General features: G+C 44.5%; 2 protein-coding genes across 3 annotated transcripts; one reads left to right on the plus strand and one right to left on the minus strand.

Annotated features, from left to right (window-relative positions):
* Positions 1–22,960: 22,960 nt before the first annotated feature.
* LACTB2 (lactamase beta 2) lies at positions 22,961–45,502 on the minus strand. The gene is made up of 7 exons (XM_044294393.1): positions 45,330–45,502; positions 40,172–40,335; positions 38,926–39,052; positions 31,892–32,070; positions 27,384–27,532; positions 25,132–25,213; positions 22,961–23,216 (listed from the first exon to the last, which is right to left on the minus strand). The coding sequence occupies exons 1-7, from the start codon at positions 45,452–45,454 to the stop codon at positions 23,173–23,175; spliced, it is 870 nt and encodes a 289-aa protein (XP_044150328.1). The 5' UTR covers positions 45,455–45,502; the 3' UTR covers positions 22,961–23,172.
* Positions 45,503–52,518: 7,016 nt separating this feature from the next.
* XKR9 (XK related 9) lies at positions 52,519–69,513 on the plus strand. Of its 2 annotated transcripts, none has more exons than XM_044294970.1 (4): positions 52,519–52,609; positions 59,565–60,076; positions 63,135–63,337; positions 68,806–69,513. In XM_044294970.1, the coding sequence occupies exons 2-4, from the start codon at positions 59,805–59,807 to the stop codon at positions 69,441–69,443; spliced, it is 1,113 nt and encodes a 370-aa protein (XP_044150905.1). In that variant the 5' UTR covers positions 52,519–52,609; positions 59,565–59,804; the 3' UTR covers positions 69,444–69,513. The 2 variants fall into 2 exon arrangements, with proteins under 2 accessions (XP_044150905.1, XP_044150906.1); XM_044294971.1 differs by lacking the exon at positions 68,806–69,513 and adding an exon at positions 68,645–68,749.
* Positions 69,514–72,089: the final 2,576 nt, after the last annotated feature.

A 72,089-nucleotide genomic window follows, 5' to 3' on the forward strand; every position in this document is an offset into this window, starting at 1 on the left:
ATAATAACCACAGTGATGTCACAGTACAGGTATAATAACCACAGTGATGTCACAGGACAAGAATAATAACCACAGTGATGTCACAGTGCAGGGATAATAACCACAGTGATGTCACAGTACAGGGATAATAACCACAGTGATGTCACAGTGCAGAGATAATAAACACAGTGATGTCACAGTGCAGGCATAATAAACACAGTGATGTCACAGTGCAGGGATAATAACCATAGGGATGTCACAGTGCAGAAATAATAAACACAGTGATATCACAGTGCAGGGATAATAACCACAGTGATGTCACAGTGCAGAGATAATAACCACAGTGATGTCACAGTGCAGGCATAATAACCACAGTGATGTCACAGTACAGGGATAATAACCACAGTGATGTCACAGTGCAGGGATAATAAACACAGTGATGTCACAGTGCAGGGATAATAACCACAGTGATGTCACAGTGCAGGGATAATAACCACAGTGATGTCACAGTACAGGGATAATAACCACAGTGATGTCACAGTGCAGGGATAATAAACACAGTGATGTCACAGTGCAGGGATAATAACCACAGTGATGTCACAGTGCAGGGATAATAACCACAGTGATGTCACAGTACACCTATAATAATCACAGTGATGTCACAGTGCAGGCATAATAACCACAGTGATGTCACAGTACAGGGATAATAACCACAGTGATGTCACAGTACAGGTATAATACACACAGTGATGTCACAGTGCAGGGATAATAAACACAGTGATGTCACAGTGCAGGGATAATAAACACAGTGATGTCACAGGACAAGAATAATAACCACAGTGATGTCACAGTACAGGGATAATAACCACAGTGATGTCACAGTGCAGGAATAATAAACACAGTGATGTCACAGTACAGGGATTATAAACACAGAGATGTCACAGTGCAGGGATAATAACCACAGTGATGTCACAGTGCAGGGATAATAACCACAGTGATGTCACACTACAGGGATTATAAACACAGTGATGACACAGTGCAGCGATAATAACCACAGTGATGTCACAGTACAGGGATAATAACCACAGTGATGTCACAGTACCGGGGGATAATAACCACAGTGATGTCACAGTGCACGGATAATAAACACAGTGATGTCACAGTACAAGGATTATAAACACAGTGATGTCACAGTGCAGGGATAATAACCACAGTGATGTCACAGTGCAGGGATAATAAACACAGTGATGTCACAGTACCGGGGGATAATAACCACAGTGATGTCACAGTGCACGGATAATAAACACAGTGATGTCACAGTACAAGGATTATAAACACAGTGATGTCACAGTGCAGGGATAATAACCACAGTGATGTCACAGTGCAGGGATAATGACCACAGTGATGTCACAGTGCAGGGATAATAACCACACAGATGTCACAGTACACCTATAATAATTACAGTGATGTCACAGTACACCTATAATAATCACAGTGATGTCACAGTAAAGATATAAACAGTAATGTCATGGAACAGGCATAATAGACATAGTGGTGTCACAGCACATGTATAATAAACACTCTCTGGTCCTTGAGCACAATACAAATGATCGGATAAATTTTGCCCATCATGCCGAACACAACTACGGTAATTATATCCATCAAAGGCTGAAAATGTCCAAACTTACAGAAGTCGGCCATGGTGAACAATTGTTCAAGCTAGTTTTTCAAACATCTGTTTTGGCCAACTTTAATCTTATGTGTGTTTGTGCTTTACGTAGTGCAAACGACCCCCTTAACAATTCCTTCCATTTTATCAAATTCTATTAAGCATATATAACTGGGATGTATGGAGTGAACTTGCATTGTATGTGTTGCATTATTTAGTATAACAGTCCTACCAGTACAGATAAATATTAAACTGTTCTCCAAAATAGTCTCAAAGGCAGCCAAGTGTCACCTTAGAAATTATTTATTCGCTAACATTCCTGACCATGGTGATTACAGCTATTACTTACTAAAGGAAATGAGCAAAGCACACTGTTAGGCCTCCTGCACACGACCGTTTCTTTCCCCTGTTTATTACTGGCCGCTTTTTGCGTTCCGTATATGGTCCGTATACGGAACCATTCATTTCAATGGTTCCGCAAAAAAAACGGAATGTACTCCGTATGCATTCCGTTTCCGTATTTCCGTTTTTGCATTCCGTTTAGGCTTCATGCACACGACCGTTGTTGTGTTCCGTTCCGCAAAATGGGGTTCCGTTGATCCGTTTCCGTGTGTCTTCCTTTATTTTTGGAGGATCACCAGACATGAAGGAAAGTAAAAAAAAGTCTAAGTCAAGTTTGCCATGCAAAAACGGACGCGGATGACAATCTTGTGTGCCTCCGCGTTTTTTTCACTGACCCATTGACTTGAATGAGTCTGCAAACCGTTTTCCATGAAAAAAATAGGACAGGTTATATTTTTTTGACGGACTGGAACCACGGATCACGGACGCGGATGACAAACGGTGCATTAGCCGAGTTTTCAACAGACCTATTGAAAGTCAATGGGTCCGCAGAAAATCACGAAAAACTGAACAACGGACTTGGAATGAAACAACGGTCGTGTGCATGAGGCTTTAGGATGCAAAAGAGGTAATGCTGGCCATACACATGAGACGGTTGCTGGCTGACAGCTGTTTTTCCAGACTCCACCACAGACAGCAGGACGTCGATGTCACAAACCTCTGGCAGTGGCTTTTCTCCCATATTAACAATGCATGAGACACGTTGAATTCCAACATGCTCGATTTTCCTTGACATCTGTCATTGGCGTTTTCTGACCTGCAGAAACAGCCCCATGTACAGATGCACCTCTAAGCCAGGAATCCACAATCTGAGGTCCAGAGGCCACAGACCATGCATACGGCCTGCTATATCATTCTGTGCGGCCCCATCCACCTGGACACAGAGTGTGGTGTCTATGTCATAGAGAAATGGCACACAGATCAAGAGGAAGAAAAGGCAAGAGATTATCTCTCTGGCTCCCCCATGCAACAGGAGAATGGTTATCCGGGAAATGATAATGATGATATCCTCAGGATAGGTCATCATTATCTCATCAGCAGGGGTTCAAGTCCCGGCATTCCCGCCGATCAGCTGTTTCAGGGAGCGGCTGCGCTCACCAGAGCTCTGATGAGCAATGCAGGCTCCTGGCAGCTTTCCAAGGACAGTGCCGTGAATCATATAATGGCAGTTTTTGGTATTGCAGTTCAGCTCCATTGACTTCAATGGGGCTAAGCTGCAACTTAGGCCATGTGACCGATGTACAGTGATGTCACTGGCCTAGGAAGAGGCTGCAGCACTTCTTCTAACAGCTGATCGGAGGGGGTCCTGGATGTCGCACCCCTGCAGATCTGACACTGACGACCTATCCTGAGGGTAAGTCATAAACATATTTTCCTGGATAACCCCTTTAACCCCTTCCCAACATATGACGTAATAGTACGTGGTATCCAGGATCGCTCTGACCCTCCTGCCACCAATGAGATCCCACTGAAAAAGGTCTAATTACAGAACGAAACTTCCGGGGAAGATAATGTGGCTGCAATAATTCTTCTACTCCAAGATATGATTAATACTGTATGGAAATACAAGTGATGTCAACCTTTCTTTGACCATTAAAAAGAATTGCATTTACTCTAACTGGTGTCGTGGATATTCCGCCTCTCAGGTAATTCCTACACCGTTCACCTGATTTGGATGTAAATACCCTCACATTAAGGCCTCATGCACACGACCGTTGTGTGCATCCGTGGCCGTTGTGCCGTTTTCCTTTTTTTTTTTGCTGACCCATTGACTTTCAATGGGTCCGTGGAAAAATCGGAAACTGCACCGTTTGGCAGCCGCATCCGTGATCCGTTTTCCTGGACGTGAAAAAAATATGACCTGTCCTATTTTTTTCACGGCCAACGGTTCACGGACCCATTCAAGTCAATGGGTCCGTGAAAATCACGGATGCACACAAGATTGTCATCCGTGTCCGTGTCCGTTTTTTCCTATCATTTCAATGGCAAACTTGACTTAGATTTTTTTTTCATTTTTCATGTCCGTGGATCCTCCAAAAAACAAGGAAGACCCACAGACGAAAAAACGGTCACGGATCACGGACCAACGGAACCCCGTTTTGCGGACAGTGAAAAAATACTGTCATGTGCATGAGGCCTAAAGCTGACAGTCTGCAGTTAAAGCACATCTTCTTTGTTTCATTTCAAATCCATTGTCGTGGTGTATAGAGCAAAAATGTTAGAATTGTGTCGATGTCCCAATATTTATGGACCTGACTGTAGCTGGTTGTATCCGGCTATACCCTATACGGTATACTCCTGCAGGCTGTTCTTCCGCCAGAATGTGTATCTAAGGCTATGTTGTGAACTCCGTCAGTCTGTTCCGGTGGAGGAACAGACTGCCGGGGTTCACTGGCTGCATCTGTCATAGCTGGATGCCCATTGACTGTAATGGTGATGCCCCTTACTGCCTCCAATTTGAATACTCACCCACCCAATGTTCCCCCAATGAACAGAGCGGAGCACGTCTGCTCCAGTCTGGGCTAAACAAAGCAGGTGTGATTACTTTATTGTATCTCGCCTACCTGTGCTCAACTACCAATGGCAGGGAGCTGACGACTCCCTGCTGCACCACTGTTTACTATTTTTTTTAGGAAGTGCTTGCAGTCTGCAAACTGAAACAGAAGAGTCATGCGGTTGTATTATCGGTGCGGATCCGTCAGTGCAGATCCATGACGGAACGCACCAAACGCTAGTGTGAAAGTAGCCTAATACAACCGCATGCATCCGTCATGAACGGATCCGGTTGTATTATGTCTTCTATAGCCACTACATCTTGGAATAGTCCCGGTGTAGCTGGCAGCTGACCCACGAGGTCAGAGACACCAGTGCGAAGCACTAAGGCATTACTCGTAGTTGGTAAACAGGCAGAGGTCAGGGCAGACAGAGTATGTGTAATTCTTGAAATAAATAAAATCCGAGGTTAGGGCAGGCAGTAGATTTTTGAAGTCTGTTAGCTGGCAGAAGTTCGGCATAGGTATACAGTGGCATATGTTGCTTATAGGATAACACAAAAAATTCATACTGCGTTACATTCATTTTTTTGGGGAGGAACGGACCAGGAAAGCATCATCTGCTGTGCTTTACAGTATAATTAAAAAAAAAAAAGTATACCAACGTGTAGTGGCTTGGTAAAGGGCACTCGTGCCCTCCATTTGTTGAATGGAGTCCCATAGATATGTTTAACATGTACAACAAGAGTTTTTCCTGACATATATGTTAAACTTAAGGTGCATTGTGCACTGAGCCTAAGGCCCCATGCACATGACTGTACGTGTTTTGCGTTCAGCAAAACTCAGAATCGCAAAAACACAGATCCTGGGCGTGTGCATTGCTCCATTTTTTTTAAACTCCTGTAGAAATGTCCTATCCTTGTCCACAAAAGGGACAAGAATTGGACATGTTCTATCTTATTTCTGGCCAGCGGAACAGACAACGTGTCCTGTCCGTACAGGATGCATCAGGATGTCTTCAGTTCAGTACTTTTTGACCTTTCAGGATAGAGATAATACCGCAGCATTATCTCCGTCCAAAATTCCGGAACACTTGCCGGAATTCCGGATCTAGCATTAAAAATACTGCAATGCCGGATCCGTCCTTCCGTAGACCTTTAAAAATGTGAAAAAAATAAATAGAAACAGATCTGTTTGTCCGTATGACAAACAGACAGACGGATCCGTTCTTGCAATGCATTTGGATGAGTCTACAAATGCTGTCCGTTTGCATGCAGATTGCCGGATCCGGCAGGCAGTTCCGGTGACAGAACTGCTTGCCGGATCACTCTGCCGCAAGTGTGAAAGTACCCATAATGAGTTGCGAGAAACCTGAATGGATACATAGTATATGACTTGCTTTCAAATGAATGAAGTACATACAGTATATATCAATCCCAGCCATACAACACATGGGGCTCATGCTCCAAGAAGATACAATAGATACATCATAAAAGGACACTTATCAGGTGCTTTACACTAAACTGGAAAAGGTATTACTAGTTGAAAATAGTTTTTGCTGTTGTTTGATTCCCTTCCTTTTTTATGTATCTGTTATACCAGATATTGGGGAAGTTGTACTGTTTTGAAACCAATATTTATTTTCTTATAAAAAAAAAACTTCAAGATGTACCATAATTAATAAAGGCCATTTTACTGCCCATAAAAGTGTTGTATGCAGCTACCCTACACTAGGGCTTGAAGTGATAGATGCCACACCAGAATCTTTGGAACTGCAAGCAAGCCAACAGTAGATGGCAACACTAGTTCTGCTCTACCTCCATATCCGAAGCACTGTGCACTGGATAACCCGTTCATAAGCCTAAAGAGTTAGGAGGACTTTGTGCCCTCATTTGACCTGAAATACATGATCCTTAGCCCTCATTAGAGATGATTTACAGGACAAATCTAGACATAGACATTGTCTTGAGAAACCTCCACCAGATGGTATCAGTCTAAATTAACATGTACCAAGTCAGGTGACTAAAATGCAGCTTGAGAAGAATAGCAGGGCACTGCACCTGGATATCCAGTTCGTAGCCTTTCCCAGTAAAAGGACCACTTTTTGTCTTTTTTTGTGTGTGAATTTTTACGGTTTCTACATAAACTTTTTGATTTTAGTTTTATTTGCTGAGCACTATAATTGCCCACTTGATGCAAGGAGTAGAATTTCTCTACCTTGTAGCCATTAGTGTTGATCACGAATATTCGAATTTAAATTTTTAAAATTTGCAAATATTTCGAATATAGTTATATATATTCGTAATTTCGAATATTCGATTTTTTATTTTTTTTTAATCAGTACACATGATCCTTCCCTGCTTCTAGCTTGTGGGCCAATAAGAAGGCTGCAATATACTTGACTTTAGGAGGAGTAGTGTTTGCGAATTTTGCTCTATTTTTGTTTTTTCGAATATTCGCTATATATTCTTGTTTTAGAATATTACAAATATTTGAAAAAACAAAGTTATAGCAATATAGCGAATATTCGAAAAAAACAAATATAGAGCAATTTAGCTAATATAGTGCTAGAATCTTTTTTTTTATAGCTGTAATTTTTTTCCAATCTGAACTTCAGATGAGAAAAAAATTACAACTATTAGACAAAGATTATAGCACTATATTAGCTAAATTGCTCTATATTCGTTTTTTTCGAATATTCGCTATATTGCTATATATTCTTGTTTTAGAATATTACAAATATTCGAAAAAACAAAGTTATAGCAATATAGCGAATATTAGAAAAAAAACTAATATAGAGCAATTTAGCTAATATAGTGCTATAATCTTCTTTGTCTAATAGTTGTAATTTTTTTCTCATCTGAAGTTCAGATTGGAAAAAAATTACAACTATAAAAAAAAGATTATAGCACTATATTAGCTAAATTGCTCTATATTCGTTTTTTCGAATATTCGCTATATTGCTATATTTTCTTGTTTTAGAATATTACGAATATTCGAAAAAACTAAGTTATAGCAATATAGCGAATATTCGAAAAAAATCGAATATAGAGCAATTTAGCTAATATAGTGCTATAATCTTCTTTGTCTAATAATTGAAGTTGAAAAATTCGCAATGAAAATTCAAATTACGAAAATTACCATATTACACAATCATTACTTTGCTGATTTTTCGAATATTCGACGAATATTCTAAAAAATATTCGCGAATTCGAATATGACCCCTGCCGCTCATCACTAGTAGCCATGCGATCTATCTCTAGCACTACCCATCTGAGAGTGATCTGATGGAAGATCTCCATACTCAGTGACCATTCTCCTGGGACTTGAATGACTCAGACTCAACCTCTTTACTACAAAATTGGGAATGTGAACTGCAAAGAGTTGGGCACGGTTCTTCTCTGCCCATGAGAAGATCATTCCCATCTCCTTGTGAAGGGGTTGAGATTGAGTGCCTCCTTTTGTGATAATATGTAGGACAGATCCTGAGTGCCTTCCCTCTGAAGGAAAGTACAGGAAGCTAAGCAATCAGCTCTTAGTTCTCTCAAACTGGATATCATCAGCCTCTCTTTCGTACTCCAAGTGCCTAGCACTCCATTTAGAGATGGGATGCATGGATGGTCAGCATGGTCCAGTGAGGGTGGATCATTGGATTCCCATTTTTCAGCTTGCTCCAACACTTGAAGAAGTGACAAACTTCTAGAGACATGAAATACTTATTGTCCAACCATTCATGTTGTGGATCCAGATACGCAAGGCCTTATTCTGTAAAGGTCAGAAGTACCAAAGAGCCCAAGGGACTATTTCAGCAGCCTCATGACATGAGCCCATGAGTTCTATGCAGGGAGTAAAGAAAATGGGGTAAGAGCATGGGGGTAAGATGGGGATGTTCCAGTGGTGTTCCCCCCCTTTTTTCTCCTCCCAAGAAAATGACCTATTGTTTAAATCAAGCTATTACGTTTTTGGTGATGTTATAGCAGGTTTACATGGCCCAATTACTATGAATGCTCATTCCCGATAATAGGCCCATGTAAAGGTGGGCAGCAGGTTTCTGGGCAGCAAATAATACTATGTGAACAGCATTCTCAGCTGCTCAAAAACAATGTGTATGAGGACGAGCGATAGCAGGAGTCAACGCTCATCCCCATACAGTGAAGGGGATCACTGCATGTTAATTCAGCTCTTCACCTCCACTGATGAGCAGGCAGTTATCGGGAATGAACAGTTCCTTCCCAGTAATTTTCCACTCTCTTGGAGCATGCATGTGCCAAAATACTAGTGCGCACCTTAGTAAGGGCTCATGCACATGACCGTATGTATTTTGCAGTCCGCAAAACAGGGATCCGCAAAAAAAAAAACAGATGACATCTGTGTGAAGTCTGTGTTGCATCAGTCTTTTTTGCGGATCCATTGTAACAATGCCTGTCTTTGTCCAAAAAAATGGACAAGAATAGGACATTTTCTATTTTGTTTTGTTTTTTCAAGCCCCATTGAAATGAATGGTTCCGTATACGGACCTGTAAGAAAACGGAACGGAAACAGAAGAAAAATATGTTCGTGTGCATGAGCCCAAAATGTGAGAGAGTTTTTTTAAATGATGACAAAATTAGAACTGTTAATTATTATCAAGTTGGCTACAAAGCTGTGTTTGACAAGTTGGGTGGGACTACCAAGAAGGCATTTTATCACTATGAGAGAGGTGTGTACACTCCTGGTTTATTACTTTTGTAATTTACTTTCTATTATAAAAATGCTCCATCTGCAAGATATTCCTTTTACTTTGTTATAATGGTCCCCCTGCTGTTCAGTCTGTATTGTAATGTGCACCTCCTCTTACTGAGTAAATGAGGATGGTCACACATATTCAGCTCCATGTTCTTGAAGGCCATTAGAAAATATCTTCTCTGTTCATTTCTCTTCTATGGAGAGAAAAGCTTGCACTGTGCAAGGACAGCCACACAGTAATGGATAGAGAATCACACACACGAGTTAAAGGTCCAGGCCCTTTGCTCGTCTTAAAGGGGTTGTCCAAGATTTTGATATGACCTATCCTTAGGACAGGCTATCAGATCAGTGAGTGTCTGACTCCCGGCACCCCTACGATCAGCTGTTTGAAGAGGAGGCCGCAGTGCTTCAATTAGTTCTGGGGCCTGCTCACAGCTTACCAAGCACAGCAGAGTATGCTATTAGAAGTTGTGCTTGGTATTGCAGGCCCATTCGCTTGAGCTGCACATAGAGCCATGTGACCGATGAACATGTTGTCACCAGCCTAGGAAGGCGGCCCAGTGCTTACCGAAACGGCTGAGTAGGAGTCGTACTGTTAAAGTTGCCCTAAATTAGAGCATTTGAGATGCACTCTGGTGCTCCACATGAATGTACCCCCAAGGGGTTAATATCCACGCATGGTTGAGAGACTGGACACTGACACAGAAGTTGGTCAAAGCAATCTCTAATTTATTACAGAAAGTAAGTGGTATATGTATCTTCAGAAAAGGGCAGTACTTTCTGAGGCCCAGGCATTATTTCATTGGCTCAAAAGGAAGAAGAGATAAGAGAGAGGAGATAACACCCTGGCTTCTGTGCACTACTTTGGAATGTGAACTAATGTAAACATCTGGTTATCGTCGCCATTTTGTAATGGCGTTTATCCTAACAATAATACTGCATACGTCATATGTGATACTTCAAGGAGGTGCTTCTCTATAGGCAGTGTATACATATCATCAAGTCATATGATTGGTTTATGCATTCCTCCACAATCTATACACCTGTACAAAGATGAGAAAACAGACCCTTCCCACAGCACAGCTCTTCACCCCCCCCCCCCCCTCTCTTCTGCAGTCTTGAAACAAAGAGGGGGTGGGAGGCACTTGAAGAAGAAAAAGTAAACTTATTACAGTCCTAGAGATACAAAATATAGAATAAAATTCACACATCTTTAACAGTCCCCCCTTGAATTTAATTCTCTCCCTAAACCTAAACATCTGTCCCAATGCTCCGCCTCCTCTTCACCATCTTCCACGACAAGCCATTCCTAGCGAACAGCCTCCCGTGACACTGGATTTGAGCATGTGGAAGTCAGATGATCTTTCCCTAACTGGAGTTGACATTATATGGGGGGACTGGAGGTCATCAGTGCTCCTGATTTTCTGGATCGAAGTTTTCATACAATTTTTCCATATTCTTTTGAGTCATGATCAACAGTCACACAAGGGAAAACCAGTCTCAACACTTCCTTGAAATCAATCCAATTATGTTTTCCTTTGAGCTTCACTGTGCTTGTGGTCAACAACACTCGGAATGGACCATCAAACCAGGGTTTTAGGACTTTCCTAACGTGTCTTTTACTACCACCCAATCTCCAGACACAAGTGGGTGGGTTCCTGGTACTTTATCAAAACCTGGAAGTGAAGCAAAAACTCGAAAAATGTACTTTAGTCAAATGCTTGTACAAAACTGATCACATAAATCTGTCAGACAACCATGTTGCATCTGAAACTGCTGTGGGAAATAAAATCCTATCCTAGGGGCTGACCCAAAAAGGACCTTATAGGAACAAAGGCCTGTCCTACACCCAAAACCTTCATCATGTCCTGCATCACTTCACCTGTGAAGTGAACACCTGTGTCACTTTCAATGATCTAAATTACCCCATACCTGCACACAACTTCGGCTATAATCTTCTTTACTTCTTTGGGTACGGTTTTGGCCATCCTGAAAACAAGTCATCACATATCAATACATACTCCTACATGCCCACCTTGGGTAGTTGAAGGTAGTCTGCAAACGTTGAAACTGATACATAAAGCAAGACGTGTTTCTTGGGTACCTTAACCACCTTGCCCACATTGTTCTGGGCACAAATCATTTATCCTTGAGTATGTCTGACTGTTACAGTGCTGAACCCTAGGGCGTACCATATGCTACGTACTAAATCACACATAGCAGCTTTTGTCTGGTGCATCACTCCATGGATTGCCTGTGGCATCGTGGAGTAGAGGGATCTGGGAAGGCAAAGTTTCCCTTCTTATTTGTAGTCCCCCCTTTTCCATCCACCAGTCTCTTTCCTCCTTCCCCATCTGGTTCTGTAAGGTCTTAAGAACTTTCGGGAGACAGGAGTTATTTCAGGGACCTGAACTGTGGCCACTTAAAGGGGTTGTCCGGGTTCAGAGCTGAACCCGGACATACCCTTATTTTCACCCCGGCAGCCCTCCTGAGCCTGGCATCGGAGCATCTCATGCTCCGATGCGCTCCTGTGCCCTGCGCTAGATCGCGCAGGGCACAGGCTCTTGTGTTTACAATAACACACTGCCGGGCGGTAACTTCCGCCCAGCAGTGTGTTCGGTGACGTCACCGGCTCTGAGGGGCGGGCTTTAGCTCTGCCCTAGCCGTTTTACTGGCTAGGGCAGAGCCAAATCCCGCCCATCAGTGCCGGTGACGTCACCGGGGTTCCTGTCAGCCCCATAGAGAGCCCCGGTACGTCACCGGAACTCAGAAAAATGCCTTTGCCCTGCGCGATTTAGCGCAGGGCAAAGGAGAGCATCGGAGCATGAACTGCTCCGATGCTCATGTCAGGGGGGCTGCCGGGGGGGAAATGGAGGGCTGTCCAGGTTCAGCTCTGATCCTGGACAACCCCTTTAAGACAGGGGTCTGCTTAGGTAATTTGGCACCCATTTTTGCCATCTGCCGTGGCTTTCCCCTTTGCCTCCTCTGCATCTGTTTACAGTGGCCTTTCCTTTCGTTGCTATCATCACCCCTCATGTCAGTGACAAGAGGGCTTCCATCAGAGACCTCACTGCTTCCCCATTTTCGATGGGTTTACCTGAAGCGATCAAGGAGTCTCTGGCTTTCCATATGGGCCCATAGTCATGGGTGTGAGACAGTGACAGGTCTCACACAGGTTAGAGGCAAGGAAGGGGTGGATAGTTCGGTCCACACCCCTATTCCTCCATAGGTGAGACCGGCTGGAAGTAATCAGGTTGGCACAAAGCACCTCCCAGGGTGTCAGCAAGGGGGGAGGGTGTTGCCTGTGGACAGAGGCCTGGAGGCTCTGTGTGGTCCAAGCCAGGAGGGCTGAGAGACCACTATTCCCCCATGTGTGCTGAGGCACTGGACTGGAGGCAGTGGGCGTACTGTGCTCTGTACAGCCAGGAGGCTGTAGGACATTGGCTGAGAAAGCCGCACGTGTTCACAGGGTGTGAACAATGACTTAGGTGAGTCAGGAAACTCTGTGTTAGTTAGAGCCTAGCCGGGCAAGTGTTTATTATTTGATGTGGATGTCACATGTGTTGGGTGAAGCTGCGACTTCATGATAACCTGAATTGGTTGGAGTGTGCACAATAAATGCACGGTTTGGACCTGAAACCTGGTGTCCTAAAGTCGTATCTGTGAGAATGACCCCCAAATAAGAGGCGATCCCTTACAATTGGTGTTGGATGCGGGCAAGTTGTCCATGAGAGAAGGGCAACGGTCGGTTGCTAGGGGCAACGCTGAGACTGCAGGTGCTGCTAAAAGCTGTTTTTTGCCGTGTGTGGCGTTAAAGGAACGGAAGCTTTTTTTTGTCCAGTGGAGCAGGTGCTGCTCATAAGAGTGTGAACTATTTTGTTGTGGTGCAAGTGAAACTGCAGTGAATTAAAGGGCCAGTAGCCCAGCAAAAGTGGACTTGTGGCTGAAAGCTTTTCCTGCTACCATGGGTCTCGGGGAAGAGTACGTCCGGCAGCGCTGGCGCATACAGCAGGCAGAAGAAATGGCCATAGAAATTGGCTACACTAAAAATGAATTGGTGAAATTTGATGCAGAGCGAGAGGCTTTGGAGGCACAGTTGCAGCTGGCTCTGAGAAATGGGTTCTCAACACTGTATGGACCCTGTACAAAGTTCCAAGAGGATGGTGATGTCAGAAGATCCGATACAGAAAGATCCTGCGAGTTGGTGATTGGGGGAATCCCGCTGGGGGTCACTCTAGATGCCCGCCAGCAGGTGTCTCGCGTCAGGCCTGAAGTGCTGGACTTTCTGGAGAGAGGGCCAGAGACATATGTCACCGTGTCTCTGACCTTTATAACAGACTATGGCCCTGTGCAATGGGAGCTCTTAAAATGTGAGACCCTGGAAGTGGAGTTTGTGCTTGGCAAAGACTTCCCATTATTTTGGCAGCTGTGGAGCGGAGAAAATGCTACAAATTGTGTACCTGGAGAATCCGATGAACAGCAGATATATGCCGTTGCCAAGGGCAACCATCGGGAAGACAAAGAGGTGGAGAGCGGTGCGGTTCTCAGGAGTGCATATCTTCCCTGCGACTGTGTCCTGAGTCCTAGAGAGGAAGTGCGGAGGTGCGGTAAAGCTGTTGCTAGGAGCAACCACAACCTCGATGAGTCCGCGGGAGAGAATGTCACTGCTTTACCAGAATGGTTGATTACAAAGGGTAAGACTGTTCCTGTTATTAACTATGTGGCAGAGCCAGTGACAGTGAGCCGGCGGCAGGGGATATCTGCTGGGCCGGTAGGTAATAAGTCACACAGAGAAAAAACTGTGTCTGGACAGGCGGATAAGCCTGCTGTGATTGCTCCCTCGCAGAAACCTGCAGGGGAGAAGGTTTCTGTGGTACCTCAGTTGCCCATGACCAAAGCTAGTTTTGGGATGACAAGGATCCGGGATCCCATGCTTGCCCGGGTAAGAGGTAGCACAATATTGAAACCTGAGACTGGTAAAATAATAAAGGTGCTGGACAGTCGTGCGGATAAGGACTATCCACTGATTTTCTCCAATGAGAACAGAGACTGATGAACTTGATGTTACAGATAAGCTTATGCATGAGGGAGTGTTGGTACTTTTCCCTTATGCTGGGAGTTGTGGAGTAATGGAGACACTTCTGCAGAGAGTGCAAAAACTCCTGCAGAACCTGTACCTGTCCCTTTAAGGGAGCTGCACTTTGACCTGCATGGGGAAAGAATATTGACCATTGGAAACAATGGTGCTGGTCAAATGCAAAGTGATGGTGACAAAAGTTCGGAAATGCATAAGGAAAATGTGATGTCATATGAAATCTGTGATAATGACATGCCTTTTCCTTTGCAGGTTGTGATTGGGGAAAAAGCTCCCCCTGTTGGTAAACATGTGTCTGATATAAAAGTGTTGATAAATGTTGAAGAAACACCGCTAGGAGACCCCATTGTAGACAATGTGGCGGGGCTAGAGGGTGTACCACACGGACCAGAGGTGGATGTGCAGTCTCCACAGGTTTCTATGATTAATAAAATGTCCCAGGTGGGGATTGACTCAGGGGTGCCCCTAGAGGCCAGGGTTAATAATGACTCGAGCAGTATAAGTGGCCTATGTGCCGTGACAGTTAGCAACTCCGAGAGTGAGACTACCCTGTCAAGACCCAGCAAAACTAAAGTGGCTACTAGTAGCGAGTCTAGCGACCAGATGACAGTTATATCTGACGAGACGAGAGTTCAGTCGGGTGACAGCCTAGTGTCTGAAGCTCATATCCTGACAGTTGTAGATGACCTGACAGGACAGTACAGCTACAAAGTTGAAGATGTTTTTGCTTGCTCTGCACAGTCCCTAGATACACTAGAGATAGGGCTAGCAGTTCTCGCAGAGCAACTGCAGGAATCTCCAGAGGAGTCACAGAAAGAGATGAATGAACTGAAGGAACTAGAGTCACTAATAGAAGCAGAAATTCTCCAACTTCAAGAGGAACTTGCAGCTTCTGATCGATCCAGACTTCATGCAGAGCAGGAAAGAGATGAGCTGGCTGATGAGGTTCTAAACAGCGCCTCAGAAAAATCTGCTCTTTTGGAGGAGAAAAGACATTTGGAAGCCAGGATGGCTCAACTTGATCAAGAGTTATGTGATCGCAAGGTGGACCTGGACCACCAGAGACAAACTGTATCTAGATTGAAGAAGAAACAAAAGAAGTTTGACCAGCTCCTGGTTGAAGAGAAATACATATCGGCTCGATATGCCGAAGAACGTGACCGAGCAAAGGCTGATGCTCGGGAGAAAGAGTCCAAGGCCCTCTCCTTGGCTAGAGCCCTTGAAGAAGTGCTTGAGGAGCTAAATGAATTAGAGAGGCTGAACAAGCAACTCGGAGCAGAGATGGAAGCTCTCATGAGCTCAAAAGATGCCATCTATGAGGTGGAGAAGCCTAAGCGTGCTCCTGCACAGCAGGTGGAAAAAAGTGAGAAACCAGAAGAGGAAGATCCTCTGGAAGGTGCCAAGAAGTCAGAGCCTGGTAAGAGTGGGTCTGGAAATGGTGGTGCCAGGGTGCTGGCCAAGGCAGAGAAGGTGGAAAAGGTATCGGCTGAACCAGTTGATGGGGCTGATGTCGATGCAGAGGCCAAGAGTCTCATGACAGTGTGTAACAAGGACCAGGTCGCAAAAGACGTCCCCTCCGCCTACAAGGCCTTCCAAGTAGACAGCTGCCTGCTGGGGAAGAAATATGAGGAGATGGACGACCAGTATGCAGATCCGGGCTATTACGATGGGCTGTCTCTCCTGACTCCTCCCCAAAAGGAGAACAGTGTCCTGGGTGAGCCTCTGGAGAAAATGACAGAAGACGAGGAGTCTGCTGAAGACCCTGGTGCCTCCTGCCTCGATGAGAAAGAGGGGGAGGGGTTAACAGGGCAAGTGTATGGTGCCATGTCCGAGAAGGATGAGAAGGCGGTCAAAGAGACTGGAGACTTCAAGAAGACAAAGGCTGAAAAAGTTAAGGCCGATGTGTTGGTTGACGTGAAGTCCCCAGGTGCTACAGAGACCAAAGTTAAGCCAAAGGGAGCCGCGGCCAAAGTGGCAAAAGCCGCTAAAGAAGCAGAGGTCTCTAAAACTGCCATAGTAGCTGGGGTAACTACTGCTGGAAAGAAGGAAGAAGTAAAAGAAGCAAGTAGGGGCAAGCATGCTCTGCTGAAGGAGTCCTGCAAAGCAAAGGAGAAAGTGTCGGGATATGACCATGACTGGGAACAGTTCAGGCAAGAGCTGCAGCAGTCCAAGAAAGGACGTGAGGCGCATGTACAGGAGCCAGAGGATCTAAAAAGAGAAAGATAAAAATATACGACAGCGCATCATTATCACTCGGGAAAAAGTAGGAAAAGAGTATCTGGTCATAAGATGGGCACATGAGGCCTTTAGGCAGTTTCGGTTAGGCAAGATGTTGGTTTTGGTGATAAACCAAGCTCTGCTGGCATGGGTCTGGCAGAACAAAGGGAAGGTACGTGTCACCGAGGTTCCTGGCCTCGGTGAAATAAGAACTGGTAATTTTCTGTGTCAGCGGCAGCTAGTGCTCGCTGACACAGTGTTACTTAGTGTGGCTGTAAAGCCAATCTGGGCCGGTTCTTATTGGGAGCAGCCAAAGAGCAGGGTGGGTGGCTGTTCCCCACGTCCAGGCCAGGTGGATGCCCTCTCACCAGCCTCCCGTGGTTATGCAACAGGGTGGCTGGGTCCAAAGTATTACACCTTTGGAGAGCAACATTGTCAGGCAACAAAATGGAACACTGCATTCTCAAATAACGGGCAACAAAACAATCATTTGGATTGTACATTCATGAGGATAGATGTAATATCACCATCACTTTGTGGTTCAGAACTATCTCACAGCTTTCATCAAGCATAGCTAGTACAACTACTACAGCTCTGATGCAGAAAGGGGCACCTCTGGCCACGGGATCAAGTCTGACTGAATAATATGCTACGGGGCGTTATTGCTGGCCATGCAGTTGGGTGAGGACAGCTGAGTCATGGCCACTCACTTCATAACAATAGAATCTAAATGTAATAATCTGATAGGCTCCGTGTGGGGGAACACAAAATTGCCAGTTTTAGGCATAAAAAGCATCTACCACCTCATCTGTGAGGCGGTAGGGACTAAAGGACAAATCAATCACAGTGGAGTGAGTAGGGGTAATGGGAACCTGAGCCGACAAGGTGTGTGTGTGTGTATTGGGCACAATGTGGGAAACTGTGGCTTCATTAACGGCGTGTAGGTCATGTACCATCCAATGGTGAGTGGTTTGCTTCTCTCAGCTTCTGGGAGTACTGATACAAACATGGACCAGGGAATTTTATCACTAATGGCCAACAAAGTTCCTGGTCGTTGAGGGCACCTGTAAGCGTCACAGTGCCGTCCTCCTGATAGGAGATACTAGCATGTACTTTTGCAAGCAAATCTGCACCCAGGAGGCAACAAGGGGCGTTACCACTGACCAGCAAACGGGCAAGCGCATCTTGGTTAGGGGCAAATCTAATATGGATGGTTTCTGTTGAAAAGGGAGCGTACTACTTTCCCATCCACTTCTACCCAAAGACTGGTGTCCTTGGAGAGTAAATCAGGGGAGGCCATGTTTGCTGTGCACAACTGTCTTGGCTGCTCCAGTATCAATCAAAAACGGGACTACTTCTTTTATCACCCAGAATGAGGGATATCATTGGGCCAGACTAAATCTGCTAAAGAGCCGATACTGGATTTCTTATTTTTTAATCTTGATCTAACTCCCCCCCCCTCACCTGTCTTTGTGTTTTCCTTATGACAAAAAAACATGGGTGTCTGTGGGGACAGACAGTGATTCTGGCATGGTCAACATAGAATACAATCCTCTCGTGTGGTGTGGACGAGGAGTACCAAACACAGCAAAACACTCTCTCTTCTGGGATCTGGGTCCCACAGACTCTGCAGGCCCATCTCCCAGGACCATTATAGGGTGGCAGACTTACTTTTTCCTCATTTCAATGAGGCGTTTGACATCAGGGCTGAAGCAATGCCAAAGGAACACTATCTATGGTTGGCACCACTGAACCACCCAATGCTGCTTGATATTACTCTGCATTTTGGCTTACAGAAGTATCCAACTTTTCCTATCACGGAATTAATAGACTGGAAAACAGGACTTCTCATCTTCCATGGGAGTGTCTTATAACTAGGGGATGGGCACAAGGGCTGTCATCTGTAACGTCCACCCCTATCCTCCTTCCTCCGCTCGGAGTCATCTAAGTCCACCCCTTTCAGTCGGATGCTGTGGTCCTCCTTTTGTCCGTCAGTAGTGTGCCAGCTGTCCATAAGAACAGAGCTCTGATGTTTAGCACAACACTTAACATGCAACACGTAACTTCAAACATTGAAACAAACAGATCTGACAATACAGACATGAACACACAAAGGGCCCATAAGAAACTCTCATTGACTTCAATTTAAAAAAAAAAATGTACAGCTCAATCAACACTGTTGGCACTAACATAAAAAAAAAAAAATCTTCTAAATAAAATAAAATCCTCAATGCGCATATTATTTAAAAAACAAATATCGTACTCCATAAGCATTCACATTTTCATGTACTCATTTTCACAAACCGCTCATAAACACACCCTTTTACATAAAATATTAATTGCATTCACAGCTCTGCTAAAAACATCCATCAGTCTTCACACATTTTCGACTCAACTACAACTCAAAGCCACACCCATTTACATTCCACTGAATCATTTATGTCTTCCAACCCAGCCACACCACTTTCTTTGTTTCATCCCAAAACTTGCAGCACAGACAAAGACAGCTTTCCTGGAAACAGATAGCCACACCACACCCAGAATTGCTGATGTTCTCTGTTGTGCTGTGTTTTCCAATGTCTTCTGGTCTTCACTCTGTGATTAATCAACTCTTATAAGAAGACAATATACAGGTTATAATCATACAGTCATTTTGTTAAAAGCTGGATTCCCACATTACACTGCTTGGGAAAGAAGAAAGAAAATTATTGAACAATTCTTCGTCTTGTATAATATATTGCACATCACTTACTCTGCATGATTCCCTCATTCCCTCCCCCCTTTTTTCTTCGCCTGATTCTCTTATCTCAGGAATGTTTCTGTTAAAGGTGGGGGAAGTGAATCAGTCCATCACAGAACGTTCAACCGTCTTAATATTCCTTAAACTTTTACAGATACTGCACCAGACAATACTGTGACAATACTTATCCATTAACTGACCATCTTTTACTGCTGTAATCTCTAATGCTAGTGCTAGGATCTTCCCTATTTAAACACACACACACACATATCATTAGGGTAACAAAACGTAACCAGTTCATTTAGGAACATTTAACACAAGCGTCTTTCTGATTGCAGACACTGGGGCACTTTCTTTCTTGCTAGTGCCATCAATTAACATCCTGACACTGCTCTGTTTTCTCACTCATTAGAACCCCTCAACATCACAGGAGTTCTGATGCCCACAGTCTGTAAGCTCTAACTTCACAGATTCTTACAGATTTTCATCCCTGTTGCCAGCCGGGTGACCTGCTGTCCAGAGCCACACTTTCTCTAACATTCTTTTTCACATTTTAACTTTCAATTCTCTATTAATATCACATCCTATAATCTCCCTCTTCCCTCGCTACTAGCAAGGGGCTGTATTTTCTCCTTTTTCATAATACTGGGACTGACCCATTTAAACAGCAGTATTTCAGACTGACGCACACAAAACAGAGGAGTAAAGAGGCACCTTTAACCCTTTCCTCCACAGACAAAGGATTCACCCTCCCCTCTGGTTGTCTCAAATCTGACTATCACATTTGACTAGTCAGCTGGGACTCCCCGCACGTCTTTCCCTCTCCAGGGGTCAGACGGGCTCCGCGCGCATCTTCCTGGGGTTCAGGTCAGGTGGAGAATATCTCTGCAGTCTTCCCTTATCTAAGGATCATATGGCTCCACGCTTCTTCCTGGCCAGGTCAGCCGGAGTTTACTTTGTCCCACACCTCGGCGCTACAGCGCCCCCTTGCAAACCAGGAGGTTACTGTCCCCTCCCTTTGTCAGTGGTCTTACTGTCCATGCTCAATTCACTCCTCGGACCATACTGACACACATAAACACACCAGAGTGATCTATAAATTCAGATTATGGTTCTATGGACCCCAGGCTTTCAGCATATTAGCCGACTACTATACTTACATGGGTACCACCTCACAGCAGACTAAGCCAACATGAAGTGACAAACTAAATGGCAGAAAGGCGGGTAAGAGTATTCTTACCGTTCTATTAAAGCCGGCCATCTCCTCTCTGCCGTTCGTCAAGTCCTGGGGCCTCTTGTGTGGGACATTTGTGAACCTTCTTTTACACAGAAAAGATAGGCAGTGATATAGAACAATCTGCAAGCTGTGATAGGGAGAGAGCTGCAGCAGAAAGGGCACACCCCTTGAGCTGTGATAGGGAGAGAGCTGCAGCAGAAAGAACATACCCTCTGAGCTGCCAGCCTGAAACATCTAGCAAAGCAATTGCAGCAATAAATGGAGGGACCTCTGGATCAATGTGAGGTACAGGGCTGGTTCTAGCTTTGTTAGAATGAGAGTGTCATACACAATATTTTCATGGGATAACCTCTTTAAAGGCCTTCAGATTATGATTTCATGTTTCTCATTTTTGGCTAAAAATAATTTTTTCAATTGACCTTTATTAAAAATATTGAGCTGTTCTGTCACAAAGGGTTAAGTTTTTCTAACTGTGTGACTGGTACTTTCACTTTGTGCCAAAACATTATCTCTACTAAGAGGTCATAAACACATTCTTATCAGTAAGATAAGGACTGAGCTATAATGACTGTTTATAGGGGCAGAGAGCAAAGATAAGGAATCCCTTCTGCTCCTGGTCTGACTGAAGAGACAGAAAATCCAAAAGGGTGCTACTAGAGTATGTCAGCTCTGTACACAAAAAAGGATGCCATATTTTTAATAAAGACCAATTTCTAAAATTATTTTTAGCTCAAAATGACTACAATGAAATTATTTTTTTAAAATGCCTCCAAAAGGTGTACATAGCCTTTACTAAATGACAAATCTGCCTTGTTATCAAAAATGAGAAAACTGTGATTCTTCACTGCATACGAGCTAGATTTATCATTCAGGGGTCTGTACAAGCTTGGTGATAATCCCTGTGGAAGTTCTAATGTCAGTGTCACAGTGCGGGTCATGGTGACGTTTTCCGTGTAGGCTGGCTGCATGTGCCCTTGCGTACTGGCTGCAGGCCGAAATCCTGTGCAGGCTGGTTGCTTGGGGCTGCGTGCTGGCTGCGGTGTTCCTGGACCCGCCTGTGTATGTTGCTCTCCCCATGTCTGTCGTGTCACGGGTTCGTTGTACCATGGTGTACTGGCTGCAGGTGTCGCCGTGTGTCTGATGGGATTAACTTCCCCTGATCTGTAGCTGCGTGTGGCTTTCCAGGTGCCTCGTTACCCAGCTATATAGACCTGTGAGCTGTGGGTCTAGGGGTCAGTTCAGTCTTGTCTGTGCCTGGCTAGGTTTAGCACCTCGCTTCTGTTCCTGGGGGTTGCAGCTACCCTTCTGCATGGTGTCACCTGTTTTTGCATTGTTGGTGGTTTTTCATCTGTACCTGTTCTGTTATGGTGTTTCATGTTATGTCCTGTCCCGATCTGTACCTACCCCGGATTGCGTTCTGTTATGTTCCTGTTCTGTGTTCACCTGGCAGTGCGTAACTGCATCCGAGAGCCTGGCAGTGCGTAACTGCATCCGAGAGCCTGGCAGTGCGTAACTGCATCCGAGAGCCTGGCAGTGCGTAACTGCATCCGAGAGCCTGGCAGTGCGTAACTGCATCCGAGAGCCTGGCAGTGCGTAACTGCATCCGAGAGCCTGGCAGTGCGTAACTGCATCCGAGAGCCTGGCAGTGCGTAACTGCATCCGAGAGCCTGGCAGTGCGTAACTGCTTCCGAGAGCCTGGCAGTGCGTAACTGCTTCCGAGAGCCTGGCAGTGCGTAACTGCTTCCGTTTGCTGTATGTCCTGCATTCGGAAGAGGGCCCCCGGCACGTGACAGTCAGTCACATAACAAGATGAGAAAAAGCATTTTGCAAAGCAATGGTGGGTTAGCATGATTAACAACTTGAGGACGACCCAAGGACATCTTTAGAGGTTGTCCCATCCGGATATGCCCTTGGTAGATCCTAGCTTCAACTCTCATTGACATGTAAATGCAGCTTCTCTCATTTTTATCAGCTGTTAACACCAGGGGAATGTTTGTGGGGCTGATGAGTTTCCCAGGAGTGACTATAGCAGAAACAACCCAAATATTTCCCTAACATTTTTCAATCTACTTATTTTATTGAAAATATAATTAGTCATTAAAATAACACAGACAATTTAAATCAACTCAGGCTACTTTCACACTAGCGTTTTTTGCGGATCTGTCATGGATCTGCAAAATGCTTCCATTATCATAATACAACCGCATGCATCTGTCATGAACGGATCCGGTTGTATTATGTCTTCTATAGCCATGACGGATCCGTAATGAACACCATTGAAAGTCAATGGGGGACGGATCAGTTTTCTATTGTGTCTTGCTCCGCACCACATCGCAGACAGAACGCTGCTTGCAGCGTTATTCTGTCCGCGATGGGAGCACAACCAAACGGAACGGAATGAATTTTGGTTTCGTTAGTTCAATTGACAATGAATGGGGACAAAACTGAAGCGTTTTCTTCGGCTATTGAGATGCTATGATGGATCTCAATAGCGGAATTGAAAACGCTAATGTGAAAGTAGCCTTACTAAATTATATCTTTAACAACGTTCAATATATTTCAGGTGTGTTCTTCAGTGATGCCTTCTGTAGACTTCAACAAGACTTTGCTGTTTGCTTATAAGTGACTTTTCCATCTGACACTTGGTGACTCTTCTTGTACTGCAGTGAAATAAATATACAAATAATTCAATCTCCTATTGGAAATTCAGATAGCTATAAAAACAGATGCAAAATAGCCTTGATTTATCATACCTTCACTCCAGAATTTTGGAGTCAAAAAGTCGGAAAAATAGGGCTTTTGTGACTTTTTGCACTCGCTTGCGCAAAATTGTGCAAAATTTTGAGGTTTTTTTTTTGCAATTGTGCAAAATTTTGCTAATTTTTGAATTTTTACACCACTCACTTCAGTTTTGTAACTTGGGTGTGATTAGCTATGTTAATTAGCTTTACTCCAGATTTATCATTGAGACTTTCTTTTTTTTTTAAGTCACAAAGAAGTTGCACTCCAGGAGGAGGGGGGGAGGAAGAAAACTGGAGAATCCTCTCTAGACAAAAGTGTTAGGTTTAAGGATAAGACAAATTTATCAAGTAACATGGGACATTTGATAAATGTGGCATAAAATATTCCAACACAGACTCGAGCAAAACTGACTTCAAATTTTCCCCTCAATATAAATTCCCCCCTATCACTTTTGAGATTCATTTTCCCAAGGAGACAACTTCAAACGTAAAGACTGAAACGGTCTAAAAATAAAAAAAAAGGGGTTGTCCCATTATAGCAACTTATCCTCTATCCACAGGATAGGGAGGGAATAGGTGTCTGAAAAGCGGAGGTCCGACCCTGGAGTCCTGCCAGTTATGAGGGGCAGTTTTACCCCTTTCAAATGGAGCAGCAGACATGCATGTGTGTCCACTGTCCAGTTCAGCTCTATGGGACTGCTGAACACGGCAGAGTTCAAGCGCTCCCCTATCTCCGGTAGTCCTATAGCGTTCAATGGAGCAGCAGCATGTGTATGTGTCTGCCCACTGTATCGCGATTGGTAGGGGTCCAACCGCTGGGGGTAGTATTACCCAATTTGAATGAAGCTGTGGACATGCATGCGTGCTGCTGCTCCATTCAACTCTATGGGGCTGCCATAGATAACAGAGGGCTTGAACTCCGCTACCTCCAGCAGTCCCATACAGCTGAACTGTGGTGGACACACATGCGTGTCTGCTGCTCCATTTGAATGGAGGAAAAAAGCTCTCGTTCTCATAAACACAGGATAGGAGATTGGCTGTTGTAATGGGACAACCACTTTAACCCCTTCACACCCGATGACATGTAAGTCATCGGTCCGGTCTTTAAACATTTCGTCCGATCGCGTGCACTGCTTATAGCAGACACCCGCTGCTCATGCCCGCAACCGGAAGTAATGGCAATCACGGACATTTAACCCCTCAGATGCCGTGGTCAATCCTGACAACAGCATCTGAGCACGCTGAAAACCGAAATTGCACACTTTCGGTTATGCTCCGGCTCCCCTGTGTGGCGATTGGAGGAGCTGGAGCTTGTACGCAGAAGCCCCTGTCTTTGTGAATGAAAGGAGGTTGCTGCATAGTATTTTACAAAATACACATCATGGGTGTCGCAATGTGTGAAAATGCCCATTATATAAAAATATATTCCCCATACGGCAAACAGCAAAACGGAAAAAAGCGTCCAATTGGCCGATTTTTTATTTTTATTTTTTTGCAATTTCACCCATTTGGATTTTTTTCCCCGCTCCCTACTACATCATATGCAATATTAAATGGTGGCGTTGGAAAGTACAACTTGTCCCGCAAAAACCAACCCCTCATATGGCTATGTGAACAGACAAATAAAAATAACAAAAAAGTTATGGCTCTGGGAAGGCAGGGAGCGCAAAACTAAACCGCAAAAAAAAAAAAAAAAAAAAAAAAAAAAAAAACACCACACACACACACACAAACCTCCGGGGCTGAAAGGGTTAATATCCTAAAGTAGTCAAATCAAAGACCAGGCTTTAATACACTTAAAAAAATAAAATAAAATAAAATCATCAAAACCTACTTATTTTTCCTTCCTTCTTCAGTTTGTGTAGATGGTGGGTTAGGTTGAATTCTGCAGCCACATGTAAATGCTCCGGTGTATCCTGTAGGAATATGATCAATATGAAAACATGTTTTAAGGCTCAGTAAAAAAATAAAATAAAAAATAATACAAATGTTATGTGAAAGAACATTTAGAGACATCCAGTCAGTAGAGAGCCTGCATGCACGTCTCAGATAATATCATAATTGTTAAGAATACTTGGACAAATACTACTTCTGATCTTTTACATATTTCTTTACAATCAACTACCAATTGGCCCCCCTAGTGGTTGTAATGAGATACCACACTTTCCTGTAAAATCACACTACAAGAACCTGCGTGTTATACATTCTAGGTATGCCCGTTCACAGCCAGCGCTCCCTACAGGTTCCTGCAGCAAACAGGGAAAGCCTGTTCAGGAGAGGCCCAAGGACAGAGGTACAGCACCTGACACAGAGCGCGGTGTCCTATTATACAGGGGGGATACATGCACCCAAAAAACAGCCCTCACACTTTTGAACAGATGAAATTGAGAGCATGAGAATCCTATTAACACTGGCTTGTGTAATGGAGCCTTCAGACTGCTCAAACTTCAGCACTCCAGCTGCTGTGAAACTACAACACCCAGCATACAAACATGCTCAGCTGTTCTTCTAACTCCCATAGAACTGAATGGAGCACTCTGGGAGTTGTAGTTTCATAACACCTGGAGTGCCAGAGGTTGCTGATCCCTGTCCTAGAGAATCATTGGAAGCTTCAATTGGTGTGCAGGTACTTCCAGCATCTTCCTATTAGCAGCCATTTTATGGATGCTCTAAAATAAACTGTCAGGTCACAGACAATCATTTAAGGGGTTGTCAAGCCTTTTTTTTTTAAGTGATGGTTTATCCTCAGGATAGTCATCAGTAGCTGATCAGCTGTTCTGTGTAGCTCCATTGCCGGATCTAAAGAGCACTGTCAACATTGTAATGGACAAGTGAAGTCAATGGGAGCAGCACAGTAGCAACGAGCACGGTCCACTAAAATGTCGATACTATGTATCTCTAGCTGTGCGCTGAATCGCACAGGGCAAAGGCATTTTGTGGAGCTTCGGTGATGTCCCGGGCTCTCCTTCGGGCTGCCAGGTAGAGGCTTCCGCCCAGCAGTGAGCCCAGTGATGTCACCGGCACTAATCGACAGGCTTTAGCGCTGCCCTGGCCTGTAAAACGGCTAGGGCAGCGCTAAACCTCGCCCCTTGAGAGCTTGTGACATCACTGAACACACTGCCTGGCGGAAGCCTCCGCTCGGCAGTGTGTTATAGTAAATAAAAGAGCTTAAGTCAGGGGGGCTGCCTGGGTGAAATTATGGGCATCTCCAGGTTCAGCTCTGAACCCGGACAACCCCTTTAGGGTACAAGCACATGTTCAGGATTCATGTGCGGAGAATCCGCACTGAAATCCGCAGGTGTTCGCAGGCAAATCTGTGCGGTCAATCCACATTAATTGCGTGCGGATTTGCGTGCGGATTTGGTGCAGATTTTGAAGTGAATGAAGAAAATCCGGCAAGGAAAAATAAAATAAATTGACATGCTGCGGATTTTAAAATCCACACTGCAGGTCAAAATCCGTGCGGAAAAAATCCGCATCATGTGCATTGAGAATTTCAAATTCTCATAGAATACAATGTACATGACCTACGGTGCGGATTTTCCGCACGCAAATCCGCACGCAATCCTGATCGTGTGCATGTACCCTAAGGCATGCAATTAATGCGGATTGACCGCACAGATTTGCCTGCGAACACCTGCGGATTTCAGTGTGGATTCTCCGCACATGAATCCTGAACGTGTGCATGTACCCTAAAAGTGGTTATCTCACAAAAAACTTTTAGCAACTATCCACATTGCCCCTGTCTATGGGGCTGAAGCAAACCTGACTTTCTCCATCAGCACCATAGATCTTGACAGGTGCAGCAGGGCAGATGTGTGACCACCACTCAAATCGAACTCCTCTGCACTGTGCTTGTGCGGTGAGGAGGGAGGGGGGGGGGGTCTCGGGACCCCAATTTTGGTGATTGGTGAGGGTTACAGTGGTGGGGTCACTAGTGAACATACATTTACCTGTGGATGGGTCATAAATGATATTTTGTGGAATAACCTTTTACACAAATGACTCCATTACTGTGTATATTCATCGGCAGAACTATTATGCAGCCGAGAGGTTTCAGGATATAGCAGACATGAGGTCATTTACCTTGTAAACAATTTTAACAAGCTCCATGGCGGTCAGAGATTTCCCAGAATTCTCTTGCAAAGCTTGAAGAATTTGCTGTTCTCGAGCCTGTCTATGCAAAATATATTCCTGAATTTTGGCTCTTGCACCTTCAACAACAGGACCATGACCTGCAAGGTAAAACGAGGATAAATATCTGAAATGTAATACCTCATCATAATAAGGGACGTAACAAAGGAGTAAAAACCATTGTCCAGAATGTGAGATACTGATAAATGTTTAAGGAGAGGATTGTAGAATAATGATGCATAAAATCAAAAGTAGAAGAAGTTACAATACTTTATGGTCTCTGTTGATAAATTCTGCTTCATCTTTGCAGAAAATGAGCAAGAAAGTGAGGGGAGAAAAATTAACACCTCAATAGGATATCAGCACGGGACCCACAAATGGAATAAAAGTTTGGTAAATGGCTCAAATACAGCTTAAAGGGGTTGTGTCACTTCAGCAAATGGCATTTACCATGTAGAGAAAGTTAATACAAGGCACTTACTAATGTATTGTGATTGTCCATATTGCCTCCTTTGCTGGCTTGATTCATTTTTATATGGCGTTATACACTTCTCATTGCAATGGGTTACGGCCACAGCTGAAGCACAAATACGAGGCGAAAGCTGCTGCACATGCGTACCTATGCCCTCTCCCACCGTACTGGTCACTAGCGCATGTTCCTACAGTGTGCAAGCACGTCCACCGCTACTGGATAGCAGGGTGATCGTAACCCCTGGATACAAGCAGATAATGTGATGGAAAAATGAATCCAGCCAGCTAAGGAAACAATATGGATAATACCAGTACATTAGTAACTGCCTTGTATTAACTTTCTCTACATGATAAATGCTATTTTCTGAAGTGAGACAACCCCTTTAACTTTCTGCTTCATCTTTTGCATACACGAGGCAAGAATGGACGAGGATGAGATTTCACGTCTCACAGAAGAATTCATAAGGAGGTCTCTGCTACTGTACTAGGTTACAAATGATATGGCTTTATCTACGAAAGTTTGACTTATAGCTACACAGTATGAATAAAAAGTAGCAACGCCAAAAATGTCAGCATTGGAGAAAGAGGTTAGGTTTGTAGCGAAAACTATAAAAGAACACTATACTGTGGAATTACTGATAAAACCGCAGAAGACACAGGGGATACATTCCTGGTGATCTGTTCCATTTGTGACTGGTGAACAATTAAGGAGAGTGGATTAGTTATCTTTAGGTCGTAGTGCAGACATACAGTTGCAAGAAAAAGTATGTGAACCCTTTGGAATTATATGGATTTCTGAACAAATTGGTCATAAAATGTGATCTGATCTTCATCTAAGTCACAACAATAGACAATCACAGTCTGCTTAATCTAATAACACACACAGAATTAAATGTTACCATGTTTTTATTGAACACACCATGTAAACATTCACAGTGCAGGTGGAAAAAGTATGTGAACCCTTGGATTTAATAACTGGTTGAACCTCCTTTGTCAGCAATAACTTCAACCAAACGTTTCCTGTAGTTGCAGATCAGACGTGCACAACGGTCAGGAGTAATTCTTGACCATTCCTCTTTACAGAACTGTTTCAGTTCAGCAATATTCTTGGGATATCTGGTGTGAATCACTTTCATGAGGTCATGCCACAGCATCTCAATCGGGTTGAGGTCAGGACTCTGACTGGGCCACTCCAGAAGGCGTATTTTCTTCTGTTTTAAGCCATTCTGTTGTTGATTTACTTCTATGCTTTGGGTCGTTGTCCTTTTGCAACACCCATCTTCTGTTGAGCTTCATCTTCTTTTGCAACACCCATCTTCTGTGGGGGGGGATCTGTGGATGGCACTGTTACAGGGGGGATCTGTGGATGGCACTGTTATGGGCTGGGGGGGGGATCTGTGGGTGGCACTGTTATATATGTGCCATCCACAGACCCCCCAGCCCATAACAGTGCCATGCACAGACCCCCCCAGCCCATAACAGTGCCATTCACAGATCCCCCCCCCCTGTAACAGTGCCATCCACAGATCGCAATCCGAACAAATACAAATATAAGATGTCATATTGAATTAATAGTTATTAAACATGCCCCCCAACTCCTATTACTACCTTACATCCTAATCGCTTCTGTAAAATTCAGGCCGGCCGGCGCGTCTCACTGACGTCACTTGTCTGCGCCACCTACTTCATTCATAAAGTAGGCGGCGCAGGGTGACACGAGTTACGCTGCCGCCCGCCCGGCCTGTCTGAATTCTACAGCAGTGATTAGGATGTAAGGTAGTAATAGCAGTTGGGGGGCATGTTTAATAACTATTACTTGAATATGAGATCTTATATTAGTATACTGGAGCGGCGGGGCGGTGCTATACTACACTGACTGCACCGCCCCGCCGCTATTGCCGGCCCCCAGCTCCTCCTCCCAGTCCCTCCCCAAGTCCCCGCTCACTGATACATCGCAGCTTGCGATGTAAAACTGGCAGCATTTGCCCCATAAGACGCAGGGGCATTTCTCCCCCATTTTGGGGGAAGAAAAAGTGCGTCTTATGGGGCGAAAAATACGGTAATTATTTGTATGTTATTAGTCACATACTTTTTCCACCTGCACTGTGAATGTTTACATGGTGTGTTCAATAAAAACATGGTAACATTTAATTATTTGTGTGTTATTAGTTTAAGCAGACTGTGATTGTCTATTGTTGTACCTTAGATGAAGATCAGATCACACTTTCTGACCAATTTGTGCAGAAATCCATATCATTCCAAAGGGTTCACATACTTTTTCTTGCAACTGTATTAGAGGGAGGAGGTTCCTGCTGCAGTCACTTGTCTTAAAGTGGTTTTCCAACTAGTTTCGGGATCGTACCTAAATACAAAAAAAAATATTCACCTGCCCTGTGCCGCTCCGTTCCCCAACCTGTAAACTTCTGGTCGGGGTGACATGCGTCACTGCAGACAGTGATTAGCTGGAGGTCAGTCAGCGGAACATGTGACCCCATCTGGAGGCTTACAAGAACTGGAAGACTGTGAATTGGACCAGCGGAGTACCGTAAATAGCAGGCAAGTGAATATGATTTATTTTCATTAGGAACAACAAATTCCTGGGGCTAGTTAAAAATACCCATAAGTCTAGAAAACCCCTTTAAAGGCTATGTACACCTTCTGGGTCAATTTTGTATGATTGCATTTTACTCATTTTGGGCTAAAAATCTTTTTTTAAATTGGTCTTTATTAAACATATTCAGCCATTCTGTTACAAAGGGTTAACTGTTTGTCTAGCTGTGTGAATTGTACTTTCACTTTGTGCAGGTCATCTAATAAACCTCATCTCTAAATTACAAATAGCTCAAAAACACTTATTTAAGGGTACTTTCACACTTGCGTTAAAGTTTTCCGGTATTGAGTTCTGTCACATGGGCTCAATACCGGAAAAAACGCTTCAGTTTTATCCTAATGCATTCTGAATGGAAAGCATTTAGTTCAGTATGCATCAGGATGTCTTCAGTTCAGTCACTCTGAGGTATTTTCTCCGGCCAAAATTCCGGAACACTTGCCGGAATTCCGGATTCAGCATAAATTTTCATTGAAATGTATTAAAGCCAAGTGTTCCAGAAAACCGGATCCGGTTTCCTAATCTGCGCATCTGCAGACCTTCAAAAATTTGAAAAAAATAAATACCAGATCCGTTTTTACGGATGACACCGGAGAGACGGATCCGGTGTTTCAATGCATTTGTCAGCCGGATCCGGATCTGGAAACAAATGCTATCCGTTTGCATAAGGATATCCGGAATCCAACAACGCAAGTGTGAAAGTACCCTAAGCCACATTCTTATCAGTAAGATAAGAACTGAGTTATCATGAGTGTTTAGCAGATTAGAGATAAAGAGCCATCAGCTGAGCTGCCTGATGGAACAGAGTAAAAACACACAGCTTGCTACTAGAAAAATCTCAAGGCTATGCAGAGAACAGGGCTCAACATTTTTATTAAAGACCAATTGAAAAAAAATTATTATTTTTTAGCTCACAATGAGGACAATGCAATAATAAAAAATTGCCCCCAAAAAGGTGTACATAGCCTTTAAGGTGCCCATACACATTAGAGGAAAGTTGGTTAACCGATTTTAGCAGGAAAGGCCAACTATCTTGAGTGTATGTGGTGTCCCAACTCTCCCCCTACAGCAGCTGCTATTGAGAGGGGGGGGAAAAAAGGAATGGACATTTTTTTTTATTTCAACAGGCCTGATCCTTTGTTTCCACAAGACAAACTACTGCCAGAGGTGTCCGCTAGGAGCTTTTCTCTTCTGAGCAGCCATATATATGGTGGAAATGGGAGGGAAATATTGACCGTCTGAATGAGCGTTCAGCTATTGGAGGTGTATGGGCATGTTTGCAGCCAGACAAGATTGCGAGGAGGGGGAAATGGCTGATCCCCTGAGACATAAAGAGAAGTTAAAGATCAACTGTCCAGGAATAAAATACTAATATAGTGACCTGGGTAAATTTTGTCAGCCTTCACCTCCAGCAGCTTTTCTAAAGACTTCATGTAATCATACAACTCCTCAAACACAGCTGTTCCTTCTCCAAGTATGCAGTCCCCAGAGAAAATGGCATTTTCTTCCAATAAAACCAGAGCCATGTGATCGTCCGTATGTCCAGGTGTGAACAGAACTCTGAATACAACACAGAAACTCAACAATTAGTGAATGGCATTCCTTGGTGTTGCTCTACCCATCCTGTGGATTATGGGACAACCATGGGACAATGGGATTTGCAGTTATGGATTAGGGTTCACATACAAGGACTGGAAATTATATATAATTCCCCAAATTTAGTTTACATGCAACCTCACAATTTAGGGTACGTTCACACAAAATAATACTTGTTAGAAAAATCCTCACATGTAGTTGCCGCAGAATCTGCAGCAAAACTCTGAGGCCGACCCTCGGATTACTGCTGCAGACTTTTAGTTTGCCATGTTACAGATCCGCATGCAGACATTTGCATTTTCCATCCTACATGGTTCAATAAACCACACATGGAAAACTCTGCGTCAAAAAGACTTAGGTGCAGATTTCCCATTGAAAACAATGAGAGGCAGCTTGAGTGGGGAAAAAAATAAATAAATGCCATGTGAACATATCCTAAGGCTAGTTTCAGACGAGCGTATTCAATCCGGGAAACATGCTTTGTGTGGGAGCAGTACTTCCTGGCCTGAACGCTGCTCCAGTGAAGTTGCAACATTAGGCCTCTTTCACACGACCATATGGCTATTTCAGTGTTTTGCGGTCCGTTTTTCACTGATCCGTTGTTCCGTTTTTTTGTTTCCGTAGTGTTTCCGTTCCGTTTTTCCGTATGGCATATACAGTAATTACATAGAAAAAATTGGGCTGGGCATAACATTTTCAATAGATGGTTCCGCAAAAACGGAACGGATACGGAAGACATACAGATGCATTTTCGTATGTGTTCTGTTTTTTTTTTGCGAACCCATTGACTTGAATAGAGCCACGGAACGCGATTTGAGGGCAATAATAGGACATGTTCTATCTTTTAACGGAACGGAAAAAACGGAAATACTGAAACGGAATGCATATGGAGTACATTCTGTTTTTTTTGCGGAACCATTGAAATGAATGGTTCCCTATACGGAACGCAAAAAACGGCCTGCAAAACGGAAAAAAAGAACAGTAGTGTGAAAGAGGCCTTATAATGATTTGGGCTGTTGTGAATTCCAGTCTCACTGCCGATCAACTGAACTGTAGTCATTGCATTATGTGATGACAGTTCAGTAGATGGGCAGTGAGACTGGGATCCACAACATCATAAATCATTATAATGCTACAAGATCAATTCACAGGAGCAGCATTCAGGCCGGGAAATACTGCCCACACACGGAGAGTGTTTCATGGAACTAACACGCTCCTCTGAAACTAGCCTTACAGTTTTTAAGAGTACTTTATTTTTTTGCATAAGGGGTCTTCTTGAGTGAGCGTTTAAGTTACTGATGAACTTAAATTTCCATGTAAATTTGCTGAACATTTAATGGAAGTTGTCTAAAAGTTATGTGTATAAACTAGCATTTTTATACACTTTGATGGACATTTATCAAAATGTTTTATGCCACAAGTGGCATAGAAAAATCCGTAAGTTATGGATTTTCACTTCTCCAAAATGAAGAGTAACAGCGAGTGGGACTTCGCAGGATTGAGCGTGGCCTCCAAAGTATTTGAATTTCTGGCACACAGAATGCCTGAAGATGTGCCAAAATGTATAAAGAGTCTGTGCTAGGGGTAGGCCAGAATCAATTACTAGCTGCACATGTGCGAGAGACATCACATGCATGCAGCTAGTAAGAAGTGCTATTAAACTATCGGCACTGTAGTCTAAAAGTTTAATATGAATAATTCATGTTTACATATAGGTTCACTCACCTGCTTGCCAACTCCGCGCCCAGAAAAATGGCCGCTGACAGAGGGTCCCGTTAACCAGCAGTCTCCATCCCCTTAGGACACAGTCAGTATTTGATCAGTGATTTCCATTAGTGATTTTAAGTCAAATCCAGGAGTGGAGGCTACACAGAGGTAAGGTATAAGGGAAAGATTTCCCCCTGTTCTGCATTTGTGACCCGCACCTAGTTTTGGCTCACAATCACTGATGGAAAGCAGCCTTAGGGCTCATGCACACGACCGTGGTTTTGGTCCTCATCCGATCCACATTTTTTGCGGGTTGGATGTGGACATCCTTATATCCATTCCGTGGCATCCACAAAAATATAGAACATGTCCCTTTCATGTTCGCATTATTTCCGAACGTTCCGTTTCGCAAAATGCGGAACGCACATGGCCAGTATTTGTGTCTTGCGGATGTGCAGTTTGCGGACTGCCAAGGCAGCAATAGACATGTGCATGAGCCCTTACACTGGGGGCAGACGGTGAACTCGCGGATGTGCAGTCCATCCCCAGTATAAATAAAAGGAGGCTGCCGATGGACGGAACCCTTCATCAGAGACCATTTTCAGAAGGCAGCACCGACAAGCAGGTGAGTGAACCTGCATGTAACATAAGTACCGACAGTTTAATAATGCTAATATTACTAGCTGCATGTACAAGCATGTGCCGTATTCAGCATATCTGCAGCTAGTCATATGTAGTGGCCAAACCTTTCCATGAATTGAGTTGGACTTTATACTACGACATTTGTAACGTTAGGCTACTTTCACACTAGCGTTCGGGTTTCCGTTCGTGAGCTCCGTTTGAAGGAGCTCACGAGCGGACCCGAACGCAGCCGTCCAGCCCTGATGCAGTCTGAATGGAGGCGGATCCGCTCAGACTGCATCAGTCTGGCGGCGTTCAGCCTCCGCTCCGCTCGCCTCCGCACGGACAGGCGGACAGCTGAACGCTGCTTGCAGCGTTCGGGTGTCCGCCTGGCCGTGCGGAGGCGTGCGGATCCGTCCAGACTTTCAATGTAAGTCAATGGGGACGGATCCGTTTGAAGATGCCACAATGTGGCTCAATCTTCAAGCGGATCCGTCCCCCATTGACTTTACATTGAAAGTCTGGACGGATCCGTCCCAGGCTATTTTCACACTTAGCTTTTTTTTGCTAATATAATGCAGACGGATCCGTTCTGAACGGAGCCTCCGTCTGCATTATTATGAGCGGATCCGTTCAGAACGGATCCGCCCGAACGCTAGTGTGAAAGTAGCCTTAGGTTGTGTGCTTACTCTAAAATGTAGATTAAGGTAGCAAAGCAGCGTTTTCTGATGTTCAGTATATATTTTTAACGCATTTGTGGGGGACTGCCAGTTTCTGAGAGCACCAAGTTCTTGTTAATATTAAAAACCCACAAACCCTAAAAATATATAGGACTTGTAGATGCCTTCAGTATGAAAGGTGTATGTATTAGGGTGGGTCCTATAGTGGCCTTTTTTTACCATTATAAAAACAAAACAAAAAAGTATCCTTTTTTTTAACCGGACTGTGCAGGATACAAGAACGTGGTTTGCTGCGTTTTTGTATCCTTTTTTTGTTACGTATACGTCAAACGGAGGCATTAAATGTGATGTGAACCCACCTAAGGCCTCTTTCACACTTGCGTTGTCCGGATCCGGCGTGTACTCCACTTGCCGGAATTACACGCCGGATCCGGAAAAACGCAAGTGTACTGAAAGCATTTGAAGACGGATCCGTCTTCAAAATGCTTTCAGTGTTACTATGGCACCCAGGACGCTATTAAAGTCCTGGTTGCCATAGTAGTAGTGGGGAGCGGGGGAGCGGCATACTTACAGTCCGTGCGGCTCCCGGGGCGCTCCAGAATGACGTCAGAGCGCCCCATGCGCATGGATCATGTGATCCATGCGATCACGTCATCCATGCGCCTGGGGCGCCCTGACGTCACTCTGGAGCGCCCCGGGAGCCGCACGGATGGTAAGTATGCTGCTCCCCGCTCCCCACTACAGTTTACCATGGCTGCCAGGACTTTAGCGTCCCGGCAGCCATGGTAACCATTGAGAAAAAGCTAAACGTCGCATCCGGCAATGCGCCGAAACGACGTTTAGCTTAAGGCCGGATCCGGATCAATGCCTTTCAATGGGCATTCATTCCGGATCCGGCCTTGCGGCAAGTGTTCCGGATTTTTGGCCGGAGCAAAAAGCGCAGCATGCTGCGCTATTTGCTGCGGCCAAAAAACGTTCCGTTCCGGAATGGAAGACATCCTGATGCATCCTGAAGGACGGACTGTCCATTCAGAATGCATTAGGATAATCCTGATCAGTATTCTTCCGGCATAGAGCCCCGACGACGGAACTCTATGCCGGAAGACTATAACGCAGGTGTGAAAGGGCCCTTAAAGGGAATCTGTCATCAACTTTATGCAAACCTCACTAAGGGTGGCATGAAGTAGTTAAAGAAACACTGATTTCAGCGGTGTGTCACTCGTGCTAAAAGTAAGGCTACCTTCACATTAGCGTTTTTTGCGGATCCGTCACAGATCTGCAAAAACGCTTCCGTTACAATAATACAACCGTATGCATCCGTCATGAACGGATCCGGTTGTATTATGTCTTATATAGCAATGACGGATCCGTCACGAACACCATTGAATGTCAATGGGGGACGGATCCTTTTTCTATTGTGTCAGAGAAAACGTTGCTTGCAGAGTTATTCTGTCCGCGATGTGGACGCAACCAAACAGGACGGAATGCACTTTGGTACATACCGTTTCGTTCAGTTTTGCCCACATTGACAATGAATGGGGACAAAACTGAAGCGTTTCTTCCGCTACTGAGATCCTATGACCGATCTCAATAGCGGAATTGAAAACGCTAGTGTGAAAGTAACCCAGGTGATTGCCAAGACCCAACATCAGAATCATCACAGGCTGAACCTGCTCTCCCCGACACCTGCCGATTATTGGCAGTCCTCTGCTAAGGAGAAAACGAAGGCCCCTTTCACACAAGCGAGTTTTCCGCGTGGGTGCAATGCATGACGTGAACGCATAGCACTGAATCCTGACCCATTCATTTTAATGGGTCTGTGCACACAAGTGCCGTTTTTCATGCATCATTTCTGCGTTGCGTGAGAATCGCAGAATGTTCTATATTCAGTGGGCTTTAGTGAAAAACGCATTGCATCTGGATGTAATCTGGATGCAATGTGTTTTTCACTAATGGTTGCTAGATTTTGTTTGTAAACCTTCAGTTTTTACCACACACGTAAAAAACTCATCAAAACGCATTGCACCTGTGTGGAAAAAACTGAACGCAATTGCACACAAAACTGACTGAACTTGCTTGCAAAATGGTGAAAGTTTCACTGAAGGCATCCTGAACGCATCTGGAGCCAATCCGTCACGCTCGTGTGAAAGAGGCCTAAGGAGAACACTGTTCATCATCAGCAGGTGGCAGGAGCTCTTGAATAACCAGGACTCTTCTCAGGCTGTCGTGACTCTTTTCCAGTATCGTGCTGAAATGATTATGACGCTGGTTCTCGGCAACCACTTATTTTAAAGGAACCTGTCATGCACTTTTCGCTGAGCTCACTGAGGGCAGCATAAATTAGTGACAGAAATGCTGATGTCAGCGGTGTGTCACTCATGAGCTAAAAGTAGGTGGTTGCCGAGAACCAGCATCATAATCATTGCAGCCCAGGCCTTGAAAAGAGTCACATCTACCTGAGAAGAGTCCTGGTTATTCCTAATCTCCTGCTCTCCCCCATCTGCTGATAATTGGCAGTTCTCTCCTAGAGAGAAAGGCCTCTTTCACACTACCGTTTTTTTTTTTCCCGTTTTGCAGGCCGTTTTTACAGTCTGGTTCCGCAAAAAAAAAAACTGAATGTACTCCGTATGCATTCCGTTTCCGTATTTCCGTTCTGTTGAAAGATAGAACATGTCCTATTATTGCCCGCAAATCATGTTCCGTGGCTCTATTCAAGTCAATGGGTCTGCAAAAAAATGGAACACATACGGAAATGCATCCGTATGTCTTCCGTATCCGTTCCGTTTTTGCGGAACCATCTATTGAAAATGTTATGCCCAGCACAATTTTTTCTATGTAATTACTGTATACTTTGTATGCCATACGGAAAAACGGAAAGGAAACAAAAAACGGAACAACGGATCCATGAAAAACGGACCGCAAAACACTGAAATGGCCATACGGTAGTGTGAAAGAGGCCAAAGGGAGAAAACTAGGTAGGATACTGTTAGTCATCAGCAGGTGGACAGGGAGAGCAGGAATTCATGAGTAACCAGGACTCTTCTCAGGTGGCCATGACTCTTTTCCAGGCCCGGTCTGCAATGATTGTGACGTTGGTTCTCGGCAACCACTTACTTTTAACTTATAAATGACAGAGCGCTGAACTCAACTCACCTGTCTCTACTTTATTCTGCTGTTCATATGGGTGGCATAAAGGTGACGACAGGTTCCCATGTCTGTCTCTACTTTATGCTGCTTTCAGTGAGGGAAGCCTAAAGTTGATGACAGGTTCCCTTTAATCCCCATGTTTTGTAAGTTGTTATTTTATTTATTTTTTCTAAATTTTCAACCATCTTCTGGTGATTTGATCAAGATATGTGCATAGACAAAAGTGGAATGTATGAGATTGTCCTGATTACCAGAGGTGCACACCATCCTAAGGCCCCTGGCATCAATATAGTTAAATGCGCTGGACCTTGGACAACATTTTTTACCTATCCAAAGGATAGGTGATAAATGTACGATCACTGGGGGTCAGACTGTTGGGACCCCCACTGGACACAAGAATGAAGATCCCCAAGTCCTCTGTGTGAATGGATCTGTGATGTGTATGACCACCTCTCCATACACTGTATATAGGACTGGCGGAGATAGAAGAGCGCTGCACTCCGCTATCTTCATCAGTCCCACAGACAGTGAATGGAGAGGTGATCATGCAGAAGACCCGACAACATGGACAATACATTCACGGCATCCTTGAGTCTATGCTCTATTCGCTCTTCCCAACAGATCTGCTTTCTGAGGTTTGTATTTGCTTTGCCTGTGCACTTACCTTAGGGTTGCTCCCTCTGTCGTTATCAGATCTCCATCTTTAAGATATTTGTACTTTTGCTCTCCTGCCCCAATGACCTCCTCGTTATGTGGATTGCGGGGAAGCTTGCTGACAGAGCAGTCGGAACCTGTGGTAGGGTAAGAATAGTCACACATGTAAAAGGGGTTTCCGGTTTTATGTAAAGAACACATTCATTTTGTAGTAAGTTACATACTTTGTATATCAGCCCCTGACTATTTTCCCATTTCTCTCCTTGTTTTCTCTAAACAAAAAATGTACCGGTATGTGCAGCACATATAGGAATAGGTTTCAGCTTCTGAATGTAAATTATGAATGTTGCCCCCCTCCCACTGACAACAAGCAGATATAAAATTAAAGGGGTATTCTAGAACTATCAAATTGATTATCGCCAGGACCAATGATTAAAGGGGTATTCCTATCTGGTACATTGATGGCATATGGCTAGGATGTGTCAGATAGACCCGGGTCCTACCTCTGCAGAAAAGGACCCCCAAAGTGAACAGAGAGCAGCTGCGCATGCATGGCCACCCTCTGTTCACTGCTACGGGAGTTCCAATAATTGCAGAGCGCTGGCTTGGCTATTTACGGAAGTCCCATAGCAGTGAATGGAGGGGCTATTTTCGGAACTCCCATAGTGATTAATGGAGAGCACACCGCACATGCACAATGTGCTCTCCTTCACTTCGGGGGCCTCGTTCTCTAGACAGGAGTGGGTCCTAGAAGTGGGATCTGCACCTATATGACACATGCCATCAATGTCCCAGATGGGCTAACCCCTCAATTATCAGGTTAGTGAGGGTCCAACTCCCAGCATCCTCACTGATCAGCTGTTTGCGGAATTAGCACATCTCTGTACATTGTGTGGCTGGGAAATGTACTGCTAAGGGCTCATGCACACGACCGTGTGCTGGCCGTTCCGTGTATTGGGGACCGCAAATTGAAGTGAATGGGTCCGCGATCCGTGATGCACATGGCCGGTGCCCGTGTATTGCAGGTCATGTGCATGAGCCCTAACTCTGTCCCATTCAAGTGACTGGAACTGAGCCTGCATACATATTTACTGAAAATAAGACATATGCTCTATTGTTATTCGCAGTGCTGGATATATTTAGGCCAACACATTATTACTAAGCTGTGGTGGGACCCTGTGAGAATATGCTACACGTGTATTACTTCCATCAGTAATGAAAGCTCCTGGCCCTAACATAATGGTATGATAGCCTACCATTCATGATATCTCTGCAGATATCGGTTATGCCCCCGGAATGGTCATGGTGCCAGTGAGTGACGATTATTTCTTGGATTGCGGTGCTGGATTCATGTAGGGCTTGCTTCAGATTGGTGATATATTCTGGTATTGCTGGCTCTCCCGTGTCGATCAGTATCCTCCTGGATAAATAACATTTATAGCGTAAGTTAACTTTAAAGAAATGTCCATTTCATAAAAACAGTATATAACTGTGCTACTACCTATGTAACGCTACCTGTACACAACGCGGATTATGTGTGTTTTTTTCATGCAGATTCTTATGCGGTATAACCGCATCGTAAAACAGGACCAGTCAAGTGCGTGAGATTTCACAAATCTCATGGACACTTTGCTTTTTTGTGCGGTGCGGAAATTGACCTGCCATGTGGATTCTGAAATCTGCAGCATGTGAATTCTTTGTACTGTTTTTGGTGCGGATTTCACTCTTTTCAATGCAAGGATGAGATCTGCGGCAAAACTGCATAAAATCTGTACCAAAAACCGCAAGTAACACATGTGATTTTTGGTGTGGAAACGTACAGCATGCACCCATGTACAGGTAGCCTAAGGGTTAATTCACACACAGATTTTTTTTAGGAAATTTCTGATACTACACTATTCATAAAAAAAAAAAAAGCTTGCAAGAAATCCATGGGGAAAAGGAAAAAGCATGCAGGAAATGGGTATGCTGCAAAAAGGAACGGATGTTCAGAAATTTCTGCAACAAATCTGCCACATGAGAATTCACCCTAGAAGCGCCTTCATTTAGTCAAATGGCAGCCAGTCCAGATGGAACCTCTAAGGCCTCTTTCACACGGGCGTCATGTTTTTTGCCCGGATAAGATGCGGGTGCGTTGCGGGAAAATGTGCGATTTTTCAGTGCGAGTGCAAAACATTGTAATGCGTTTTGCATGCGCACAAGAAAAATCGGCATGTTTGGTACCCAGGCCCGAACTTCTTCACAGAAGTTCAGGCTTAGGATCGGTGTTCTGTAGATTGTATTATTTTTCCTTATAACATGGCTATAAGGGAAAATAATAGCATTCTGAATACAGATTGCATAGTACAATAGGGCTGGAGGGGTTAAAATAATTTATTTATTTTTTTAACTCACCTTAATCCACTTGATCGCGCAGCCGGCATCTCTTCTGTCTTCTTCTTCTTTGCTGTTCACAGGAATAGGACCTGTGGTGATGTCCCTGCGCTCATCACATGGTCCATCACATGATCCATCACCATGGTAAAAAAGATCATGTGATGGACCATGTGATGAGTGCAGTGACATCATCAAAAGGTCCTATTCCTCAAAGAAGAAGACAGAAGAGATGCCGGCTGCACGAACAAGTGGACTAAGGTGAGTTAATTTTTTATTTTTTTTAACCCCTCCAGCCCTATTGTACTATGCATTCTGTATTCAGAATGCTATTATTTTCCCCTTATAACCATGTTATAAAGGGACAATAATAATGATCGGGTCCCCATCCCGATCGTCTCCTAGCAACCGTGCGTGAAAATCGCACCGCATCCACACTTGCTTGCGATTTTCACGCAGCCCCATTCATTTCTATAGGGCCTGCGTTACGTGAAAAACGCACAATATAGAGCATGCTGTGATTTTCACGCAACTCACAAGTGATGCGTGAAAATCACCGCTCATGTGCACAGCCCCATAGAAATGAATGGGTCCGGATTCAGTGCGGGTGCAATGCGTTCACCTCTCGCATTGCGCCCGTGTGAAAGGGGCCTAAGGGTACTTGCACACTAGCATTAAAGTTTTCCGGTATTGAGTTCTGTCCTAGGGGCTCAATACCGGAAAAAAACTGATCAGTTTTATCCTAATGCATTCTGAATGGAAAGCATTCCGTTCAGTATGCAACTGGATGTTTTCAGTTCAGTCACTTATACGGTATTTGGATGGGGAAAATACCTGCAGCATGCTGCAGTATTTTCTCCCGTCGAAATTCCGGAAAACTTGTCTGAATGCCGGTTCCGGCATTCATTTCCATTGAAATGTATTAATGCCGGATCTGGTATCAAATGTACCGGTGAAAAATGTGAAAAATAATAAATACCGGATCTGTTTTTCCGGATGCGGTATTGCAATGCATTTGTCAGACGGATCAGAATCCTCATTAGTCTGCAAATGACATGCGTTTGCATACAGTTTTCCTGATTAGGCAGGCAGTTCAGGCAACTGAACTGCCTTCCGGAATCAAACAACCCAAGTGTGAAAGTACCCTAATCCTGGCTGATTAACCTCTTAAATGCTGCAGTCAGCAGTAATCAGAGCACACAGGTGGTTTACAAAGGGCGACGGTTCCCTCTTTAAAAGCAGTTGTCACTAGAGATGAGCGAATTTCATATTTAAAAAATTCGGTCACGCTTCGTTTGGTGGTGAAAGCAGAATTGCGTTATGGATTCCGTTACCACAGACCAGAACGCCTTTAGAGGCATTCCGTTATTCATGCCGTCATAATAGAAGTCTATAGGCTGCAAAACTGATCCGTCCTGTTTCAATTATGTAGACGAGCCCTCTCCATCCTTAACGGAAACGGGGCGGATCCATTATGCAGCCCATGGACTTCTATTATGACGGAATGAATAACGGAATGCCGCTAAAGGCGCTCGGTCATAGAATTGCATTATGGTCCGTGGTAACGGAATCCATAACGCAATTCTGATTTACCACCAAACGAAGCGTGAACGAATTTCATAAGTGGAAATTCGCTCATCTCTAATGATGACTTTAGACACAACACGTTACACAACCAAAGACTGTAGCGCAGGACTGCCAGCATCCCAACTAACTGGAGTAAAGAGGTCGCGCTGCGGAACGCAAATTATTGCAATCAGTAGAAATCCCATCCTACTGTGCCATGTAGCCGTAACCTACAAACTAATCAAAAAGGTATCTGTACCCCAAAAGGTGCCAAAGAAAATGTCAACTCATCATCTAAAAATGAACTTGACACAGTTGCATCAATGGGGGAAAAAGTTTTTTTTTACAGTTCTCGGAATGGGGTGACACAAAAACAAAAGTGTTTTTACTGTGCAAAAGTAGCAATACATTTAATTATATAAATATATTGGTATCATCTTAATCCCACTGACTTTATGTTGTTATTTAGCAATGCCAAACAAAACCCACAGAAACAATGGTGGAATTGCTGGGGGGTTTTCCATCCAACCCATGAAAATTTTTCACTCACTGTTTTGTTTTCTGTTCTTCTGATCAGTGAAAAAAAAAAACAACCCAGAGCCTTTATTTTCAGCATCCGTTTGTTTCAAATCCATCAGTGATCTGTTATTTTTGACAGGATAAAAAATAAAGAATCTGTTTGGTTTTTTTTCCCTGTTCTTCGAACAGAAAACAAGACAGTGAATAACATTTATACTTTATATGTACTGGAAAATGATGGCATATATTAAAAGATAGAACATAACCTGTCTTGCAAAAAAAAAAAAAAAAAAAGTCCCCATACCGCTATGTCAATGGACACATAAAAAACGTTATGGCTCTCTGAATACAATGGGGCGGAAAGTTAGAAAAATCCTGCTTTGTCATCAAGGCCCCGAATGAGCCCTACCGCGGTTAGTTCACGTTTACCTGTGTACTCTGAGCTCTGCATAATCAGTTTACATAGAGGCATGTGGAGGGGGAGACCCGGAGGGCTCAGCCTCTGTACAGATACTACTCCGGGGATGACTCCGCACTAGAATACTCATCCGCCACTGTGAGGTGTAAAATAAATGACAATGATTAACCTATTAGCGTGATGCGCCATTTATTACCAGCACAACATGAGGCAGGATAGCCCGGCTGTCCTCCCTGCACACCGGGGGCTACTTCATAAGGGTGCATTCTGCATGGACCCAACCAAACAAGGCTGATGGCCGCAAAGGGGGCCCAGCTTCACAGCCCCCACCCTGATAAAAATATTAGGCTTTTTTTTATGTTACGGCAATAAATAGGAATTAGTGTCCTTTTACTATATGGAATATGGTGCACAGCCCTACACTGCAGCATCAGGAGGCCATGAGGACCCATAATGGCGGCCCCAAACTCCTACATAGCAATACCATTTTGGCCCTAGGTAACATGTAGGCAGCAGCACTGTAAGTTCCAGCATGCCCTGCCCGTCACATAGGACTCCAGCACTGTAAGTCCCAGAATGCCCTGCCCCTCATACAGCACTGTAAGTCCCAGCCTGTCATATAGCACTGCAGCACTGTAAGTCCCAGCATGCCCTGCCTGTCATATAGCACTGCAGCATTGTAAGTCCCAGCATGCCCTGCCTGTCATATAGCACTGCAGCACTGGAAGTCCCAGCATGCCCTGCCTGTCATATAGGACTCCAGCACTGCAAGTCCCAGCATGCCCTGCCTGCCTTATAGCACTGCAAGTCCCAGCATGCCCTGCCTGTCATATAGCACTGCAGCACAGTAAGTCCCAGCATGCCCTGCCTGCCTGTCATATAGCACTGCAGCACTGTAAGTCCCAGCATGTCCTGCCTGCCTGTCATATAGCACTGCAGCACTGTAAGTCCCAGCATGCCCTGCCTGTCATATAGCACTCCAGCACGGGAAGTCCCAGCATGCCCTGCCTGCCTGTCATATAGCACTGCAGCACTGTAAGTCCCAGCATGTCTTGCCTGCCTGTCATATAGCACTGCAGCACTGTAAGTCCCAGCATGCCCTGCCTGTCATATAGCACTCCAGCACAGTAAGTCCCAGCATGCCCTGCCTGTCATACAGCACTCCAGCACTGGAAGTCCCAGCATGTCCTGCCTGCCTTATAGCACTGAAGCACTTAGTCCCAGCATGCCCTGCCTGTCATATAGCACTGCAGCACAGTAAGTCCCAGCATGCCCTGCCTGCCTGTCATATAGCACTGCAGCACAGTAAGTCCCAGCATGCCCTGCCTGCCTGTCATATAGCACTCCAGGACTGGAAGTCCCAGTATGCCCTGCCTGCCTGTCACATAGCACTGCAGCACTGGAAGTCCCAGCATGCCCTGCCCGTCACACAGGACATAAGTTCTAAACAGAAATAGTGCACAGGCAATCAGGTGTTGCCTTACTAAAGACCACCGCTAGAGGCGCTGTCAGCGCTGCCAAAGCCGATACCTACTGACCTCTGGCCGGTGCCCACCAGGTACGTGTTGGTGCCCTGTAATGTCATGGGCCCCGGGTTACAGCCCAGCACACGGATCACCCGGGACGATAACTGTTCTACGCGGGGCAGGAATGACAGCGCCATCCTGGATTCCAATATGGTAGCTGCAAATTCCTTTTCTTGATAAGGACCTTCCGACGTCAGCACATCACATGACATGTGAAGTCACGTGGTAAATGATTCCGGGCACCGGCGGGAGTTGCTTGTTTTTGGTCCCGTGCTGTGTGGGGACACAGGAGCAGACGTTTGGGCCTGGTTCTTACTTTTTAAAAGTTTTTTTTTTCTCCTAGCAATAAGTTTATCTCAAAGTGTCCCCCTGCCCATCCCCCTAGCCATCAGCTGTAATCTGGGAGCATAGTGTTTAATTCCCCTGCAGCGCCTCCATAGGGGAAAGCAAGCATTACACAGTGCCCATTTAGCGCATCAACAGGGCGTTTATGTTTTGCAGGACATAGGGTCTTATAAACGTGGGTGTCCCAGACTGGACCATTTTTGCTTTGTCACAGTCCAAGAGCCCTAACTTTCTGTCATTGTAGCAGTGCGAGGGCTTGTGAAGACAGGCGGTAGTTTATGGTACTATTTTAGTACGGTATGGCTGCTAGTCTGCCTGCTCACCCTTACCAAGCTTCTGCTGTCGCCACCGCCGCTATCTGCCTGCTCACCCTTACCAAGCTTCTGTCGCTAGTGCCGCTGTCTGCCTGCTCACCTTTACCAAGCTTCTGTCGCTACTGCCGCTGTCTGCCTGATCACCCTTACCAAGCTTCTGCTGCCACCACCGCCGCTATCTGCCTGCTCACCCTTACCAAGCTTCTGCTGCCACCACCGCCGCTATCTGTCTGCTCACCCTTACCAAGCTTCTGCTGTCGCCACCGCCGCTGTCTGCCTGCTCACCCTTACCAAGCTTCTGTTGCCGCTGCTATCTGCCTGCTCACCCTTACCAAGCTTCTGCTGTCGCCGCTGTCTGCCTGCTCACCCTTACCAAGCTTCTGTTGCCGCCGCTGTCTGCCTGCTCACCCTTACCAAGCTTCTGTTGCCTCCACTGTCTGCCTGCTATTCCCTACTAAGCTTCTGCTGCCACCTCCGCCGCTGTCTGCCTGCTCACCCTTACCAAGCATCTGTTGCCGCCGCTATCTGCCTGCTCACCCTTACCAAGCTTCTGCTGTCGCCACCGCCGCTGTCTGCCTGCTCACCCTTACCAAGCTTCTGTTGCCGCCACTGTCTGCCTGCTCACCCTTACCAAGCTTCTGTTGCCGCCGCTGTCTGCCTGCTCACCCTTACCAAGCTTCTGTTGCCGCCGCTGTCTGCCTGCTCACCCTTACCAAGCTTCTGTTGCCTCCACTGTCTGCCTGCTATTCCCTACTAAGCTTCTGCTGCCACCACCGCCGCTGTTTGCCTGCTCACCCTTACAAAGCGTCTGCTTCCACCACCGCCGCTATCTGCCTGCTCACCCTTACAAAGCGTCTGCTTCCACCACCGCCGCTATCTGCCTGCTCACCCTTACCAAGCGTCTGCTGCCGCCACAGCCGCTGTTTGCCTGCTCACCCTTATAAAGCGTCTGCTGCTGCCACTGTCTGCCTGCTCACCCTTATCAAGCGTCTGCTAACGCAACCGCCGCTGTCTGCTTGATCACTCTTACCAAGCTTCTGCTGCCTAGAAAAGGGTCGTGCTGTAAAATGTGACAATGTGCGCCAAAAAAAGCACCATGTAGCACAAATATTCGGTGTAATAGTCCAACAAGCTTTCAAAGATGTGACAGATATCATACACCGCCACCGTGAATGGAGAGGTGACTTTATACAGGGCTCGCTCCAGTCACTTCTAGCTGATTATGCATACTCAACTATTTTCAGTACTCCCATAGAAGTGAATGGAGAGAGCTGCACAGCATTTGGACCTGCACCTATCAGGCATTTATGGCTGATTCTGTGGGTATGCTCATTCACATCTCCATGTCCTACCAGTGGTCAGTAAGAAAAACAGACCAAACACGGATGCCCTCCGTGTTATGTCCGTGTTTTGTCATGGACCCATAGACTATAATGGGTGTCTGAAAAAGAAAAATCCAGTTAACGTGTTCAAGCCTTTAATGAATACGTGCTAAAATCGAGACATGTACATCAGGTCTACACGTTTCAGATCTCTTGATATGGATCCTTACTCATGACAGGCGTCTGAGGTCCGCATCACGGACCAAAGTAGTGCATGTCTATGATTTTTTTTCACGGGCCCATAATCATTAAAAATACTGATGTGCAAACAAACATTTTAAATTTAATGGGTACTTGTGCTGTCCGTGGAAAATGCGGACTTGCGTATGTAAGTGAAAAGCAAAAATGTGCCTAAGGGTGTCTAATGTAATGTACACTTAGCTTTTTTTCTTAGGTGCGCATATTGACCTGCTGTGTGGATTTTGAAATCTGCAGCTTGTCAATTTCTGGTGGTTTTTGTGTGTGCGCGCATTTCACCCTTTTCTATGCAGCAACACCGCACCAAAACCGCACAAAAAAGTGCACCAAAACCACAATAAATAGTGCAGATTTTTTGCATTCACGAGTGCTGGTGAACGCACATGAGATCCGCACAAATTTCCATACGGATTTCTGTGCATTTCTGCACCAAAATTTCTAATGGCAGTTTTTAATGCCGTTTTGCCGCCAATCTCAACCTTCATTGGAAAAAAGTGAAATTCAGAGCTAAAACCGCAAACATAATAGACATGCTGAGGATTTAGATATCTGCAATGCAGGTCAATTTCCATACAGAAAAAATCTGCAAAGTGTACATGAGCTTTGTGTAATCTCATACACTTAGGCCTCATGCACACGACCGTTGTGTGCATCCGTGGCCGTTGTGCCGTTTTCCGTTTTTTTTCGCGGACCCATTGACTTTCAATGGGTCCGTGGAAAAATCGGAAAATGCACCGTTTTGCAGCCGAGGCCGTGATCCGTGTATCCTGTCCGTCAAAAAAATATGACCTGTCCTATTTTTTTGACGGACAACGGTTCACGGACCCATTCAAGTCAATGGGTTCGTGAAAGAACACGGATGCACACAAGATTGGCATCCGTGTCCGTGATCCGTGGCCGTAGGTTGCTTTCATACAGACGGATCCGAAGATCCGTCTGCATAAAAGCTTTTTCAGATCTAAGTTTTCACTTCGTGAAAACTCATATCCGACAGTATATTCTAACACAGAGGCGTTCCCATGGTGAAGGGGACGCTTCTAGTTAGAATACACTACAAACTGTGTACAAGACTGCCCCCTGCTGCCTGGCAGCACCCGATCTCTTACAGGGGGCCGTGATCAGCACAATTAACCCCTTCAGGTGCGGCACCTGAAGGGGTTAATTGTACTATTATATCCCCCTGTAAGAGATGAGGGCTGGAAGGCAGCAGGGGGCAGACCCCCCCCCTCCCCAGTTTGAATATCATTGGTGGCCAGTGCGGCCCCCCCTCCCTCCCTCTATTGTAATAATAGCTTGGTGGCCAGTGTGCGCCCCCCATCGGGCCCCCCCCTTCCTCCCTCTATTGTAATAAATCGTTGGTGGCACAGTGTGCGCCCCCCATCAGGCCCCCCCTTCCTCCCTCTATTGTAATAAATCGTTGGTGGCACAGTGTGCGCCCCCCATCGGCCCCCCTCCCTCTATAGCAGTAACAACAATGGTGGCCAGTGTGCGGCCTCCCATCTCCCCCCCCCCCCTGATCATTGGTGGCAGCGGAGTTCCGATCGGAGTCCCAGTTTAATCGCTGGGGCTCCGATCGGTAACCAGGACGCTACTGCAGTCCTGGTTGCCATGGTTACTTAGCAATAGTACAATAGTAGAAGATTCATAGTTACCTGCTTGCTGCTGCGATGTCTGTGTCCGGCCGGGAGCTCCACCTACTGGTAAGTGACAGGTCTGTGCGGCGCATTGCTAAATGAACTGTCACTTACCAGTAGGAGGAGCTCCCGGCCGGTCACAGACATCGCAGCAGCAAGCAGGTAAGTATGAATCTTCTACTATTGTACTATTGCTAAGTAACCCTGGCAACCAGGGCTGCAGTAGCTTCCTGGTTGCCATGGTTACCAATCGGAGCCCCAGCGATTAAACTGGGACTCCGATCGGAACTACGCTGCCACCAATGATCGGGGGGTGGGGGGGTAGATGGGAGGCTGCACACTGGGCACCAATGTTGTTACTGCTATAGAGGGAGGGGGGCCGATGGGGGGCGCACACTGTGCCACCAACGATTTTTTACAATAGAGGGAGGGGGGGGGGGCCGCACTGGCCACCAATGATATTCAAACTGGGGAGGGGGGTCTGCCCCCTGCTGCCTGGCAGCCCTGATCTCTTACAGGGGATATGATAGTACAATTAACCCCTTCAGGTGCGGCACCTGAGGAGTTAATTGTGCTGATCACGGCCCCCTGTAAGAGATCGGGTGCTGCCAGGCAGCAGGGGGCAGTCATGTACACAGTTTGTAGTATATTCTAACTAGAAGCGTCCCCATCACCATGGGAACGCCTCTGTGTTAGAATATACTGTCGGATCTGAGTTTCACGATGTAGCTCATATCCGACAGTATATTCTAACATATTCCCATGGTGATGGGGACGCTTCAAGTTAAAATATACCATCGGATTGGAGAAAACTCCAATCCGATGGTATAAAAGAACTCCAGACTTTACATTGAAAGTCAATGGAGACGGATCCGTTTGAAATGGCACCATATTGTGTCAAAGTCAAACGGATCCGTCCCCATTGACTTGCATTGTAATTCAGGACGGATACGTTTGGCTCCGCACGGCCAGGCGGACACCAAAACGACTTTTTTTTCATGTCTGTGGATCCTCCAAAAATCAAGGAAGACCCACGGACAAAAAATTGGTCACGGATCACGGACCTACGGACCCCGTTTTTGCGGACCGTGAAAATAAACTGTCGTGTGCATGAGGCCCTAGGCTACTTTCACACCTGCGTTCAGGTGTCCGCTCGTGAGCTCCGTTTGAAGGGGCTCACGAGCGGCCCTGAACGCAGCCGTCTGGCCCTAATGCATTCTCAGTGGAGGCGGATCCACTGAGAATGCATTCGCCTGCCAGCGCTCAGCCTCCGCTCAGTGAGCGGACACCTGAACGCTGCAAGCAGCGTTCGGGTGTCCGCCTGGCCGTGCGGAGGCGAGCGGATCCGTTCCGACTTATAATGGAAGTCAATGGGGACGGATCCGCTTGAAGATGACACCATATGGCTCAATCTTCAAGCGGATCCGTCCCCCATTGACTTTCAATGTAAAGTCTGAACGGATCCGCTCAGGCTACTTTCACACTTAGAACGGGTCCGTTCTGAACGGAGCCACCGTCTGCATTACTATGAGCGGATCCGTTCAGAACGGATCCGCTCGAACGCTAGTGTGAAAGTAGCCTTACTTACTTACTTACGGAGCGAGTTTTCTGCACAGAAATATCGTACGCGAGTGGCCTAAATACCCAGATGGGAACAACACTTTAACATACTGAAATGTGAACAGCACAAACTTTCTAAGAAAAAAATATCTCAATTGCATTTTTTTTTTCCAATTTCCCCAAAACGAATTAAAGGGATTATCCAAAGACTTGCCTGTAAGGGACAATCTGGTCCACGTCAAGCCCCCATCTCTGCCACATCCACCTCACCTCTGCCAGCCCGTCAGTGGCCATAGTCATATGCTGTTCCTGCACAGGTCTGCACTGAAGCCATCGACTGACCGGCAGCAAAGACATGCAGTTAGAAGGGTACGTCAAACTTCCAGTCCAGCGGGGGGCTGGAAGCTGTAGGAGGTGGGATCCTGGACCTGGAGTACTTGTGACAGGCGAGTCTTTTGCTTTTTTTCTCTTTTTTTCGTTGCTTTTGCACCCTGCCCAGCTTCCTGACCATGATGGTCTCAAAGAACCTGTTTAATAAAAGGTAATCAATAAAATAAAAGTTTTGGCTCCAATTACACCACAGCAGTGACGCAGCTCTGTTAGGCCCCTTGCAGACGAGCATGTCCGGATGTGTTGCGTCTGTGATCATGGAAAATCGTGCGAGTAGGTACGCAATTGCAGTCAGTTTTGACTGCGATTGCGTATCAATGTTCAGTTTTTATCACGCGGGTGCAATACGTATTGCACGCACATGATGACTGTGGTACCCAGACCCGAACTCAGACTTCTTCACTGAAGTTCGGGTTTGGGTTAGGTGTTCTGTATATTTTATTATTTTCCCTTATAATATGGAAAATAATAGCATTCTTTATACAGAATACTTAGTAAAATGTAGATTGAGGGGTTAAAAAAAAAGAAACTTACCTGTTCCTAATTGATCGCGCAGCGGACATTGTCTGCTTGCTTGTTCTTTCAGGACCTGCAAAAGGACCTTTGGTGACGTAATCGCGCTTACCGCGTGGTGAGCCGATGACGTCATCGAAGGTCCTTTTCCAGCCAGGTCCTGCAAGAAGAAGAAGAAAGAAGATGAGCCCGGCTGCGCAATCAAGTGGATGAGGTGAGTTAATTTTTATTTATTTTTTTAACCCCACAATGGACCTTCTACTAAGCATTCTGAATTAAAGAATGCTATTATTTTCCATTATAACCATGTTATAATGAAAATAATAAAGTAAATGGGGTCCCGGGTAACTCATCAATCGTCTCCTTAGCAACCATACGTGAAAATCGCATTGCATCCGCACTTGCTTGCGAATTTCACGCATCCCCATTCATTCATTTCTATGGGGCCTGCGTTACGTGAAAAACGCACAAAGAGGAGCATGCTGCGATTTTCACACAACGCACAAGTGATGTGTGAAAATCAACGCTCATCTGAACAGCCCCATTGAAGTGAATGAGTCCGGATTCAGTGCGGGTGCAATGCGTTCACCTCACGCATTGCACCCGCGCGGAATTCTCGCCGGTGTGAAAGGGGCTTTAGTGAATGGAGCTTGTGAAGTATGCAGCATGGACATACTAACGTATGCTATCTACTCGTCACAGCGTGCACAATGAGATCCTCAGACATCTGAGACGTGGGTTTTCCCAGTTACGGTAATCTTGAAGGTGTAGCCTTTGACATACTTTGTTACCAGAGAAACCCTGAATGCATAATGAAACCTGGGCATGGCCACAGAGCACTTCCTCCATTGTGGTCGCGTGCTTTCTCTACACTGCTTCCTCCTAAGTGTCAGACCTCTTCAGGAATTCATTACCTTCTCACCTACACTTCTCTGCAAAAAAAGATTATCTGTGAGGTAAGAGCGACTCTAGATGCTTCATTTCAGATATATACTGTATGTGCCGGAACCTCACCAGAACCATGAACTCCACTTATGTAATATGAGGTCAGGAACCTCAGGCACAGGGATGGTGCCGGTAATTCAAGACACAGATAAGGTGCCTTCACATGGCGCAAAAATCCCCAAGGAAATGTGCAGCGGTTTTAAGTAGTAGGAGAGAATTTGTTCTAGTAAAAATTCAGTTTTTGTATGAAAATCCATATTATACTGATGGGTTTTATTCCTGTTATTATGGATTGCTGTGATAATAGAGGGGTCCTCTTTTAGATACACTAAATCCACACCTACCATAGGCACATCAAAGCGCGAAAGGGGAATTTGCAGTTATACAGTTTTTCTTTCAAACATTACGGGCTTTACTTGGTAGCTAGACACCTTTTGGCACCTCTTCTATCTTCCAGTCATGGCCGTCGAGACTGACACATTTTGGTTTTCAAAAAGTCGCCTGCTCCAGTTTTTATGATGGAAATGTCCATTAAGGCCTCCTGTATGTATTCCGTTCCAATGCACGGAGAACGTTTGTGCGGCCTCCGGGACGGATCCAGACCCATTCAACTTGAATGGGACCGTGATCCGCTCATTCCGCAAAAAGATAGAGCAAGTTCTATCTTTTTGTGGAATGGAACCCCACAGAAGCACTCCGTAGTGCTTCCATAGGGTTCCGTCCCGTGCTTACATTCCTTGCCATGATAATTATTTAATCACACATCCCCCTAACACAAAATGACCTGCTAACATATTTCAGTGATCTTCTCGTTGGCTCAGGAGAAAGTGTAAACAAGGACAAGGCATGGTGACTGAATTATAAGAGCAGACTGGTTGCTTTAAAAGTAGGGGTGGTGCTTGAAAGCATTGTCTTATTCTGTTCAGGATGGGGTTGGGTCGGACTTCCGGCAGCACAGGTGTGCAAGTGTTAGCACGGATTTGGAGAAGCCTAACGCTTGTGTGAAAGAAGCCTAAGGCCTCTTGCACACAAACATATTTTCATTCCATTCCGTTTTTTTTGCGGACCGTATACGTAACCATTCATTTCAATAGGTCCGCAAAAAAAACCTGAAGGTACTCCATGTGCATTCCGTTTTCGTATTCACGTTCCGCACAAAAATAGAACATGTCTTATTATTGTCCGCATTACGGACAAGGATAGTACTGTTCTATTAGGGGTCAGTTGTTCTGTTCTGCAAAATACGGAATGCACATGGACGGCATCCGTATTTTTTGCGGACCGTAAAATACATACGGCCGTGTGCAAGAGGCCTAAGGCTAATGATTCTACCCACTGAAGGTGCATACACTACAGTAGTCCGTTAATGGGTATGGGGAGAAGTTTGTTGTGTTTCAGTCAGGATCAGTGGAAAGTTGCAAATATCTATGTTATATTATAAATTAAGTCATTTATCATTTACACCCATTGACAAAAAAAAAAGCACCAAGGAGGAGTTGGAATCAAATAAAACATTATTTTTATAGTTGGAAGGAGGCATTAGTGCCTGTTTGGCACCTCTAGCCTGAATACGGGATGAGATACGGTTAGGCTACTTTCACACTTGCGGCAGTGTGATCTGGCGGGCAGTTCCGTCGTCGGAACTGCCAGCGGATCTGCCGATTTGGATGTGTCTGAAAGCATTTGTGAGACGGATCCGGATGCAGATCCGTCTCACAAATGCATTGCAAGAATGGATCCGTCTCTCCGCTTGTCATGCGGACAGACGGATCAGTCTTGTATTTTTTTTTCTCACATTTTTACCGGTCTGCGCATGCGCAGGCTGAAAGGACGGATCCGGCATTCCGGTATTTTGAATGCCGGATCCGGCACTAATACATTCCTATGGGGAAAAATGCCGGATCCGGCATTCAGTAAAGTCTTCCGTTTTTTTCTGTAGATCCTGCGCTTGCTCTGAATCCTTGGCAAGTTACGATCTTGCAACTTGGCGCTTAGCCGCACAGAACGCTACTGCCCCATGGCTGTAACATGAAAACACAGCCTAAGGGGACACATCAAGTTAACGCCTGCAATAAGAGTTAATTAAAGAAGCACTCCCACAATAATGTTTATTCTCTGACATGATGTAAACTGACTGTAGTGAATGTAATCTTACCAGAGACTGTATTTGTGAGTTATAAACTCCCTTCTAATCCTCAGCTGTGTCATGTGACCAACACAGAATAGGAAGTCAGTTTCTTCTTTATTCATTCCTATGAGACTGACATTGAGGCTCCCATAGGACTACATAGAGAAACTGGCTTCCTGTCCACACATAAGATGCTGTGTTATTTGGAGTGCTGGTCACATGACACAGCTGAGGATCAGAAGGGAGGTTATAACTCACCATTACAGTCTCTGGTAAGAAAATTACTTTTACATCATGTACCTTTTTAACAGATTAGCGAATAAAAACTTTTGTGAGAGTGCTTCTTTAAATGAAAAGAAATAAGCAAGAAACCTAACACTCACGTAGATGGCATAGGATCCAGCTCAGGCAGAGACAGGACAAATCTCTGACTTCCAATAAGCCTAAAAAAATAACCCCCAGCCCTGTTTTTTTCTACACTTTCTCTGTGTATATTCATCCCCCAAGCCTTTGATGTCACTGTGGGGTCGCTGGGTATAGCGAATTGGATTCATGACCCTCTTATGACTCTGGCCCTGTCTTATCTGGTTGCAGAGTTGTGACTAGTAACTTCAAAGACTCTAGCAGACAAAACACATCTCTGCACACACACATATACACAGGAATCACCAGTCCATAGCAGTCCACATTTCTCACTCATGACACCACTGCAAATTAAGGTGATGGTGGCTGGCTGTCAATAGCAAGACACCAAATTTCTTTTCCACTAAGTATCTGGAAATAGTCCGGGCAGAGACAGGGGTGTGTGATGAAGGTGCCACCTGTGTCTGGATAGTGGACAGTAAAACTGTGAGTAAAAAATGTGTGCATGCCCCACATAACCACACCTCCTAACAACTAGGTCACCGCAGCCTACATCCTGCTTATCTCAGTCCAGTGATGTGCCCCCTCTCAAAGTTTGTCAACTGGGCAATATGTCTAGCAGTCAATGATCTCTCACCAAGAGGTACACTACCCAAAAGTAGCTTCTGAGAGCCTTTTTACAGGGCAGTGGAGGAAACACTTCTACTCCCACTTGTGGTAAGACCCTATGTCTAATCAGATCACATTTGCAGCAATTCAGCATTTCTATCTGGGTGCGTTATTATTTTTTTTTTGGGGGGAATGTGTACATGACAATAGCATCATGTGTGGCACTTTGCCTATTGCGCCGTCTGTGCCAGTAAGATGTGCCCCCATAGATGCCCCCCAATAATGTGCCAGTAAGAAGTGCCCCTCAATCATGTGCCAGTAACAAGTTCCCCCATAGATGTACCCCAATCATGTGCTAGTAACAAGTGCCCCCATAGATGCCTCCCAGTCATGTGCCAGTAACAGGTGCCCCCATAGATGCCCCCCAGTCATGTGCCAGTAACAGGTGCCCCCATAGATGCCCCCCAGTCATGTGCCAGTAACAGGTGCCCCCATAGATGCCCCCCAGTCATGTGCCAGTAGTAGTACCATATAAAATAAATAAACACATACTTACCTCCATCAGGCTGGCAGCGATGCGATGCAGGCCTCTTCCGGCCTGTGTCCTGCGCTGTACGGCTCAGGCAACACGATGACGTCATCGCACCGCCTGCACCGGCCTCTGATAGGCTGCAGGCCTAGTGCCTGCAGCCTATCAGAGGAACAGGGAAGGGAGACGCCTTTCCCTCCCCTGGCCCATTGCAGCACTTCCATCTGTATTGCTGTCCTGAGGACGGCGATACAGATGACTATGGAGATGAGCGCTCATTTCCCTGTGCCCTGCTGCCGCCCCCCACGTCACCAGTGGCCAGCGGGGCTCAATAGGCAGCTGCCTTGGGCCCCCCAGGAGCAACTGGACCCGGGGCAACTGCCCCTTTTGCCCTGTGTTAAAGACTGCCCTGAACAGATCGCCGCTAGTACTAGGGGAATCAGCGGGGGGCACGTGGGGGGGAGTCAAGGAATAACCTAGGGGAGAAATTGCCCCCCTGTTGCGACGCCTATGATTTGTAGGCTTAAATACGAGCTTCAAAATGATTCCAAAAAAGTAAAAAAAAAAATATATATAAAAAAATGTAAAAAATATAAAAAGTTTAAATCATGGGTATCACCGCGACCGAAAAAACACCCGAACTATGAAAATATAAAAATATTTTTCCAATACGGCGAATGGCATAACGGAAAAAAGGGTCAAAAATTTTTCATTGGTTCTTTTACCCCAAAAATTTAACAAAATGGTATCAATAAAAGTGAGCCCCCACACAGCTCAGTAGATATAAGTATAAAAAAAGTTATGGGGGTCAGACTATGATGATGTAAAAAAACAAAACTTTTTTTTCAAAGTTTAAATTTATTTTTACACTATTTTATACATAAAAAACCTATACATATGGGGTATCGTCGTAATCATAATGACCCAGAGAATGAAGGGCATGGGTCAGTTTTGCCTGAAACAGAACGCCGGGGAACGCCGAACAAAAGCTGTAAAACGGTGGAGGACAACTTGTCCCGCAAAAAATAAGCCTTCATACAGCTATGTGAACGGAAATATAAAAATGTTATGGGTCAAGGAAGATAGGGAAGAAAAAGGAAAACATCTCTAGTATCCTACAGGTTAATTATGCTATCAAATGAAGCAAGACATAAAAAAAAACTGCAGTTGCCCTGAACCTTCTGTTGCTGAATGAGAGGAATAAACAGACACCAAAAATTTACAAAATTAAGACCAGAGGACACAGCAGAATCCACCAACCTGCAACATAGGAAAGAGTGACCCAGGCATCTAGATGAGTGATGTTGGGTCAGAGTAGGGGGACTAGGCACCACACCTACCATTAAGATTACCAGGGATACTTCCTCCATCTCCTGGCTCCCACAGCTTCATCGACGCAGAGCGATTTCATTCTGTCCGGCATGTGGAAGGAGGCAGTGACAAACATGGGACAGGTAAGCAGCTACTGCCATATGCAGCAGGCTTACACTGCTTCTACCTGTGCTGGAGTGAGCATTAAAGGGGTTTTCCAGACTTCCGATTTTGCTATCAAATTGCTGTCCTATTCAAACTAATGGGAGCCAAGCTGCTGTAACCCAGCACGGCCACGGCTCTATTCCTACTCCTGGGAACAGCTGATTGGATCAGATATTGACTGTACCTAAGGATAGGTCATCGCCATCATGAACCTTTAAAAACCCCTTTAACTTACCAGTCCAGCTTTCTATAGCACGGCCCTCTGTCCCAAATCCGCTGATTTGCACTATGGAGCAACACGGCAGGTCAGGATAATGGGCTTGGTTTCCCAATGGGGTTGCCCCTGTAAGAGCAATTGTAGTCACAAGTTGGTGGACACCACCGTGTATCCTGGTCTTAACTTTATGTATTTTTGGTATCTTCTTATGCATCTCATTCAGAGGCCCTGTGCAAGAGTTCAGCTTGGGCCCCCCTTCCCTCAGTGCTTTGTGGCCACGGGCAGGGAAGCACATGGCCTTAGTGTTGCCTGAGGCAAAAATTTAAACGTGTCCCCCATGCCAAATTCTTGACATAACCCCTTCTATAATACTGATGTCTTTTTATGTGGCACAAGGGTCTTTGCGCCCCCTCAGGCTCCCGGGCCCGGTAACGACTGCTTCCTCTGCACACCCCGTAGCAGTGATTGCGAACCTTTTAGAGACAGAGTGCCCAAACTGTAACCCAAAACCCACTTATTGATCGCAAAGTGCCAACACGGCAATTTAACCTAAATACCAATATAGAATATCGTCCATGCACTTTATCATTTAGCTATAATAGCCTGCCTACATACAATGCGCTGCCTGTGCTGTTCATAGTGCGCCTTGTACTGATGAATGGCAGAAAAAGTCTAAGGCATATTGGTACGCCATAGACTTTTTCCAGGGTGCAGGTGCCCACAGAGAGGGCTCTGAGTGCCGCCTCTGGCACCCGTGCCATAGGTTCGCCATCACTGCCCTATAGCTACGCCCCTGGTTTACACCTTAGAGTACAACTATTATTTTACTGGAGATCTTGTTTCATTGACAGCATAATCAAAAGTAACACTGCATGTTCACCCAGTAGATTATGGTGATATTGCTGGTGAATTGACCACTGTTAGCTCTGGCAGTGGTTGGATACACTATTTATTCCTCAAAGTAATTTGCAAATGAAAATCCAACAAAAAGTATTTGTGGTTGAGAACTTCCACAACTGGTGTATGTGCCCAAAGCAACCAATCTGAACTCCGTTTCTATTGTTTCAGGGACATTTAAGAAATTTAAGCTGAGTTCTGATTGGTTATTATTAGGGATGAGCAAATCGACTTCGGAAGAAACATCCAAAGTCGATTTGCATAAAGTTTTGTTCTAATACTGAACAGGAGCTCCGTACAGTATTAGAATGTATTGGCTTCGATGAGCCGAAGTTATTGCTTTGCGAAGTCTTGCAAGACTTCACCCAATAACTTCATAAATTAATTTGTACTGTAAAAAAACATTTCCCGAACTCGGGTTCGGTTCCAAGGTACCACTTGGAACCAAACCCAAGTTCGGGAAATGTTTTTTTACAGTAAAAATTAATTTATAAAGTTATAAAGCAATAACTTCGGCTCATCGGAGCCAATACATTCTAATACTGTACGGAGCTCCTACTCCGTTCAGCATTAGAACAAAATTTTCTGCGAATTGTCTTCGGATGTTTCATCCAAAGTCAATTAGCTCATCCCTAGTTATTATGGGCAAAATTTTTTTTTTTTTTTGCTAAACAGCTTTGATAAATGAAACCCAATGTGTGAGGTATAGTTATTTCTTTCTATAATACATTTTTTCTTATATTTCAGGAATGTCGATTTATCAACGGCTGCAAAAATTCAAGAACTGAGAATGATGAATTATCACCAGAACATTGTTTACCTACTTCTAGTATAAAAACATGAACTACTAATAAAATACAAATATATATTTTTACCAAACATTAACTTTTTAAAATGATGAATAATGACTGTAAAATTTTATGACGTCTGTGATGTGAAGATTAGAAATCATTGATGTAGTACACAATCCCATCAGGACTCTGGAGGATGAGCTTCACAAAATGGAATTTTATTATGACTGTCTTTGGGATTTTCTCCTTCCTCTTTGACATTGGAGTAGATTTGTGGATTTCAGTCAAATACTTTCAACAAGAGCTTTATCTTTTTGGACTGTTAACCTTATTTTTTGTTCTTTTGTCCACACTAATAGTACAAGCATTTAGTTACTCATGGTATGAAGATGATTGTGCTGAGGACAGTCATGGAAGTATGACACTTGTCCTTATTATTCATCTTTTCCTGGCAGGAACCTTGCTCAGGTAAGTCAAGCCTCTGTAAAAGAGGAATGTTTTTACATTAGTGGCTATGCTCATTGTATAACAGCAGTGTATATATATATATATATATATATATATATATATATATATATATACATACAGTTGCAAGAAAAAGTGAACCCTTTGGAATGATATGGATTTCTGCACAAATTGGTCATAAAATGTGATCTGACCTTCATCTAAGTCACAACAATAGACAATCACAGTCTGCTTAAACTAATAACACACAAATAATTAAATGTTACCATGTTTTTATTGAACACACCATGTAAACATTCACAGTGCAGGTGGAAAAAGTATGTGAACCCTTGGATTTAATAACTGGTTGAACCTCCTTTGGCAGCAATAACTTCAACCAAACGTTTCCTGTAGTTGCAGATCAGACGTGCACAACGGTCAGGAGTAATTCTTGACCATTCCTCTTTACAGAACTGTTCCAGTTCAGCAATATTCTTGGGATGTCTGGTGTGAATCGCTTTCTTGAGGTCATGCCACAGCATCTCAATCGGGTTGAAGTCAGGACTCTGACTGGGCCACTCCAGAAGGCGTATTTTCTTCTAAGCCATTCTGTTGTTGATTTACTTCTATGCTTTGGGTCGTTGTCCTGTTGCAACATGCATCTTCTGTTGAGCTTCAGCTGGTGGACAGATGGCCCTAAGTTCTCCTTCAAAATGTCTTGATAAACTTGGGAATTCATTTTTCCTTTGATGATAGCAATCCGTCCAGGCCCTGATGCAGCAAAGCAGCCCCAAACCATGATGCCCCCACCACCATACTTCACAGTTGGGATGAGGTTTTGATGTTGGTGTGCTGTGCCTATTTTTTTCCACACTGTGCTCTTGCAGTCATCTTTACAGGACGGCCACTCCTAGGAAGAGTAGCAGCAGTGCTGAACTTTCTCCATTTATAGACAATTTGTCTTACCGTTGACTGATGAACAGCAAGGCTTTTGGAGATACACTGAGCTTGCCCCGACCGGCGGCACAGCTCTAATTCAAAAGTTTGCTCGCTCGCGCTCACACGGAGCGCTGTGTGACGTCACAATTTGAGCTACGGATAGTTAGGAGGACCAAAGTTACTCCAACGCGTTTCGAATAAAACGTTATTCTTTGTCAGGGAAGAATAACATTTTATTATGGAGTTGTATAGCTATTGTATATTGTGTTTTCAGGGCACTGACAGATAGTGAAGGTGGACAGGGAGTGCATCGCGCAGTACCACAGTACAAAATATACGTGTTACATATCTCCAACCTTCTTTAGACTGGAGGTCTGGGCACTTTTAGCCATCTTTCAGTGAACTCTAGACAATGCCTCGGCGTTCCCTGATAATTTTCCAGGCCTATATTCCACAGTAAAATTTAAATTCTGCAAAGACAGAAGCACTGGCTTTTGACACGGGGAAGACTTAAAGGAGTAGTTCTGTTACATTAAGTTATCCTCTTTCACAAAAATGGGGGCCCTATACCCCCCTGCAGCCCTCTGAAATGAACGGAGAGGCCGGTCGGGCATGCTTGCAGCCACTTCATTTCTATGGGCGTTCCGTAGATATCCCAGCAGTATATGTAAGCACAGGTAGTGAGCAGTACAGAAGGTGCACCAATCCATGTATGTACTATTACAGCATCCACTGATGTATTAGCCCCCAATATGGTGCACTGATTGGGCATTCACTTTGACTAATCAGAGCTGCTGGATTTTCCAGCCAATTGCATGTTCCATAGATTGCCTGCCTGACACTGTAAACTGAATGTGGTGCCGCTGTGAGTCGGGAAATGCCTTTGTAAAAATAAAAATATTGGTGGAGATTTATCAAAACCGGTGTGACGAATACCATGCCTCGTGCCCGCTTGACGTCACCTACGTCAAGCTCACGAGATGCGGTATGGTCACAGGTTACCAAAGCGCGATGTTATGCCCTCCAAAGGAGCAGGTAAGGTCAGCTTGGTACAGGTTTACACAGACACCTCCTGTCCACTCGGGCACAAAGAGGCGACAAGCTGAAAGAGCCTTCTCACTGCCGCAGTGAAAACAGCGCTGTCTCAGCCCGGGTAACTGCCACCAGCTTCTCGTTTGATATAAGCCCGGTCCGCTAACAGGATTATATAGGGTGGGAAACCAACCCGCGGTAGCTTATAACTAGGCCAAAACACGGACGTGGGGATTCGTGATCGAGATACAAGATAGCACAAGATTAAATTATATATTTAATCACCATAAGGGCACACTAGATATAACACAATATACACAGAGAATATATACAGTGGTCTAAAGTTACAGATACAGGTTATATGGGTACAACAGGGTTAAGCAGAGTAAAAGTGAGTGGATATCTCCCTTCCCTGGCATGCCACCATCAAACAAAGCCTATGGGCATGTTCACTGTGGCCACAAATATGTATTCGGTTTGCGCCTGCGATGGTCGGGCGATTCATAATTCCTTATGAAATGTAGGTGCCAACATGTCTGGGAGGTATCATTGATCTTGGGCAAGAGCTGAGACCCCCTGCTAGGGGTTTTCCTGCAGATTTGGTTGCCTCCAAATTGGCTGGTTGAGGTGTGACATTATCCACCTGGGGCCTCCTTGAAGCCTGGGCCCCTGGGGCTTTCTCCCTTGCTAGCTGACAATCAGATGGCTGGGGGGTGGGAACATATTTTGCATGTACACTGACTGTGTACAAGCCGAAATGTGAATCAACTGACAATCAGGGCTACCAGTAAATAATAATCCATATTCCTCACAACCGGTGTAAAGGAAAACTGACTTACCCGTAGCAACCAATCTCCGAAAAATGAAATGGTATGGGCATCTAAACCAGATTTTCTTTACATTAGTTTTGATAAATCTCAGCTGTTGTAAAGGATCCAGGGGGCCATTAAATCAAATCATGCCCTATTTTGTGTTAAAAGCATTATTTTTGTAATTTATAGAATTTGTCTTCCTCTTTATGTTTCTCTCATTCTAACCCTGAGTACTGATTTGTAAAATGTTTAGTTATTTACTGACACTACATCTCTTTAAATCCTGTATTCACCTCTAGATACTGGTACGCTGTGAAATATGGATATCAGGCGACGTATGACCACAGAAAACAGAAACCTGAGGATACCAAGAAGAAAGCAGTGTGCGCTATGACGGACCTCAGCATGCTCAGGTGCTTTAAAACCTATTTGGAAAATACGCCCCAGTTCATACTTCAGCTTTACATACTCATAGAGCATGGTGAGATCACCATAATCCAATGTAAGTGGACAATATGTCATTTATGCTGTAACAAATCCTCTGATATCAATATTTAGTTTCACCTTTGAGCATTTAAAAAAAAATGCATATTTTCTTAAAGGATAAGGACTCTTTTGCACAGATTTTTTTCATTGTTCATTTGCTTCCTAAAGGCAAAATTAAAGGGGTTTCCCATGTGTTGAATTGGACTGAACTGCGCCTAGGCCATGTGACCAATGATCTTGACGTCGCTGGCCGAGGAAGAGGCCACAGTGCTCACCACAGCCTCTTCAGATAGCAGGGAGTCTGACACTTTTTTGTGATTTAGCTCACGTGGTGCTTTAACAGTTCTTAGTGGTTTATTGGTTCGACTTCCAAAATTAATTTTACTCACCTATAATCATTATTTTCAACTTTTTTTATGTGACACCTAGGGCTTTGTGTTTTAGAGATTCTTTTCCTTTCTTAAAGGGGTTATCTGAGTTATGGAAAAAAATAAAAATAAATTATAAAACTTATCAGGACTTACATATACATTAGTTAAGCTTGATTTCAAGAAAAAACTAAAACACACTTACACCTTTGCATAGTTCTGTTATTCTTGCTTTGTTTACATGCTGCAGCGAAGCTGTGGGGGCGTGTACCAACAATGACGGAGCTCTCCCTCATGAATATTTGTGGGTGTGAACAGTCTGACCTTCCCCACCCCTGCACCGCACAACCTAACCTAGCTTACAAACACAGTCACATGATCATCTCCTAGCTCATACAGGCAGGAGCTCTGCATTACATACATCGCACACATGTATACATAGCACGCTGCCTCACACACATCACACGCATGTATGTGGTGCAGTACGTAGTAAATGCAGACAAGCTATTATAGCTCACCTACACTTCATTTGATAAATTAAGCTGATAAACTCATTTAACAAACACAGCCCTCATACAGCTGAGCGTTCTTACATCTGACAAACCCAGCTCTACTGCATATCAATCTCCTACATTGGAAGAACTCATTTTACTACAGGTGACAAATTTTGCTCCGCTACTATGAAATAAAACTCCAGCATTGTCCCATTTGTTGGTTTCTGCCTTGTTACATCTCTGCTACACCTGACAAACCAAGCACTGCTACATGTGTAGAACTCACCACTATGTGTAAAAAACTGAATACCACTACATTTGACTAACTCAGGTCTGCTACATCTCCACTACATCTCAGCTCTCCTACATTACATTTGACAAGCTCAGCTGACTCATTTGACAAAGTCCACTCTACTACATCTCTGCACCACATGTAAAGATCCGAAAGCCACTACATTTGACAAACTTAGCACTGCTACATTTCATCTGTCCTACATCTAACGAAACACAGCTCTACTGCTTATTATTTTCTTACATTGGAACAACTCGGTGTACTACAGGTGACACATTTAGCTCCGCTACTCTGAAAACAAACCTCGGTCACATTTGAAGGCTTGTGCCTTTGATCTTTGTCAGCTTCAAACATGGCTTAGGCTACTTTCACACCTGCGTTTAGGTGCGGATCTGTCTGGTATCTGCACAGATGGATCCGCACCTATAATGCAAACGCTTAGATCCGTTCAGAACGGATCCGTTTGCATTACCATGTTTGTTCATGATAATGCAAACGGATCCGTTTAGACTTTACATTGAAAGTCAATGGGGGACGGATCCGTTTGAAAATTGAGCCATATTGTGTCAACTTCAAACGGATCCGTTCCCATTGACTTACATTGTAAGTCTGGACGGATCCGTTTGCCTCCGCACGGCCAGGCGGACACCCGAACGCTGCAAGCAGCGTTCGGGTGTCCGCCTGCTGAGTGGAGCAGAGGCCAAACGGAGCCATACTGATGCATTCTGAGCGGATCCGCATCCACTCAGAATGCATTAGGGCTGGACGGATGCGTTCAGGGCCGCTTGTGAGAGCCTTCAAACGGAACTCACAAGCGGAGCCCCGAACGCTAGTGTGAAAGTAGCCTTAGTTGTATGTGGTTGTCCAGGGGGAGGGGGAGGTGGATTTGAGGTCTGAAGTGGGTCAGGACTCTGGTGTTTACACACGCTGTCTTCACTGATAGCAGGAGCCGGTGTTCTGTCAGAAAACCTTAAATCATCAGATTACCTTACCCCACGTGACTTCCGGGGGTGCGCGCCTCCGCACAAGCGCAGTACCAGGGCATGGGTAAGTTAAAATTACAGTGAGGGTTGACTCATGGACGCGCGCACAGACACCGCGTGTGCACCGAACCGCGTGTGCGCTCTCAGGGGTAAGGAGATCTGACGGTCTTTTGTCTTGGTAAATCTCCTTACCCTCACACTGGGCACGCGCAGATTGTAAAATCTCCTTACCCTCACTACACAGCGCGCTTCAGATTCATTGCTGGCTGGCTTCAATCCACAAGTGCGCAGTTTAAGGGTAAGGAGATTTAACAAGACAAAAGACCGTCAGATCTCCTTACCCCTGAGAGCGCATCGTGCTTCTACGAGTCAACACTCATTGTACATTTTACCTTAGCCATGCCCTGGCACTGCACTTGTGCGGAGGCGCACACCCCTGGAAGTCACGTGGGGTAAGGGAATCTGACGATTTAAGGTTTTCTGACAGAACACAGGGCCCCTCCCTAAGGCAGTGAGAAGCCCGTACACGAGACGTCACCACCGGAGCCTTGTGGATGATGTCACTGGTCACGTGACCCGCATTGGCCCTGCAGAATCCAGGTACTATAGAAATACAATGTAAATTACAAAAGTATTATTAGATAGGTTATAAGTCACATGGGCATATATTTATATAACTAGGACAACCCCCTTAAGTTTTGTTTGAGGAAACTGCAAATAATTTTGAAAACGTTTTATTTTTAATCTATAGCTGCAAAAATGACACCAAAATAAATTATTAAAAGGAGTTCCCTATATTTTGTTTGTTGTTTAGATACAGTTGTGTTCAAAATAATAGCAGTCAGACATCACTAACCTGAACAATCACTGTTTTTGGTAGAAATTATATTTCTACATGGCAAATAATTTACTAGCAGGTGTAGTAAAATAATAGAAATTCATTATTTGAAAAACAGGTGGCAATTATTGCCCTTATTTAAGGAAGGAAGGCAGCAAATGTTGTACATGCTGGTTACAGTGCATTTCTCTCTGAAATTCTGAGGAAAGTGGGTCGTTCCAGACATTGTTCAGAAGATTAAAAAGTTGATTAGAGAGAGGAAAACATATAAAGAAGTGCAGAAAATGATAGGCTGCTCAGCTAAAATGATTGCAAATGCTTTAAAATGGCAACCAGACCAACAAGATTGATGTTATGGAGTGGTCAGCCCAATCCCTGGATCTTAATCCAATAGAAAACTTATGGGGTGACAAAAAAAAAATGCAGTTTCTGAGGCAAAACCAAGAAAGAGAAGAACTGTGGAATGTAGTCCAATCATGCTGGGCTGTTCACAGGGGCCAGATGGTGGCTGACTCCATGCGACACAGATGTCCAGCAGTTCTCAGAAACAGCGGTTATACAACTAAATATTAGTGAAGTGATTCAAAGGAAAGCAAAATCTTCAAACATTTTTCAGTTTATATAGTGAATGTTTGAGTTTGTAAAGAAGAATACAAACTGCATTTTTTTTTAACAGTCTAAAATCCACTTTTCTTAAAAAAATTTTTTTAGAGGAACAACACAAATTTGATATATTTTTCTTTATGTTTTGATTTGGAATAGAATGTGTAGTGTTTCCAATGCATTTGTGTGTATGGAAATAAAAGCTATTAGAAGGATTTTGAGCTTTATTCACTTTTTTAAACACACTGCTATCATTTTGAACACAACTGTATATAATATGTATAGTTTTGCATAAATGGGCTGGTTTTTAGATATATATATTTTTGGTACATAATACATCCCCCAAGAACTCATTAAAAGACCTCTGGGGGGATACTGACATTTTTTTTCATGGTATTTTCACTTTTCCATTGTATCTGGGGTATCCAAAAGAGGGCTGTGTATCAGTGTAGAGAAAGATGAGAGGACCCAGATAGAATCTATAAAAAAAAATAAAAAAACTGGGGGCTGTGGTAGGTACTGATGGCCTTGCGGTTCGCCCGGCGGCAAACTTTGCTCGTTCGCGATTTGCCGAACATGCGAACATATGACGATATTCACTCCCGCCATATTAATTTACGTTGTGAAGAACTTTGACCCATGACACATCCATCAGGTGGTACAGGACAGCCAATTGAAAAGTTTCAGCACATGGACATACCCCCTACCTAAAATAGACCCGATCTGGCCGCCATTTTACATTCAGTCTTTTGGCAGTGTAGGGAGAGGTTGCTGTGTGGAGCAGTGACAGACTGTTAGGAACAAAAACGCTATCAAATAGGTCCACAAAAGTCCTTTTAAGGACTGGTATAGGTGTGCTATTGATAGGTGTGCAGTACAGAGGGGTGTAATACACTTATACTTTCTAATATAGATAGCATATTATAGTGGATTTGTATTGTGCAGCAGTAGTGAGCGGTTCAGCAGCGATACTACAACTACAAAGAGTGACAAACGCAATTAGAAAAAATAATTATAACTAGTGTGATCTACCAGTCGCCCCCCAAAAAACTGATAGAAGCGGGGTGTTATATACCAATAATATACTTTCTATATAGTGCATTTGGGTACTGCAGTCTTTGTTTGCGGTTTTGCTGCGTTCCCTCTGCTACACAAAGTGACAAACTGTATTGGAAAAAATAATTATAATTGATGTGCGTACGCGGAAATTACATTGCCAATATTTCACATTGAAAGAAATAATGAATGGAGATTGCAAATTCGAATAATACATTTGGTATGTCACTGTCCATGTTGTCGGACCATTTGTGCACCACTTCTAATTATTTCTTGGCTGCAAATATGAGCTGAAGGTTTTTCAGGTTCGCCTGCCATTAAAATGAATGGGACCCGCTGCAAACTTGTGGTTCGCGAATATTCGATCGCATTCGCGAACCGTCCCAGCAGATGTTCGTCCATCACTAGTGGTAGGTGAATGCAGTACAATAATGAAGCAGTATTAGTACATTAGAGCTAGAGAAGGCAGCAGCATCCTGGAAACACAGATCTCACATCCAGCATGAGAAAAGTTTGAAACTAGATCCAGGTTGAAATGGTTATCTGGCTGATGTTTGGCCAGTGTGAAGGAACTTTAGCTATTGTGGACCTGGCTTATCTATTTTGTGATCAACTATTAAACAACTGTCATGTTATACAAATGTATGGGCATCCACAGCTTACCGCATAACAACCGTTGATAATTGCAGGTATCTGAAGCCAGACCAATGGAACCAGCCTCTGGATTGCACTATGAAGATAACCCATGGCCATATACCCAAAGAGCTAGAATGAACTGCCACACTAATTTTTAGTCTATTACAACCCAATAGTTAAAAGCCAGTGATTTTGCTTTTTATTTATTTTTTAGATATCTCCATCATGGTATCGCTTTTCAGCATTTCATGGTCTACAGTGGATTACCAGATGTCATTACGGAAATCTCTACCAGGAAAGAAGGGTATAAGTGTTGGATTTCCTCTGCTGTCCTACACGTTCTACAAGTTTTTCACTTTGACCTCCTGGATCGTCAGCATAGTCTTTCTCATAACCTGCAATATTTATATGTTTGCTGGCCTTGTGACTTTGTTAGGTTTCGCTGGATTTTGCTGGGCTTGGAAGCAAGAGACAGATTTCTGCAGAACCAAGAAAGGAATGGAAGTACTATACAGGGTCATTATTGGAACAATTCTCATTTTTACTTTTTTCAATGTGAAAGGGTCTAATACAAGAGTCCCTATTTCAGTTTATTATTTTGTGCGGGTTTTGAGCACAATAGGGATTCTGTCCTTGTGTTTCTACCTCAGACCTTCCTTTGCATGTACTTTCATATTTGCACTTCTCAGTATTGCTACAGTTGTAACTTTGGGACTTGGTATTTTATCATTGATTCTGTATTATGCTTGTTTCCACCCCACCCTTCACTGCATAGGTCAATTTAAAGGCGATACAGTGGATGGGATCACCTCTAGAGAGCAGAGTAGATTTCAAAAATTCATAATGCCGTAGTTCTATTGTCATTTGTTAACTTCTTGTATTCTAAAATCACAAGTTAAAAAATAAATAAAGTTTCTGCTGTGCGGAATCCTAAAAATGTAATTTAACCCCTTAACCACCCCAGGACCTCCGCACGCAGGATTGCATCTTTGCGGCGGCCCTGTTATGCCTCCTGGACGCGCCGGTGCGTCATCTCGCGAGACGCGAGATTTCCTGTGAACGCGCGCACACAGGAACGGAAGGTAAACTAGCTGATCTACAGCCTGCCAGCGGCGATCGTTCGCTGGCAGGCTGTAGATGCGATTTTTTTAACCCCTAAAAGGTATATTAGACGCTGTTTTGATAACAGCGTCTAATATACCTGCTACCTGGTCCTCTGGTGGTCTCTTTTTTTTTTTTATCAGATAATTTGTTTTGATTTTTCCGAAAATCACAAAAAAACAAAGTAAGACAGTCTGCACAGCATACATGCAACAGTTGATGACAAAAATACCATAGCATTACACGATCGGACAAATAGTTACTTACATGAGTATTTCAAGTAACATAAACCATGGTACAAGAAGCACATAAAATTACGTCGTCTAGTTACAAAGTATACCTGGTACAGAACTACATTTCCCATCCAATAATTTATCTGGTGGTTCCTTTTGCTTGGATCGACCACCAGAGGACACAGGCAGCTCTGTAATAAGTAGCATCAAACACCACTACACAACCCCCCTCCCTGTCACTTATTAACCCCTGATCACCCCATATAGACTCCCTGATCACCCCCCTGTCAGTGTTCACCCCCCTGTAAGGCTCTATTCAGACGTCCGTATGTGTTTTACGGATCCGATCCATGGATCCGCAAAACACATACGGACGTCTGAATGGAGCCTTACAGGGGGGTGATCAATGACATATAGCCCATATAGACTCCCTGATCACCCCCCTGTAAGGCTGGCTCCATTCAGAGGTCCGTATGTGTTTTGCGGATCCACTTATCGGATTCGCAAAACACATTCGGACGTCTGAATGGAGCCTTACAGGGGGGTGATCAGTGACATATAGCCCATATAGACTCCCTGATCACCCCCCTGTAAGGCTGGCTCCATTCAGAGGTCCGTATGTGTTTTGCGGATCCACGGATCGTATCCGCAAAACACATACGGACGTCTGAATGGAGCCTTACAGGGGGGTGATCAATGACAGGGGGGTGATCACCCCAAATAGACTCCCTGATCACCCCCCTGTCATTGATCACCCACCTGTAAGGCTCCATTCAGACATTTTTTGGGCACAAGTTAGCGGAAATTGTTTTTGGTTTTTTTTCTTACAAAGTTTCATATTCCACTAACTTGTGACAAAAAAAATTAAATCTCACATGAACTCACCATACCCCTCACGGAATCTAAATGCGTAAATTTTTTTAGACATTTATATTCCAGACTTCTTTGCACGCTTTAGGGCCCCTAAAATGCCAGGGCAGTATAAATACCCCACATGTGACCCCATTTTGGAAAGAAGACACCCCACGGTATTTTGTGAGGGGCATGGCGAGTTCATGTAATATTTTATTTTTTGTGACAAGTTAGCGGAAAGGGAGACTTTGTGAGAAAAAACAAAAAAAAAATCTATTTCCGCTAACTTGTGCCGAAAAAAAAAAAAAATTCTATGAACACGCCATGCCCCTCACGGAATACCTTGGGGTGTCTTCTTTCCAAAATGGGGTCACATGTGGGGTATTTATACTGCCCTGGCATATTAGGGGCCCTAAAGCGTCAGAAGAAGTCTGTAATCCAAATGCCCTCCTAAAAGATGCTCATTGGAATTTGGGCCCCTTTGCGCACCTAGGCTGCAAAAAAGTGTCGCACATGTGGTATCGCCGTACTCAGGAGAAGTTGGGCAATGTGTTTTGGGGTGTCTTTTTACATATACCCATGCTGGGTGAGAGAAATATCTCTCTATAATGACAACTTTGTATAAAAAAATGGGAAAAGTTGACTTTTAGAGAGATATTTCTCTCACCCAGCATGGGTATATGTAAAAATACACCCCAAGACACATTGCCCTACTTCTCCTGAGTACGGCGATACCACATGTGTGACACTTTTTTGCTACCTAGGTGGGCAAAGGGGCCCACATTCCAATGAGTACATTTAGGATTTTACAGGGCATTTTTTACACATTTGGATTACAGACTACTTTTCACGCATTAGGGCCCCTAAAATGCCAGGGCAGTATAACTACCCCACAAGTGACCCCATTTTGGAAAGAAGACACCCCAAGGTATTTCGTGATGGGCATAGTGAGTTCATGGAAGTTTTTATTTTTTGTCACAAGTTAGTGGAATATGAGACCTTGTAAGAAAAAAATAAAAAATCATCATTTTCCGCTAACTTGTGACAAAAAAATAAAAAGTTCTATGAACTCACTATGCCCATGAGCGAATACCTTAGGGTGTCTACTTTCCGAAATGGGGTCATTTGTGGGGGTTTTCTATTGTCTGGGCATTGTAGAACCTCAGGAAACATGACAGGTGCTCAGAAAGTCAGAGCTGCTTCAAAAAGCGGAAATTCACATTTTTGTACCATAGTTTGAAAAAGGCTATAACTTTTACCCAAACATTTTTTTTTAATCAAGCACATGTAGAACAATAAATTTAGAGAAAAT

The sequence above is a fragment of the Bufo gargarizans genome, chromosome 5 (assembly GCF_014858855.1).
Source record: "Bufo gargarizans isolate SCDJY-AF-19 chromosome 5, ASM1485885v1, whole genome shotgun sequence".
Lineage (NCBI taxonomy): Eukaryota > Metazoa > Chordata > Amphibia > Anura > Bufonidae > Bufo > Bufo gargarizans.

Bases quoted from the DNA above. Each gene is read 5' to 3' on its own strand.
- LACTB2 (XM_044294393.1), bottom strand. From the start codon at position 45,454: ATGGCGCTGTCATTCCTGCCCCGCGTAGAACAGTTATCGTCCCGGGTG. The intron at 40,336-45,329 runs GTCAGTAGGTAT...TTATTTATCCAG, and splicing joins CTGGTGGGCACCGGCCAGAG to GAGGATACTGATCGACACGG. The intron at 23,217-25,131 runs GTAGGTTTTGAT...ATTTCACTGCAG, and splicing joins GAAGAAGGAAGGAAAAATAA to TACAAGAAGAGTCACCAAGT.
- XKR9 (XM_044294970.1), top strand. From the start codon at position 59,805: ATGAGCTTCACAAAATGGAATTTTATTATGACTGTCTTTGGGATTTTC. The intron at 60,077-63,134 runs GTAAGTCAAGCC...ATTCACCTCTAG, and splicing joins CTGGCAGGAACCTTGCTCAG to ATACTGGTACGCTGTGAAAT. The intron at 63,338-68,805 runs GTAAGTGGACAA...TTTATTTTTTAG, and splicing joins TGAGATCACCATAATCCAAT to ATATCTCCATCATGGTATCG.